The sequence below is a fragment of the Dendropsophus ebraccatus genome, unplaced genomic scaffold, assembly GCF_027789765.1.
Source record: "Dendropsophus ebraccatus isolate aDenEbr1 unplaced genomic scaffold, aDenEbr1.pat pat_scaffold_840_ctg1, whole genome shotgun sequence".
In the NCBI taxonomy this organism is placed as follows: Eukaryota; Metazoa; Chordata; class Amphibia; order Anura; family Hylidae; genus Dendropsophus; species Dendropsophus ebraccatus.
Genome location: NW_027210440.1, coordinates 1 through 72,067, shown reverse-complemented (window position 1 = coordinate 72,067; position 72,067 = coordinate 1). Strand labels below are relative to the sequence as shown.

At 46.6% G+C, this 72,067-nt stretch overlaps 1 pseudogene; it reads left to right on the top strand.

The window, feature by feature from the left end:
- Positions 1–40,892: 40,892 nt before the first annotated feature.
- LOC138780526 (R3H domain-containing protein 4-like) lies at positions 40,893–69,224 on the top strand (annotated as a pseudogene).
- Positions 69,225–72,067: the final 2,843 nt, after the last annotated feature.

The window sequence follows — 72,067 nt, the reverse complement described above, 5'->3', positions numbered from 1 at the left end:
GGATATATATACAGATAGCCATACAAAGCATCACCACCTCCAGACTCCATGCCCACAGAAATCCACACACACACACACACACATCCTCTTTAATATGACCAACGGATAGAACCCGCCATCACGGTGAAGCCGATGCCGTGGTATGTTTTTATAACTGCGGCCCGGTTCCCGTGTACAGCGCCGTTCTATCCACGGGTACCGTGCTAGGTCTGAAGCACAGGAGGCGGGCCGCCTTGCCCCAGTGGGCGGAATCCCCCGCCCCCCTATGACGCGGCTCCATTGATTATAATGGAGCCCCGTCATAGAGGGGAGGGAATTCCCTCCCACTGGGGCAAGCCGGACCGCCTCCAGTGCTTCAGACGCATTGTTGCATTGTCAAGCACAGCAGAGCCGAGTTGTCAGTTACATTGGTCAGGGCACAGCAGAGCCGAGTTGTCAGTTACATTGTCAGGCACAGCAGAGCCGAGTTGTCGGTTACATTGGTCAGGCATAGCAGAGCCGAGTTGTCGGTTACATTGGTCAGGCACAGCAGAGCCGGTTTCGGTTACATTGGTCAGGCACAGCAGAGCCGAGTTGTCGGTCACATTGGTCAGGCTCAGCAGAGCCGAGTTGTCGGTTACATTGGTCAGGCACAGCAGAGCCGAGTTGTCGGTCACATTGGTCAGGCTCAGCAGAGCCGAGTTGTCGGTTACATTGGTCAGGCACAGCAAGCCGAGTTGTCAGTTACATTGGTCAGGCACAGCAGAGCCGAGTTGTCGGTTACATTGTCAGCATAGCAGAGCCGAGTTGTCGGTTACATTGGTCAGGCACAGCAGAGCCGAGTTGTCGGTTACATTGGTCAGGCACAGCAGAGCCGAGTTGTCGGTTACTTGGTCAGGCACAGCGGAGCCGAGTTGTCAGTACGGTAGGGACTGGTTCAGCAGTAGCAGATTTATATACTATCCCAGATGGGGGCACACACTCTCTCTCTCTCACACACACACACACACACACTCTCTCTCTCACACACACACACACACACTCTCTCTCTCTCTCTCGACAAACAACACACACACTCTCTCTCTCTCACACACACATTTGCTCGTTCGCAAATTTGTTCGCATTGAATAAGACATTGTTCGGGTTCGTTCGCAATAGATACGAACCCAATAGCGAATAAATAGCGAAGAAAAAACTATCGCAATTACGATCATAAGTAACGATTATCGTTCCATGGAAATGAGTGAACGTTTTCAGGTCTTTTCGCAATAGCGGTCGTTTGAGATCGTTAATAGTTAACGATTATGCAAATGATAATCGTCCGGTGGCAATAGGGCCCTTACTCTATGCAGGGAAGCTCAAGGACCCATTCAGTCTTCAGTGCTCCTCACACAGCGGCTCCGCCCCTCCCCCTCATGTTCCGACCTTGCAGCAAGAGACGACGGCAGCCAGAGAAGTTTGTGAGATGGAAGGAGGGAGGGAGGGGGAGGCAGGAGAGAGGAGAGGGAACCCGCTGCATCTACCTGTCCATCTGGGAGGAGCACACAGGCCCGGAAGTCACCAGCTCCGCACGAGCCTGGGAGCTGCTGAGGAGGGGGCCGGTCCATTGTGGAGGGGGGGGATTCTGCAGCCCGGTCCACAGACAGTGCAGGGGGGAGGAGGGCCTAATGATTTTAGTTAAGTAGAAGGGGCCCCTTGCATCTGCAGTAGCTGTCCCCTCTCCCTGCACTGTCTGTATAAACAGGCTTCTCACAAAGTGAAGTGTGTGGGAGGCCCGGGCCCCCATAGGCCAGGCCCCATACACCTGTTACTGCCAGTAATGCCCTGATGGCGGCCCTGACTGCAACTGCTCCAATGCACAACTGCTCCAAGGAAAGGGTTAAAAACAAGGAATAGAGGATATCAAAAGTGGATAGTCAGAAGAGCAGAAAATAAAGTAGAGCAAGATACAAAATGCCCTTTTAAAAACGTGCAGAACAGAAAAAAATCTAGCATTTGTTACACCCTATAGGATGCAATTCAATGATTTAGGTCTATTTTCTTCAAATATATCAAAATATTACACCAAGATTCAGAATTGCATAACATTTATCAGAGGGGGTTAGCTGCATTCCCAAGAAAGGTAAAACCTTGGGCCAACAATTATCACCCAGCCTTTTTTCTAACAATGCCAATGTATCTGGGACATGGCTTAAAGGAGAAGTCCGGCAATTTTTTTTAATTATTAGTAGTATTGTATTGTATTGCCCCCCAAAAGTTATACAAATCAACAATATACACTTATTACAGGAAATGCACATATCAAAAGGCAAATGCAAAAAGCACAAGTGCTTTTTTCCCCCTGCATTTACTACTGCATCAAGACCTTCACTTCCTGAAGTTGGGTCGTGACATCACTATTTTTATCCAGGAAGTGAAGCCTTGATGCAGTAGTAAATGCAGTAGTAAGTGCAGAGAAAAAAGCACTTATGTGCATCAGACGAGTGAAGACCTGACTGCATGGAGGAAGGTAAGAGACCTCCGGCAGTCAGGCCATGCAATCGGGAACCCCGCAGCATGTCCCGATCGGTCAGAAGGAGATGCTCCTGTCCACTTACACTTAAACGCAGCTTTAAGGGGTTAATAACGGGCAGGCGCAAGATCACAGCAGCCCGCCATTGAGGTTGAGGGCCATCTTTTGACATCTGGCAAGCCAGTCTGCAGTGGGGTTCCAAGTGGATGCAGTGGGCAGAGGCCGGGGTTCTGGGCAGGGTACCATAGTAACATAGTAACATAGTAAATAAGGTTGAAAGAAGACAAGAGTCCATCGGTTCAACCTAGGAAACCCTACTGTGTTGATCCAGGGAAGGCAAAAACCCCTATGAGGCAGAACGACAATTGCCCCACCACAGGGAGAAAACTCCCTCCCGACTCCAATGGCAACCAGAATAATCCCTGGATCAACGTATCACCGGAAATCTAATGCCCATAAACTTAGTGATATTATATTGTTCAAGAAAAGCATCAAGGCCTCCATTGAACTTACAGTATTTAATGAATGCGGCCATGACAACATCATGTGGCAGAGAGTTCCACAGTCTTACCGCTCGTACAGTAAAGAACCCGCGTCGATACTGATGATAAAATCTTCTTTCCTCTAGACGTAGAGGATGTCCCCTAGTCATGGTTACAGACCTAGGAGTAAAAAGACCACTACAAAGATCTCTGTACTGTCCATTCATATATTTGTACATTGTGATCAGATCGCCCCTAAGACGTCTTTTTCTAGCGTAAATACACCAAGCTTGATAACCTGTCCTGGTACTGTAACCCACCCATTCCCTTAATGACCTTTGTTGCCCTCCTCTGCACCCGCTCTAGTTCAGCTGTGTCCTTCTTATATACCGGTGCCCAAAACTGTACACAGTATTCCATGTGTGGTCTGACCAGTGATTTATAAAGAGGCAAAACTATGTTCTCATCTTAAGCATCTATACCTCTTTTCATGCATCCCATTATTTTATGGGGTGACACAGCATCCCTCGAGAAGGGAGCAGTGGCACACTGCAGACATTTACATTCTCAGGGTACACTGCTATTGAAACCACAGCAGTGTGGATAGCGATAATGTATCCGGTAACTTATCCACCACCCAGGGTACCCATGCTCAATCCTTAGCTTGTTGAGCATGTATGGCCTGAAGAGAAGGAATTGTTGGAGGAGGAGGAAATTGAAAGTCAGTTGAGGAGAGGGAATTCTTGCGTGTTGGGACCCTGGCGCACATGGCTAACTTTATGTTAGGCTGTCTTTCCTGTGACCCTCAGGTTAAAAAAAATTTTGACAACACCGAATTACTGGCTGTTCACCCTCCTAGACCCTCGGTACAAGCAGAACTTTTCCACTCTTATTCCTGCCGAGGAACGGAGTATGAGAGTGAATCAATATCAACAGGCCCTGGTGCAAAAGCTGAAAGGCTGCCTTATCTACCTTGTTCACTAATTTTTGGGAGGTTCCACGCCTGCCTTATCTAAAGGTCGTAAAGGACACTTTATGGGCTGTTTTTTAATCTTCGATTTCAAATCAAATCGACTACAAGTCAAGTGCTATTTTGCAGGGCTGTCAGGTCATCATCTATGTATCTTGAAGATACACGCCACAGCTAAAAGGAACAGACAGTGAAAATGGTGGATCCTAATTAAGGATCCTTGTGTTGTCCATTTCGAACCATATAATTGGTGGATGACTTGCGGGTGTCCCCTGCCGTCCTTTCATTTTGTAGCTGTTTTAGGGTACAAACCCACACACCGTATATGCAGCGTATTTACTACTGCGATACGCAGCAAATACGCAGCAAATACGCAGCAGATTAGATCTAAATAACTGAACACAGCATCAAATCTGCACCATCACATCTGCTGCGTATTTGCTGCATACACGGTGTGTGGGTTTATGCCCTTAAAGACAGTAGTCAGCAGCTTGGTAAAGGCCATTTTATGGCCTGTTCTTTTAATCTTCAATTTCAATTTCCAAATCAAATCGACTTCAAGTTAAAGTGACTCTGCAACCACAATCTGACCCCCCCCCCCCCCCCAACCACTTGTACCTTCGGATAGCTGCTTTTAATCCAAGATCTGTCCTGTGGTCCGTTCGGCAGATGATGCAGTCAGGCCCGGGACAAGGAGTTTTGGTGCCCTAGGCAGAGAAGGCAAATTGCGCCCCCCCCCCCCCCCCCGAACCCAGCGTTATCAGAAATCGGCGGTCAGTTTCCCTAAAGGCCCTATTCCAAGGAACGATTGTCGGGCCATATTCGGCTGATAATCGTCCTGTGGAATAGTAGGCAACGATCAGCCGACATCGTTCATGTCGGCTGATCGTTGCGTCGTTTGTCTTTCAAGCATGTTGAAAAACAAACGACTGATTCTATCATTTTACTGCAACACATACTGTACATGCCTTCACCACTGCAGTGGGATCCGATGCCTTGCTAAAAAAACATTTTTATCACAGGTTGAGAGTGTCAGGGAGGTGGGTCTGTGACAATGTCTGTGCACACCCTGCTCTATGGCTGCTGCATCTTCAGGTCGTCTCCACTCCTCCAGCTGTCACTTATTCTGGAGGACGTGGCAGCTTGAAGATACAGCAGTGGCCAGAGAGCAGGGCGTGCACAGACATCGTCACAGACCCACCTCCCTGGGATAAAAATGTTTTTTAGCAAGACACGGGATCACACAGCAGCGGGGAAGGTTTGAGACAGCAACTGTATTGCTTCCCACTGTGCCAGTGCTCCCCCTGTGCCCCCATGTAGTAGACAAGCCCCCAAAGCACCCCATATAAATTGGTTTGCCAAATATGTGCCCCTATACAGTATAGGAGATCTTCTTTGTGCCTCCATTTAGGTAGGGTTTAGTAGTGGAGGTATTGAGGATAAGGGGTGTAGTAGTACAGGTATAGATGAGAGGTGTAGTAGTGGAGGTATAGTGGATAAGGGGTGTAGTAGTACAGGTATAGATGAGAGGTGTAGTAGTGGAGGTATAGTGGATAAGGGGTGTAGTAGTTCAGGTACAGATAAGGGGTGTAGTAGTTCAGGTATAGATAAGGGGTGTAGTAGTGGAGGTAGAGTGGATAAGGGGTGTAGTAGTTCAGGTATAGATAAGGGGTGTAGTAGTTCAGGTATAGATAAGGGGTGTAGTAGTACCGGTATGGATGAGTGTTGTGTCAGTACATGCAGGGAGTTGCAGTGTTGTCACAGGCTGACAGCTAACCTGTGACAACACTACAACTCCTTGCATGCACTGACAGCCTATGACATCACTACAACTCCCAGCATGTACTGGCAACCTGTGGCAACACTACAAACCTGTGGCAACACTACAAATCCCAGCATGCACTGGGATCCTGGGAGTCAGTACATGCTGGGAGTTGTAGTGTTGTCACAGGCTAGCTGTCAGTACATGCTGGGAGTTGTAGTGTTGTCACAGGCAAGCTGTCAGTACATGCTGGGAGTTGTAGTGTTGTCACAGGCTGACAGCTAACCTGTGACAACACTACAACTGCCAGCAAGTACTGGGAGGGATACACACACATACACTCACTCACAGGGCCGCCATCAGGAATTTCGGGGCCCCATACAACCAAAGTGTCTGGGCCCCCTACATTAATAAAAAAAAAAAAAATTGTGTGTTCGACCCACGCCTTGCTGGGAGGTATAATTTGGTTCAGATCAATTCTAGAGAACTGGCTCATATACCCCATTTTCCCCAGTGGCTTAAAATGTAACCTCTGTTATACAGTTATAAAATTGTAGAAATTAAATGTGAACAAGGTGCAATTCAAATAGACACTTACTTGTATAGCTGTCTCTTGTGCTCTGTATGCAGTGCATTATACTCACCCTTGCAACGTACAATTTATAGCGTGTCTACAAGCCCAGCGGGGCTCATTATGATGGAGACTAAAACTTATACAAGAGTGGGGTAGGGGTTCCCCTGTATTCAGAATGCTGTTGAGTACTAGGCAATGCCCCATTTGGGGTTATTGAATTTCGAGGGTCTGGGGGCTGTTTGATTTGTATATGTTCACCAATATCCCCCCCCCCGGTATGCTCACTAACATAGAATATGTTGATAAGGCTAATATAATGAGGCTGTTCCATGTTAGTGAGCATATACAAATCCCCCCCCCCCCCCCCAGGCAGACTAGTTTAGCTCACCCAAGACAGTTATAGCGAATACATGGCGGTGAGAACACTTTCTAGGAGATCCTGTTTGTGCATCAGAGGTGTCTTTATCCTGCTCTGCATAGACCCTCGAAATTCAATAACCCCAAACGGGGCATTGCCTAGCACTCAACAGCATTCTGAATACAGGGGGAACCCCTACCCCACTCTTGTATAAGTTTTAGTCTCCATCATAATGAGCCCCGCTGGGCTTGTAGACACACTATAAATTGTATGTTGCAAGGGTGAATATAATGCACTGCATACAGAGCACAAGAGACAGCTATACAAGTGAGTGTCTATTTGAATTGCACCTTGTTCACATTTAGGTTCTACAATTTTATAACTGTATAACAGAGGTTACATTTAAGCCACTGGGAAAAATGGGGTATATGAGCCAGTTCTCTAGAATTGATCTCACACACAGACACCAGCACACATGTATACAGACACTAGCACACATGTATACAGACATACAGGACACCAGCACACATGTATACAGACATACAGACCACCAGCACACCAGGGCACGATGAAGTTTGAACTTCTGCAACCTGGAGAAATCACCTGATATCACCTGCAGTCCTATGTAACACCACATAACACAGTGGTATCTCTGAGTACAGATAATGTAGTAGATTTCACCTGCAGTCCTATGTAACAGCACAGATAACACAGTGATATCTCTGAGTACAGATAATGTAGTAGCTGTCACCTGCAGTCCTATGTAACACCACAGATAACACAGCGATATCTCTGAGTACAGATAATGTAGTAGTCACCTGCAGTCCTATGTAACACAACAGATAACACAGTGATATCTCTGAGTACAGATAATGTAGTAGCTGTCACCTCGGGGCACCCCCTACTAAATGATGTTCTACAAAATAAGAAAAGTGTCATACAGGGACTCACAGGTGACGTCTTCTTTGATCTGAGGCGTCACTTTCCCTTTTCCTCTCCATCCGGCCCAGACCTCCATGATGAGTCCTTCCAGATACGTTTCATCCCCTTAGAACCTGCGAGACAAACAATTTAGGCTCCGCACATTTCTAGCAACTTCCTTTCCTTTCTCCCCCCTGTAGGCTCTCATAGTAACTGCGCTGTGTGGGATGCCCCTGTATGTAGGATCCCCTGCTGTGCCCCCTGTATGTAGGATTCCCAGCTGTGCCCCCATGAGCTAATAATGCCCCTAGAGGTGGCACCCATGAACTAATAATGCCCCCAGAGGTACCCCCATGCACTAATAATGCCCCCAGAGATGCCCCCATGAGTTAATAATGCCCCCATGAACTAATAATGCCCCCAGAGGTGCCCCCATATACTAATAATGCCCCCAGAGGTGCCCCCATACACTAATAATGCCCCCAGAGGTGCCCCCATAAACTAATAATGCCCCGAGAGGTGCCCCCATATACTAATAATGCCCCCAGAGGTGCCCCATATACTAATAATGCCCCCAGAGGTGCCCCCATATACTAATAATGCCCCCAGAGGTGCCCCCATATACTAATAATGCCCCCAGAGGTGCCCCCATGAGCTAATAATGCCCCCAGAGGTGCCCCCATACACTAATAATGCCCCCAGAGGTGCCCCCATATACTAATAATGCCCCCAGAGGTGCCCCCATACACTAATAATGCCCCCAGAGGTGCCCCCATATACTAATAATGCCCCCCGAGGTGCCCCCATGAGCTAATAATGCCCCCAGAGGTGCCCCCATATACTAATAATGCCCCCAGAGGTGCCCCCATACACTAATAACGCCCCCAGAGGTGCCCCTAAAAAAAAAAACATCCTACTCACCTAATCCGCGCTGTGGCTGCAGGCAGCAGCTCTTCCTCCTCCTCTTCGGGCTCCATCTTGCGAGCCGCAGGGACGGGACTTCCGGCAGACGTGATGACGTCACATCATCACGCCTGCCGGAGGGGCACATGATCACGGCCCGGCCTCCCCTAGGCTGCTGGTATGAAGTGCCGGCAGCCTATGGGAGAGAATACAGGAGGAGGACGCTGACAGGTCCTTCTCCTGTATTCTGATCACTTTAATGTTCCGCCCGCTGTGCGGGCGGAACATTAAAGCGATCAGTGCATCCCGAGAAGCTGCGCGGGCCGCAGCTTCTCGGGATGCCCAAAAACAGGTGGCAAGGGGGGCCGTGCGGACCCCCCTAGCGTAGCGGTCAGGGGGCGGCGGCCGGCGGGCCCGCCGGGCCCCCCCCCGTGTCTCTTAGGGTCCGGGCCCATATGGCAGTACCACTTGTACTGCCCTATCGGCGGCCCTGCTCACTCACTCTCACACATACATGCATACATCCACTCTCACACACACATTCCCATGCAGGCACTTACATTTCATGAGGGATCTCCTTCTATCTTCCCAGCACCTGCAGCTCCTCTGTCGTCCTCCTCACCGGCACTATGCTCTCCCGCCCCTCCCCCTCCTGTCCTGCACAGACAGGAGACTGAAGCCATGAGGTGAGAGCCGGTGAGACCTACAGACTGCTGACAGGGGAGGGAGCACGACCCCAGACTGCATCCTAGTGAGAAGGACAGCTCTGTAAAAGTCTGTTCTTCTCACTAAGCAATGCAGTATACAGCCAGCAGCACCGTCCCCTCTCTGTGAGTCACCTGGCCCCTACAGCACTCCCGTCAATGCGGCCCTGGTTACAGTGCAGGGTGGGCTGGCGGGCGAGCGGGGGACAGGATGGATGGGTAAGAAAATTAATTACCCATCCAGACTGCGCCCCCTGTAGTTTTGCGCCCTAGGCCATCGCCTACCCCTGCCTACTCTTTGTCCCGGCCCTGGATGCAGTTATTGTCCTAAAAAAAATACTTTTAAACTTGAAGCCCTGTGCCAAACGGGAGTATCTGTGCCCTAACTTTGCACAACCTCTCTGTCCCTCCTTCCCACCCTCTTCATCATTAGGAATGTTCCAGGCAAATTGCCTCCTATTCCCCACCTGTGGCAGCCCGGCACATGGGCTGGATCATTAAAGACCTGTGCAATGTTCAGCATGGACAAAATGATTTAGTGGCATTCCTAATGATGAAGAGGGTGGGGAGGAGGGACGTAGGGAATGCTTCTGGAGTTCCCGCCATTTCCCGCTCGGCCAATCAGTGCGCTGCCCCGCTGCAGCGCACTGATTGGGTGAGCGGGATGTGAAGACGCTGGGAGCCCTGAAAGAAGCCGGAGCATGGAGGTGATGTATACGCTCCGGCGGCAGGGGTTAACAGGGCGGGCTGCTAACATACAGCGGGAGTTTGTCAACACATAGAGTGTACAGGGTAGGGATCCACAGCGCATCTCGCTGCGAATCCTCAGCGTGAAATCCGCTGCGGATCTGATAGGTGTGAAGGCACCCTAAATGTAATTTTAAAAAAAAGCAATCTGTGTTTTTTACTGCTTTTTGTGCTTTTTTTATTAAATTGTATTGCCCCCCAAAAGTTATACAAATCCCCAATATACACTTATTATGGGAAATGCTTATAAAGTGCTTTTTTTCCCTGCATTTACTACTGCATCAAGGCTTCACTTCCTGGATAAAATGGTGATGTCACGGCCCGACTCCCAGAGCTGTGTGGGCTGTGGCTACAAGAGAGAATGATGGTAGGGGGATGCTTAGTGTCCTTCCAGTGCCCTGTGTCCCTCAGTTTTCCCTTTGCTATCATCCTCTCCAGCAGCCACAGCCCACACAGCTCTGGGAGTCGGGTTGTGACATCACCATTTTATCCAGGAAGTGAAGCCTTGATGCAGTAGTAAATGCAGTAGTAAGTGCAAAGAAAAAAGCACTTTATGTGCATCAGAAGAGTGAAGACCTGACTGCACGGAGGAATGTAAGAGACCTCCGGCAGTCAGGCCATGCAATCGGGACCCCCTGCAGACATGCTGCGGGGGTCCCGATCGGTAAGTGGAAGGAGATGCTCCTGTCACTTACACTTAAACGCAGCGAGATCACGACAGCCTGCCATTGAGGGTGAGGCCCTGACTGCAGATAGCAGCTGGTCCTTACTGGCTATGGAGTGAGCTCAGGTCCTGAGTGCGCTCCATAGCCCGGGACCCCGGCAGGGCATACATTTACGCTCTCCTGTGTTAAGGCCCAGGCAGCAGGGGAGTAAATGTAAGCCCACGGTTGTTAAGGGGTTAATTATATTCCAAAGCCCCGGCCTCCTGCAGTTCCTCCAGCTGCAACATTACGTACTCAGCTGATGTATCGCCCGCTCAGCTAATCACTGATATGGTGTCTGACCACAGGTGTCTCGTGTTTCCCACACCTGTCGCAAAAGCCCCTCACTTAAAGTGACACTGTCACCCCCTTTTGTGCATTCTGACATCTCTACACAGGTGTAAAGGGTAAATTTAGCGGTTTTCATACCTTATTTTATATCATACGTCATGGTGCTTGTTCAAGTAAAAAGTGATCTTTTATGACCTGCAGATTGTGTTAAGTGGGCGGGGCCCCGGCTTTAGCGCCACTTAGCCCCGCTCACAACGCCACCGTTGGCCCTGCCTCCTTGGCGGCCATTGGTGGGTCGGCCTAGAGGGGGTGGGGCTTAGACCTTTAGGCCAGCCTGTTCCAATGGCTGGTGAGGGGGCGGGGCCAACGTTGGCGTTGTGGGCGGGGCTAAGTGGCGCTAATGCCTTGAGGCCCCACCCACTTAACACAATCTGCAGTTGATAAAAGATGACTTTTTACTTGAACAAGCACCATGATGTATTATATAAAATAAGGTATGAAAGCCGCTAAATTTACCCTTTACACCTGTGTAGAGATGTCAGAATGCACAAAAGGGGGTGACGGTGTCACTTTAAAGTTAGGTGGTGATGAAGGTATTTTATAATTTCACCACAAGATGTCAGTGTTTTATCTGTAAGCTCTTATGTATTGCACAGCTGAAGCCGACAAAGGGTTACTGTTTCTTATGTATCATGCACTTTTATTGCCCAATGGAGATGCTCTTTCTTTCTGACCTATCCCTTTCCTCCTTTTTCTTTGCACACATTCCTTTCCACCACTCACAGGGTCTCTTACATATTCCTGTATGAAGTAGTCACTAGGTGGGAGGAAGTGTAGGCTCTTCCAGGACCCTTATCTGGGACAGGTCTAGTTCAGTTTAGTGTGTGAAGTGAGTCAAGTTAAAGACATGTGTATGAAGCAACCACAGACACTCAGTTCTTCTAGTCTATCTATTATATCTACTATGCAGTGCTAGACACTACAAGAGGGAGAAAAATTGGTAATAAATCCTAGCCCATGCTGAGAACCACTCTACAAAGTGCAGGGCAGGATCCTACGACACAAAAGGAACTAGCCTGGATAGAACAAAGCTACAAGGTCCACGTATTCTATCTTGCAGTGCAACTATAGCCGGGAAGACTCGGACACTTAGCTTCACCCAGGTAACCATGGCTGGGGCTTGTATCACCCTATTAGGACGGGAAACTCGACACTGTAGGGCAGAAGGTTGTCAGACTATAGTCTAAACACGGGTACAAGTATCTCTCTCACTCTCACTGGCAGAGCACAAGTACTACATTGGGTTAGGACTCCCTTGACAAACTCTTTTCCTTTATGCTGCTCCACTCTACTCTAAACTTTTCAAGCACCACTACAACTACCTCGACTATCTTTTATGTTTCCAATCATCTCACACAACCAACCAAGTTAAAGCACCTAAGTCTGTATAAAGATTATCAATTTGCTGCCAAAGTGTTTGTATCCTTAAAGAGACTGTACATTAAAGCTGTTCCATTTTCCTATGAATGGGACTCTTTACCAAACACCAGCACCTATACACTCTAACTGTTCAACTTGGGTTAACTCTCCTTTTTCTGTTGGTGGCAGTACAGATAGTCCACTCAGGACAACCGTGACAAGAGTCCAAGGGACCCATCACAGCCCAGCAGTTCACCGACCATTTGGGGAATACTAGAGGCCATATACAAAGCAGGTACCAGCACCACACCTGTGTGCTGAACTAGCACTGGTGTCACCACAATGACCATCACTGGCCGAGGGGCGCTACCACATTGACTGGGGATGGACACCGCTGTAGTCATTGACTGGCTGAGCAGGAAATCCATTAGCCGTGACATACACAAAACCCAGTCGAAAATGACTGAAAACTGGACGCCCATCTCCTTTTTAGCGGCCCACCAAAGGGTAGGGCCCATCGGGGGATTTCCCTCCTTCCCTGTGGGCAAGTTCAAGCCTGGTCAGGTCCCATCCACAGCTCGTGGGTCTGGAGGCAAAAGCTGGAGGGGAAAAGCGTCAGCCAGTAGACTTCAGCAAGGCCGAGCCACTCAACGCGTACCCCATGGTAGCTGCAGAAACAACATCCCGGCAGTGTATCTGCCTGCTGCAAAGAACCGCTTACTGCGGTGGCGGCGAAGACTATGGAGCCATCTGCAGCACCTTGCTAAGTCTTTCCCGTTCCAGTTAGTGGAGTCAAAGCCATTTAACCCTTTAAGGACATGGCCCATTTTCGTTTTTACGTTTTCGGTTTTTCCTCCTTGTGTTTAAAAGGTCATAGCACTTGCATTTTTCCACCTAGAAACCCCCATGACCCCTTATTTTTTGCGTCACTAATTGTACTTTGCAATTACAGGCTGAATTTTTGCATAAAGTACACTGCGAAACCAGAAAAAAATTCGAAGTGTGGTGAAATTGAAAAAAAAAACGCATTTCTTTTATTTGGGGGAAATGTGTTTTTACGCCATTCACCCTGGGGTAAAACTGACTTGTTATGCATGTTCCTCAAGTCGTTACGATTAAAATGATATATAACATGTATAACTTATATTGTATCTGATGGCCTGTAAAAAATTCAAACCGTTGTTAACCAATATACGTTCCTTAAAATCGCTCCATTCCCCGGCTTATAGCGCTTTTATCCTTTGGTCTATGGGGCTGTGCGAGGTGTCATTTTTTGCGCCATGATTTGATCTTTCTATCGGTACCTTGATTGCCCATATACGTCTTTTGATCGCTTTTTATTACATTTTTTCTGGATTTGATGCGACCAAAAATGCGCAATTTTGCACTTTGGGATTTTTTTGCGCTGACGCCGTTTACCGTGCGAGATCAGGAATGTGATTAATTAATAGTTCGGGCGATTACGCACGCGGCGATAGCAAACATGTTTATTTATTTATTTATTTGTTTACTTTTATTTAAAACCTGGGAAAAGGGGGGTGATTCAGACTTTTATTAGGGGAGGGGGCTTTTTACTATTAACAACACTTTTTTTTTTTTTTTTACACATATACTAGAAGCCCCCCTGGGGGACTTCTAGTATATACACTGTGATCTCTCATTGAGATCTCTGCAGCATAGATATGCTGCAGAGATCCATGAGATCGGCACTCGTTTGCTTTCGGCTGCTGCAGCCGGAAGTAAACGAGTGCCGAGCCGAGGACGGCGCCATCTTGGACGCGTCCCCGGCCGGCATCAGTAACGGAGATCGCTCCTCCGGGACAAGGTCCCGGAGGAGCGATCTCCCCCACTAGACACCAGGGAAACGTTGCCTCCGGTAATCGGAGGCAGCTGTCAACTTTGACAGCTGCCTCCGATTAGCTAATTAGCGGGCACGGCGATCAGACCGTGCCCGCTAATAGCGGCGGTCCCGGGCTACACGCGGCACCCGGGATCGCGGCACTTCAAAGCGGGGCCGCCGCGCGGCCCCGCTTTGAAGTGCAAGTGAGGACATAGGACGTACCGGTACGTCCTATGTCCTTAAGAGGTTAATGGCCTGAAGGCTTGAGCCCAACCGCAATGGAGGATGCCAAGTAGTAATTTCTTTGCCAACAAGGCTATACCCTCTCTGCACACATACCTGCAGAACAAGGTTGGGAACTCCTTGTGACTCTGTCTCATATCAGGTGCACCTAAGGGTGGATGTCTGAAGTTTAAGCTATGGCTGGGGGCAGTATAGGTCCTTGACTGCCAACTAAATAAATGTCCCAGGCTGGTAGATGATGCGTGATGTCTGCTGATTGCTGGTACAGTTCGAGATAGCCACTCTGTTGGTCATCCAAAACGACTACAGTGTGAATTATGTCACTCCCCTGCTTCATGTCATGGAGACTGCACTGAGAAACATAATTACCGAGAATACTCAGAGAAGTGTGACCATCTATAATGTGGCCGCAGATGGATGAATTGGTGGTGGAGGAGGAGATATGTACGGCCAGGTCTTCCAAACACCAATGGGTAGCATCTCTGGCCTGGGAACACCAGAGGAGATGAAGCAATCTCTTATTAAAGAGGACTCTAGCACACCCTGGAGTTACAAAGAGGATACAGGTGAGGAAAGGCACTCAGTGAACCTCGTCCATACGGCCACATGCTTGTTGGAGTGCTTGCGCTCTGACATATGCGTAAAGGAGATGCGTAGGAGAGACAAGTACTGGCTGTACCCTCATTTTCCGTCGGAAGATGCTGGAGTTTTTCACACCATCGGACAGGGATGCCAAAGTGAAACTCTACTATAAGCTATTACAGTCGGTTGTTTGAGGCGTACCAGCAACAACACCAGCCTGCCTCGCCAACAAGTCAGGAGGACCTTGAACTATCTATAACCATGACTGCTAATTGGAGGCATGAGGTGCAGCACTAGTCACAGTAGCTGGTTGAGCCTAAAGTAACTCATGAGTGCCTTCCTCAAGCCACCAGAAAATGAAACCTTTCAGTGCCACACTGAAGTTCCCAATAGGCAGCAGGTGAAGTCCTACTTGGAGTCACCCCTGCCTGTAAATATTTTCAATACGGTGCAATTCTGGACAGAGAAGCTAGACATCTGGTTGCAGCTGGCCAAGTTAGCTCTCACCCTGCTGTCATGCTCAGCGAGCAGTGTTACATCGGAGAGGGTGTTTAGTGCTGCAGGGGCCATTGTGACCCCCAGGAGGACCAGGTTGTCTTGCCAGGTTGTGTGGAGAAGCTTACATTCCTAAAGATGAATCAAGCCTGAATAGGGCTGGATTTCACCACCCACATGCCTGACGTTGGCCACTGACCCATCAGCCGTCAGTCTGCACTTTTACACCAAAAAAGAATAGGATAATCCCATAACAAATACCCATAGTCAATTCGGATATATTTAAACAATCCCATCTTTAAATTTAGTACTCATGCTGAGTACCATTTAAAACTTTTCCAACAAAGGCATATATTATTCCACCAATGTTCAATGCTGTGCTAGGATAAAATTGATTTGATGGCACTGATCCAGGGCAAAAATTTACATTTTTACAAATTGTCAATTTTACATTTTCCCAGCAACATCTGTTGGACAAAACATTACCCTGTTCCATTGTTATAGCTACAATGGTTTGCCTGTTTTATTGAGATTCGATTTGCAAATATTCACAAATCTTGCAAAAAGAATTTTTGCCTAATTCGCTGATCTATTTAAAGCAACTCTGTACCCACAATCTGACCCCCCTCCCCCAAACCACTTATACTTTCAGATAGCTGCTTTTAATCCAAGATCTGTCCTGTGGTCCGTTCGGCAGTTAATGCAGTTATTGTCCTAAAAAATTACTTTTAAACTTAAAGCCCATGCCAAATGGGAGTATCTGTGCCCTAACTTTGCACCACCCCTCTGTCTCTCTTCCCTCCCTCTGAAACATTTTCTCCATGCTGAACATTGCACAGGTCCTTAACGATCCAGCCCATGTGCCGGGCTGCCACAGGTGGGGAATAGGAGGCAATCTGCCTGGAGCATTCCTAATGATGAAGAGGGTGGGGAGGAGGGACAGAGGTTGTGCAAAGTTAGGGCACAGATACTCCCGTTTGGCACAGGGCTTCAAGTTTAAGGCTAGGTTCACACTACGTATATTTGAGGCTGTATGTTTGAGGCTGTATAGCAACCAAAACAAGGAGTGGATTGAAAACACAGAAAGGATCTGTTCACATAATGTTGTAATTGAGTGGATGGCCGCCATTTAATGGCAAATATTTGCTGTTATTTTAAGACAACGGCTGTTGTATTGAAATAATGGAAGTTATTTACCGTTATATGGCGGCCATCCACTCAATTTCAACATTGTGTGGACAGAGCCTTTCTGTGTTTTCAATCCACTCCTGGTTTTGGTTGCTATGAGGACCTGACATGAGGACCAAATACAGCCTCAAATATACATAGTGTGAACCCAGCCTAAAAGTATTTTTTAGTACAATAACTGCATCACCTGCCGAACGGACTGCAGGACAGATCTTGGATTAAAAGCAGCTATACGAAGGTACAAGTGGTTTGGGGGGGGGGGGGGGGTCAGATTGTGGGTACAGAGTCGCTTTACACTGTATACTATTATACCATTTGATGGTATAACATTCTAGCTGGACATAAAAGCATTTGTCAACTTAGGTCACCTACTTGAAAAGCTTCTTTGATGTAAAAACAGCTGTCTACTGGAGCCATGATGATCAAAAGGAAATGCCAACATTAGATAATCTGAAGTAAATAAATGCTCTTTAACATTGAATAAATATCACGTTCATCAGATGTTTAAAAAATCTCTCTAAATTCAGAGCTAATTTGGCTAAATGTATAGCAAATTAATTAAACAACAATTTCAACAATTGAAAGAGGTCAAACAGCTGATTGGCGCAGGTGACAGATTTCTGTATTCTGAAAGTCAGTGTCTCATGAGCTTTCCTGTTGATAGATCATCAGTATATTTTGCCAGGAAAAACACTTTAATGGTGCGTTCACACCTACAGGATCTGCAGCTGATTTTCTGCAGCAGATTTCATTTAAATAACTGAACACAGCATCAAATCTGCTGCAGATCCTGTAGGTGTGAACGCACCCTAAGGCTATTTTCACACTACGTAAGAGCTGTAGTGATCACGGCCGTGATTACTATGGAACTAACGTAGTGCTGCCACTGAAGGAATCCCACACATGGTATACACTCCGACCGGGATCCCTAGCGCCGCCACAAGAAACTAACATGTCAGTTTTCTGTAGCGCTATTCACTGAATAGCAGCTGCAGAAAACCCTGTCAGTTCACGCTCCATTGTAAGCAGCTCGGAATTCAGCGGCAGTAAAGATCATCCTAAGACATCAGGCATGATCTTCTCAGACACCGGCTGTTTTGTGACCCGGCTGGGTAACAGAACAGCCGGTCTCTTACTACGTGGGAACATGGCCTAAGGGTACAAACACACATACCGGATCAGCAGCAGCAAATTTGTATCAAAATCCGCTGTGGATCCCTTGCCTGCTAGTTTATATGATAAGACATACCCGCTGCAAGTATATAAGTGACAGCCCTGTTAAAATCTGCCAGCCGGTACATATGTGGTGACCCCCGATGTGAAGGCTTGGCCGGTCACTTGCCAGATGTGACGCCACTCCTGTGGTGGTTGGCCGTCTTGCCCGTTGGTGTTATATCGTGACGCCAGTGCCGGTGGGGCACAAAGGTATGCTGGCACACCTACTTTTATTTTAATGGGAGGACTATACCCTTTTCCCCTGTGGACAGTAACCTGCCGGGTTGTTTCGGGGTCCCTTGGGCAATTATCACGGTGGTCCGGAAAGGAGTAGTGACCCACCCGAACTATTGGCACTGCCACCCACAGAAAGGGGAGATGATCCAAGGAAGTGTGCTTACTGTGTTGGTGCTTAGTGAAGAACCACAGAGTCCTGTTAGAATAAATATAATTGTCAGGGGCGGGGAGGCAGGGACATGACTCGACAGTGAGCCCTAATACTGAACCCACCAACTGTCCCTACCTACTTGCCTCAAACGGCCCTAGGCGGCCATTGACAACCACAAACATGTTCCCTGTACTAGATACGTGCACAAAGAACAAGACAGACAAGGTCAGAACCAAACGGGCAGCGCAGTACAAAATCGAGTAACAGTCGGGTAGTCAAAAAGTCAGGTAGAGTTCAGGTAACAAGGTCGAGCGAGCAGAGGGAATTAGGACAGGGATCACAGGAATAGACAGGGGGAGCTGGGATCAAGGTATACACCGCAATAGCCAGCGATCAGTAACTGACCACTGGCTCTTTAAATACAGGAAAAAGAGCCCGGTCTAGAACATCATTGGTTCGGACTCCTGAGTCCTGATCACAGTCATCTGAAGCACTGCAGAGCGAGTGGCAGCGACGTCTGCCACTCACTCTGAGTGCTAAACACCGCTCAGCTGAGCGGCCGAGTGAACGGCGCCGACTGCGTCCCTGGTTACTAGGGAGCCATCGGGCATCCGTGACGTCACTCGGGAGGACGTCGGGAGGCGGCGCCGTGGTTTGGATGCTGAGAGTGGCCCTGGATCCCGGTCAGGTAAGTTCCTGACAATAATCTTGTTTACTGTAAAGATACAGGAAGCAGGTAATACAACTTTGCCTTGATATGGTACATTATACTTGATAGGCTAAATCTGCTCTGAGAGTGGAGTAGAAGATACAGCCGAGCTGGCTGGGTTGTGTGTGGAGAGGTAGAAGGTTCAGAACAGTAGAGAGGAGTAGATGCAAAGGATTTCCAGCAACTCAGTACAGTCCAGAAACATTATTGAAGCTTCACATAAAATCCACAAATATAGGCTGCTTACACGTTTCAGTTGTACTTTATCTTAATCAAAGCATAGCCAAACATACAATAAAACAATGTTATATAGCTTTCTAGCTATGTGACATCACAATTTCCAACAGGTGAAACATACAAAAAAACTCCACCCTTTACCAACATGATATAAAATCAAATATACAAAATTTCGATGTACAATGGAAAGGAACTGCTGCAGGAATGCATCCAAATATACAGTATGCCCAAAAATAAAAATAAATAAATAAATAAATGTTACATTTAAACAAAATTATTATTATTATTTTTTTATATTTTTTATTTAAAAAATTGTGTGTAAACACAAATGCAATATGGTTAGAGAGGCATGCGGATTCAATATTGAAACATTAAATTGTGTAATAGTAATCGTAAATAGTGTTCAATGTGAAAATCCAGGATGCCTCACGGCTTAGCAGCATGCTTTTTTCTGTGTCCTCCTCTGATAGGATGTTTTATGTGCTCTATGCCTGTACATGAAAAGTAAGTTAGATCTCCTGCATGATGGGTAAGAAAATGTTTAGAGGCAGCAAAAATATTGATACTATTAGTGTTGTCAGAGAGGTGTCTTCTGATACGTGTCCTAAGCAGGCCTGTCATTCATTCCATTTACTGGATATTGCATTGTCTACAGGTAAGAACATAGATGACAAACAAGTGTTAAAATTGATGTAATTTTTTATGGATACACTTTACCATGTTGGTCACAAAAAGTATGTTTAGTTTTCAAGTATTTGCAAGTTTTACAAATCGTGTGGCCACAATTAAAACAGCCTGTAACATTAACCCCTTAGGGACCAAGCCCATTAGAGCCTTAAAGACCAGGCTCATTTTTCAAAATCTGACCTGTCTCACTTTATGCGCTTATAGCTCAGTGATGCTTTAACATATGCTAGCAATTCTGAGAATGTTTTTTTGTAACATATGGTACTTTATATTAGTGGCAAAATTTGGTCACTATCTTTTGAGTTTTTTGTGAAAAACATAAAAATATCATGAAAAATTTGCACTTTACAAACTTTGAAATTATCTGCTTCTAAAAAAAGAAAGTAGTATCACATAAATTAGTTACTAGGTCACATTACCAATATGTTCTCTTTATTCTGTTATAATTTCGTAAACATATTTTACTTTTCTCGGGGCTTAGAAATGTATCAGCAAATTATAAATTTTTCATGAAATTTCCAAAACTAATTTTGTTAGGGACCAGTTCTTTTTTTAAGTGTGTTTAGGGGGCTTGTATACTTGAAACCCCCATAAATGACCTCATTTTGGAAACTACACACCCTAAGGAATTAATCTAGGGGTATAATGAGCATTTTAACCCTACAGGGGCTGGAGCAAAGTATTCAAAATTAGGCCGGAAAAAAATGGAAAATATAAATTTTCAAATAATATGTTTGTTCAGATTAAAGTATCTCTTTTTTACAAGCAACAGGAGAGAAAAAGCACCCCAAAATTTGTAACGAAGGGCCACCTGAGTACAATGGTACCCCATATGGGGGCGTAACCCACTGTATGGGCACACAGCGGGGCCCAGAAGGGAAGGAGCGCCAATTGGTATTTTTAGTGCAGATTTTGCTGTACAAGTTTTCAGGCACCAGGTGCGTTTGCAGTGCCCCTGTAGTGCCAGCAGAGTGAAACCCCCCCATAAGTCACCCCATTTTGGAAAGTACACCGCTCAAACAATACGTCTTGGGGTGCAGTGAGCATTTTGACCCCACAGGTATTAGAGGAAAGTATTCAAAATTAGACAGTAAAAATGAAAAACTAGAATTTTTCCAATAATATGTATGTTTAGTTTGAAATTTCTCAATTTCACAAGGAACAGGAGAGAAAAAACAACCCAAAATCTGTAACGCAGGTTCTTCCGAGTAGAAAGGTACCCCATATGTGGGCATAAACCACTGTATGGGCACACAGCAGGCCTCAGAAGGAAGGGAGCGCCAATTAGCATTTTCAGTGCAGATTTTGCTGTAGAAGTTTCTGAGCGCTAGGTGCGTTTGCAGAGCCCCTGTAGTATCAGCAGAGTGAACCCCCCCCATAAGTCACCCCATTTTGGAAAGAGCACCCCTCAAAGAATACATCTTGGTGTGCGGTGAGTATTTTGACCCCACAGGTATTAGAGGAAAGTATTCAAAATTAGACAGTAAAGATTAAAAACTAGAATTTTTCCAATAATATGTTTGTTTAGTTTGAAATTTCTCAATTTCACAAGGAAAGGGAGAGAAAAAGCACACCCCAAAATCTGTAACGCAGGTTCTCCTGAGTACAAAGGTACCACATGTGTGAGCATAAACCACTGTATGGGCACTGCGGGGCTCAGAATGGAAGGAGCGCCAATTAGCATTTGCAGTGCAGATTTTTCTGAAGAAGTTTCCGAGCACCGGGTGCGTTTGCAGAGTCCCTGTAGTGTCCGCAGAAGAGAAACCCCCCAAAAGTCATCCCATTTTGGAAAGGGCACCCCTCAAAGAAGTCATCTTGGGGTGCAGTGAGCATTTTGACCCCACAGGTATTAAAGGAAAGGATTCAAAATGAAAAAAAAAATGAATTTTTTCAATAATATGTTTGTTTAGTTTGAAATTTCTCAATTTCACGAGAAACAGGAGAGAAAATGCACCGCAAAATTTGTAAAGCAGGTTCTCCTGAGTACAACGGTACCTCATGTGTGGGCATAAACCACTGTATGGGCACGCAGCAGGGCTCAGAAGGGAAGGAGCGTCATTTTGCTGGTGCAAAACCGCAGCTAGTATCGGTTATTAGAATAGTGCAGGTGCTAAAAAAATTTTTTAAATGAGATTACAGGTAATCTGGGGTGGTGACGGGCAACCTGGGAGTGTTTACTTGCTATCTGGGGTGGTGACGGGCAATCTGGGGTGGTACGAGCAGTCTGTGGCAATCTGGGGTGTTTATGGGCAATCTGGGGGTGTTTACTGGCTATCTGGGTTGGTTACGGGCAATCTGGGGTGGTTACGGGCAATCTGGGGGTGGTTACGGGCAATCTGGGGGTGTTTACTGGCTATCTGGGGGTGTTTACTGGCTATCTGGGGTGGTAACGGACAATCTGGGGGTGTTTACCGACTATCTAGGGGTGTTTACTGGCTATTTGGGGTGGTAACGGACAATCTGGGGGTGTTAACTGCCTATATGGGGTGGTAACGGACAATCTGGGGGCAGGGGCGTAGCTAAAGGCTGATGGGCCCTGGTGCAAAATTTTAGCTTGGGGCCCCCCATCTCCCCCCGATCAGGCAAAGTCCTATCTAACGTTATATCCAATTACTCTAATGTGCCACCATGTTCTAATGCCCTGTCACTGCCTCCACCTCATGTACTGCACTACTGCCCCCTATAATTAATGGACTGTACTGTGTCATTCCAAAAACAAAAAAATTCCAACAGCACCTCGGAGACGCTCCAAAAATGATCACAGGTAGAAAAATAGGATGCACGCAGGAGGGCTCACAATCCTTAATATGAGCACTAAACTGTAGTAGAAGAAGGATACCCACAGCATCCTATGCATTTTGCATCGGATGCTGTGGGTATCCTTCTTCTGTACTGTGTCATTGTCTAATCATTGTTTTCCAATCTTTGACTCTACAGCTGAAAAACTACAACTCTCATCATGAACTGCCAGTTGGAAACGATGGGGGTTGTAGTGCTGCAACCTGAAGAGCCACATGCTGCAAAACTACAACTCCCATTATAAACTGTCAGCAGGGCATGATGAAGTTTGAACTTCTGCAACCTGAAGAAGTCACCTGATATCACCTGCAGTCCTATGTAACACCACAGATAACAGTGATATCCCTCTGAGTACAGATAATGTAGTAGTCATCTGCAGTCCTATGTAACACCACAGATAACGCAGTGATATCTCTGAGTACAGATAATGTAGTAGATGTCACCTGCAGTCCTATGTAACACCACAGATAACACAGTGATATCTCTGAGTACAGATCATGTAGATGCAGCACAAGCTGGAGCTCAACGCGGTAAAGATATGGCCATAGGACATAGCTTGGGCCGCCAAGGCAGATGTCTGGAGGAGGGGGCGCTGGTACTTGCTGTCATCTGATTAGGTAAGAGGCCCAATCAGATGACAGCATGTGCCAGCGGGCGCAGCGGGACAGATTAGCGCAGTGATTCCCAACCTTTTCTACCTCGGGGCACCCCTACTAAATGATGTTCTACAAAATAAGAAAACCGTCATACAGTGACTCACCGGTGATGTCTTCTTTGATCTGAGGCGTCACTTTCCCTTTTCCTCTTTATCCGGCCCAGTCCTCCAAGATGATTCCTTCCAGATACGTTTCATCCCCTTAGAACCTGCGAGACAAACAAGTTAGGCTCCGCACATTTCTAGCAACTTCCTTCCCTTCTTCCCTCCTGTAGGCTCCCATAGTAATTGCACTGTTAATGTGCAGTAAAGTGAGTAGGAATGTGGGATGCTCCCTGTATGTAGGATTCCCTGCTGTGCCCCCATGAGCTAATAATGCCCCCAGAGATGCCCCCATACAATAATAATGCCCCCAGAGGTTCCCCCATGAACAAATAATGGCCCCAGAGGTGCCCTCATGAGCTAATAATGCCCCCAGAGGTGCCCTCATGAGCTAATAATGCCCCCAGAGGTGCCCCGATGGACTAATAATGCCCCCAGAGGTGCCCCCATGAACTAATAATGCCCCCAGAGGTGCCTCCATGAACTAATAATGCCTTCAGAGGTGCCCCCATGAACTAATAATGCCCCCAGAGTTGCCCCCTATGAACTAATAACGCCCCCAGAGGTGCCCCCATGAGCTAATAGTGCCCCCAGAGGTGCCCCCCATGAACTAATAATGCCCCCAGAGGTGCCCCCATGAGCTAATAGTGCCCCCAGAGGTGCCCCCATGAGCTAATAGTGCCCCCAGAGGTGCCCCCATGAACTAATAATGCCCCCAGAGGTGCCCCCATATACTAATAATGCCCCCAGAGGTGCCCCCATGAGCTAATAATGCCCCCAGAGTTGCCCCCATCAACTAATAATGCCCCCAGAGGTGCCCCCATGAGCTAATAATGCCCCCAGAGGTGCCCCCATGAGCTAATAATGCCCCCAGAGGTGGCCCCCATGAACTAATAACGCCCAGAGTTGCCCCCATGAACTAATAATGCCCTCAGAGGTGCCCCCATACAAAAATAATGCCCCCAGAGGTGCCCCTATATACTAATACTGCCCCCAGAGGTGCCCCCATACAATAATGATGCCCCCAGAGGTGCCCCCATATACTAATAATGCCCCCAGAGGTGCCCCCATATACTAATAATGCCCCCAGAGGTGCCCCCAAGAACTAATAATGCCCCCAGAGGTGCCCCCATATACTAATAATGCTCCCAGAGGTGCCCCCATACAATAATAATGCCCCCAGAGGTGCCCCCATACAATAATGATGCCCCCAGAGGTGCCCCCATACAATAATGATGCCCCCAGAGGTGCCCCCAAGAACTAATAATGCCCCCAGAGGTGCCCCCATATACTAATATTGCCCCCAGAGGTGCCCCTAAAAAAACAAACATCCTACTCACCTAATCCGGCTGTGCAGGCAGCAGCTCTCCTCCTCCTCTTCGGGCTCCATCTTGCGAGCCGCAGGGACGGGACTTCCGGCAGACGTGATGACGTCACATCCTCACGCCTGCCGGAGAGGTCACGGCCCGGCCTCCCATAGGCTGCTGGTATGAAGTGCCGGCAGCCTAAGGGAGAGAATACAGGAGGAGGACGCTGACAGGTCCTGCTCCTGTATTCTCATCGCTTTAATGTTCCGCCCGCTCACTGTGCTCACTGTGCGGGCGGAACATCAAAGCGATCTGTGCATCCCGAGAAGCTGCGCGGCCGCAGCTTCTCGGGATGCTTAAAGTGACACTGTCACAAGTGGCAAGGGGGGGCCGTGCGGGCCCCTCTAGCGTAGGGGCCCGGTCGCCGTGGCGACCCCTATAGCTACGCCAGTGTCTGGGGGTGTTTACTGGCTATCTGAGTTGGTGACGGGCAATCTGGGGGTGGGGGGGGTCACAGGCAAACTGGGGTGGTGATGGTCAATCTGGGGGAGGAGTGACAGGCAATCTGGGGTGGGTATGGGCAATCTGGGGTGGTTACGGGCAATCTGTAGTGGTTATGGGTAGCCTGTGGCAATCTGGGGTGGTTACAGGCAATCTGGGGGTGTTTACTGGCTATCTGCAGGGCCGATTCTAGCTTTTTTGCTGCGACAACTGACAAAGTACATTCAGTACTGCAGAATGTAGAGTATTACTGTGCATCACTTACATTCTGCAATACAGAAAGAATTAACAGCAGAGCAGAACATGACTTTTATGCCTCTTCTCCTGCTCTTGCACTATGCTGAGGTCAGCTCGGAGTTCAGCAGTGCAGAGAAGACATAATATAGCGTCCCCGCTGCTGTTAACTTTTTCTTTTCTACAGTGTGTAAGTGATGCAGAGTATAATAACTCTGCATTATTGAAGGGGTTAACAGCAGGAGACACTTTATCTATGTCTTATGTGATGTGAATACCTGTGAGTACGAGGCTTCCAGTGCCTCCTCAGCGCTTCTCATGAGGCAACTGACAGGAAACACGGCTGGGCACTGAGCCGGAACTAGTTGTAATGATAAGGACATAGGATGCTGATGCCGCCCCCCTCAAGGGCTGTGTTATCTGCCGCCTGAGGCGAACACTTCACCTCGCCTCATGGCAGATACGGGCCTGGCTATCTGGGATGGTTACGGGTAATCTGAGCGGTTACAGGTAAACTGGAGTGGTTATGAATAATCTGGGGTGGTTACAGGTAATCTGGGATGGTTACAGGTACTGCGGAGTGGTTACAGGTAATGCGGGGTGGTTACAGGTAATGTGGGGTGGTTACAGGTAATGCGGAGTGGATACAGGTAATGCGGGGTGGTTACAGGTATTGTGGGGTGGTTACAGGTAATCTGGGGTGGTTACAGGTAATCCGGGGTGGTTACAGGTAATCTGGGGTGGTTACAGGTAATGCGTGGTGGTTACAGGTAATCTGGGGTGGTTACAAGTAATGCGGAGTGGTTACAGGTAATCCGGGGCACTTGACTTTTTATCCCGTCACCAATGATTTTTGGTGACAGGGGACAAAAAGTGCCGGCAGCATTTGGAACAAGTGATCAGTGGTATATAGTATATACCGCTGATCACTTGTACCAGGACCACATCGGCTAGTGCCTGATCATTTCCCCATGCTCTCCGCCACCTCTGGTAGTGGAGAGAATGAGAGTTTGATCTTTTTTTAAGGGTACAAACACACTTGCTGTATCCGCAGCGAGTTTCTGGCTGCGTATTCGCAGTGAGACTCGCTGAGGATCCCGGCCATGTGTACTCAATGGCAGACAAACTCGCAGCAGGGATATACAACGAGTCTCGCTGCAAATATGCAGCGAGAAATTCGCTGTCGATGCGGCAAGTGTGTTTGTAATTGATCACTGTGAACACTAAGGTTATTCTGGGGGGGACATTCATCTCCTCTCACTGTGGATTAACAGTGAGAGGACATGAAAGCATGCAGTGCCCGTTACCGGTGGCCGCCGTTATACTGGTAATAACGGCGATCGTCAGTGTGGGGACTGGCCGGGACCGAGCCCACATTCTGCCCCAACTTCTCAGCGACCTCCGATAGCTGAGAGGAGGGGGCTGCGGGCATTACCGGCGCTGCTGCACTATTCTGCGCCATCGCCATAAAGAGCTGATTGCAGCAGAATAGAGCCCATTAGTGATCGCCGCAAAAATTCATATCGGTGGTCACTAATAACATAATACATGTATTCTCTGGGTCACTACGGTTACAGCGATACCACATTTGTGTAGGTTTTTTTTTTAATTATTACCACTTTGGCGCAATAGAAACTATCTTCCTAGCCAAAACCCACAAAAACTGTCGCCACATTACGAGATCCATAGCGTTCTTATCTTTTGCGCAACAGAGCTGGTTTTGGGCTTATTTTATGCAGGAAGATCTGTAGTTTCTATTGATACCAAGTTTTATATGTATATGACTTTTTGATCTCTTTTATGGCGTATTTTCTAAAGCAGATTGATAAAATACAGCTATTCTGGTACTGTTTTTTTATTTATTTTTTTTACAGCGTGTGTCGTGCGATATAATTATTGATATCGTTTTATAGATTGGGTCGTTACGGACGTAGCGATACCAAATATGTATAGGATTTGTGTTTTTGATCACTTTTATGTAATGTTTTATAGTGTATGGGGAATGTAATGCATTTTTATTATGGGGGAGGTGGGGGCTGGGGGGATTGTGTTTGGTGCGCTATTACTTTTTTACACTAGTGTACATTACTGTACACTAGTGTAAGACTTTGATCACATTATACAATACACTGTACTGCTTCTGCAGTACAGTGTATTGTATCATGTGACCATCCTGCTGACAGGCAGTAGCACAGCCACCCTTGTCAGCATTAGGCCCCAGGAGTTACCATGGAGACTTCGGGGGACCGGACGGCGCCGCGGGACCTCCGATCACGTAAGTGACGCCGTTCGGTACACACCGGAACCCGTTAGATGCATTTAACGGGTTAAACTGTCCGGAGCGGAGAATCCTCTGCTCCGGGCAGTTACAGGAGGGGGTCAGCTGTCAGACTGACAGCTGATCCCTCGCACTACCGCTGCCGCTGGGCGGCAATTCATTCCGATGCGTACGCCATTAAAAGGCGTACGCATCGGAATAAAGCCCATTAGTGGCCGCCGTGAAAAGGCAGCACTGCGGTCACTAAGGGGTTAAAGGAGAAGTCCGGCCAAAATAATTTTTTGATATGTTATTACTTATGGAGAGTTAGACAAATTTCTAATGTACAATAATTATGGGAAATGCACATATACTGCTATTTCCCCTAATTTAGTAGATAATGGAGTGTTAGAATTCTCTCAGAACTTAGGGTGTAATTCCTATGGTGTCCAGCAGTGGGCGCTCTATATGTAGAAGCCTATTGGACTTTATTGTTTTTATGGATATCTATGTAAACTAATGGAATGAAATGCACAGTGTGCTTTATTGATTGAATACTTTGGGGAGCAAGTGTCCTTGCTCCCCAAAGTATTCCATAAATGTATTCAATCGGTACATTTGGAGGGCACCGAGCAGGGAGGGAGAGAGGTGCCTGTGCATCTACCTCTCCCCTCCCTCCCTGCTTGGTGCTGCTGCCACATATACACAGTACTACTCCTCCCATCATCTGCTCATAGTATGAGCAGTTGATGGGGGAGTAGTACCAGGGCTGATCTCTATCACCGGTAAGCCAGACGAACCATCACCGCACTGGACTATGTGCACTAAAATACTACTCCCATCATCTGCTCATAGTATGAGATGATGGGAGTAGTAGCTGGGTTATCCTTATCACATGCCTGCCGCCGCTGATGCCGCCCATCACACAAGTGGGGAGGGGGAGCTGCTCATCACACAAGTGCAGTGCAGCCATCATGCCCCCTCCGCTCCCCCCTTCTCCTTCTTTTAGGATCCGCTGCACTGCACTTCTGTGATGAGCGGCTCCCCCTGCGTCCGGCGGCATCAGCGGCGGTAGGCATGTGATAGGGATAACCCAGCTACTACTCCCATCATCTGCTCATACTATGAGCAGATGATGGAAGTAGTACAGTGCGGCGGCAGTTCTGCAGGCTTACCGGTGATGGAGATCGGCCTTTGTACTACTCCCTCATCATCTGCTCATACTATGAGCAGATGATGGGAGGAGTAGAGGAGTAGTACTGTGCATACGTGGCAGCAGCACCGAGCAGGGAGGGAAAGACACTTGCTCCCCAAAGTATTCCATAAATGTATTCAATCAATAAAGCACACTTTCCATTCCATTCCATTAGTTTACATAGACATCCATAGAAACAATAAAGTCCCATAGGACTTATAGAGGTGGACACTCCATAGGAATTACACCCTGAGTCGTGAAGTCACTGTTTCTGAGAGAATTCTAACACTCCATGATCTACTAAATTAACCCCTAGACGACCCTGGACGTAGGGTTACGTCATGGAAGTCTGTCCCCAGACGACCCATGACGTAACCTTACGTCATGGGTGTTATTCCCGCTATGAAGCGCGCTCCGGAGCGGAGCGCGCTTCATAGGAGGTGGGGGCCGGCTGCAGTGAGCAGCCGGGACCTCACCGGTAATGACACGCTGCAGCGATCGCGCTGCCGCGTGTCATTAACCCCTTAAACGCCGCGGCGCGACCGCAGCGTTTAAGTGTAAGTGACAGGGGGAATCCCCTGTCACTTACCGATCGGGACCCCCGCAGTGTGACTGCGGGGGTCCCGATCGTTGAAACGGACTGCTGGAGGTCTCTTACCTGCCTCCGTGCGGTCCGATCGGCGATCTGCTACACTGAGCCTGCACAGGCAGGCTCAATGAGCAGATCGCCGATAACACTGATCAATGCTATGCCTATGGCATAGCATTCATCAGTGTAGAAATCAAAGTAATGTATGTAGAAGTCCCCCAAAGGGACTTCAAATGTGTAAAAAAAAAAAAGTTCAAAACACTAACACACTACCCCAAAACCCCTCCCCCAATAAAAGTCTAAATCACCCCCCTTTCCCATTATATAAATAAAACATATAAAAATAAATAAATAGATAAACATATAATATACCGTAGCGTGCGTAATTGTCCGATCTATTAAAATATAACAAGCGTCATTGCGACCGGTAAAAGGCGTACACGAAAAGAGGGGAAAAAGTGCGCAGATTACCGATTTTATGTTACATTATATATTTAAAAAAATCAATAAAAAGTGATCAAAACGTCCGATCTTCACAAATATGGTATTAATAAAAACTAGAGATCATGGCGGAAAAAATGACACCCCATACAGCCCCATAGGTGAAAAAATAAAACCGTTATAAGTGTCACAATAGGCCCATTTTATTAATATTTAATTGCCAAAAAAAAGGATTTCATAAAAAAATATATATATAACATTAGAGAATCTGCGTAACCTGCATATGGTTGTGTTCAGACTGACCTATAGAGTAATAATATCATGTCGCTGTTACCATATAGTGCATTACGTAGACACAGGAACCCCCCAAACGTTACCATATTGCATTCTTTTTTACGATTTCACCTATTTATATCTTCATAAATAATATATTTGGAATTCCATCATACATGTTATGGTAAAATGAATGACGCCATTACAAAGTACAACTATTCCTGTAAAAAACAAGCACTTACATGGCTTGTAGATAGAAAACTGAGAGTGCTAGAGCTCTTACAAGGGGAGGAGGGAAAAACGAAAGCACTAAGATCAAAATTTGCGCGGTCCACTGGGTCATTTTGGGCCTGGTCCTCAAAGGGTTAAGGGAAATAGCAGTATATGTGCATTTCCCATAATTAATATACATTAGAAATTTGTCTAACTTTCCATAAGTAATAACATATCCAAAAATATTTATGGCAGGACTTCTTCTTTAACTTCCAGGCGGGGGAGTTAATCTACAAATACCTCACCCTCTATCTCCTCTGACAGTCACCACTGACCTATCTGAGCTCTGATTACCCCGTCACCCAGCTCTGTGCCTGTAATCCTCTGTTATCTGCTTTCTGCTGTTGGCTAACTCCCTCCTCCCCCCTCCCCTCTCCCTAGAACAGACAGGGTTGTGTCTGATGCAACAAGTCACAATTTTCTGATATTTTGCAGTGAATGGAAAAGAGGAGGGAGGGGGGGAAAAGGCTTTTTAAATGCAGATAATGGCATATTTGGCTAATAAACCCAATTACAAAGTTTCTTAACCCCTTGCCACATAAGGACGTACCGGCACGTCCAAATCTGCAGCCCGCTCCGGCAGATGGACGTACCGGTACTTCCTCAGGATGACGGGGTGCAGGAGCTGCACTCCTGTCATCCGGATCCCGGCAGTTAACCCCTTAGTGATCACTAATGGGCCGGCGCTGCACTGCCTTTCATCTCCCCCCACCGTGAATCCACGGTGGGGGGAGATGAAATAAGTCAATCAGAACCCAGATCAGCCCCCCCCTAGTAGGGCAGTAACTAACCCGCTCCCTCCCCCGGCGGCCATAGGATCCAAGATGGCCACCGCCATCGCTGTGAACAGACTTATGTCTGTTCACAGCGATGGAAAATAAATAAATAATCAAAGCCCCATGCTCTCCGCCACCGGAGGTAGCGGAGAGCATGGGGCAGTGATCGGGGACCCCCCTGTGGGGTCCCGGTTAGGGATGGTCCGAACCGAGTTCGGGTTCGTACGAACCCGAACCCTTGGTAATCATTCCCGCTGTTTGCCCGCTCCGTGGAGTGGGCGGATCCAGCGGGAGGACCACTTGGAAAACTGGGATACAGCCACAGCCATAGGCTGTATCCCAGTTTTCCAGGCGTTACTCCCGCTGGATCCGCCCGCTCCACGGAGCGGGCAGGCAGCGGGAATCTGCTGCCGAGCATTCGGGTTCATACGAACCGGAACCTCGGCAGGTTCGGACCGTCCCTAGTCCCGGTACAAGCGATCAGCGGTATATACTATATACTGCTGATCGCTTGTGCCATGTGCAGGGATACCCTTTTTATCCCTGTCACCATAAATGATTGGTGACAGGGGATAAAAAGTGTTAGTCTCCGTCCACCAAGTCTCCCCCCCACCCCCCAGTCACCCCCCCCCCCCCTTCCCATTATACTTACCTGATCCTGGGAGGTCCATCCTCCTCGGCGTCTTGACTGCTTCTGGAGTGCGCATGCGCTCCAGAAGCAGCCAACTCTGAAAATTTAAAGTGACAGAGACCAATTTGGTCTCTGTCACTGAACTATGATTACTGTGATAGAAAATATCACAGTAATCATAGTAATACAGTGAAAATGAATGTGTAATGAATGTGTAAAGTACAAAAAGTGAAAAAACACACAAAAAAATAAAACATACACTTTCTATTATAGTAATAATTACAGTATACTCCCCGATTACCCCTACCCCCCCCCCCCCACATTACTCGTAACCACCGCAGGTTGCCCGTAACCACCCCACATTGCCCGTAACCACCGCACGTTGCCCGTAACCACCGCACATTGACTGTAACCCCCGCACGCTGCCCGTAACCCTCCGCACGTTGCCTCTGACAACCGCACGTCGCCTCTGACCATCGCAGGTTACCACTGACCACCACAGGTTGCCTCTTACCACCGCACGTTGCCTCTGACCACCGCATGTCGCCACTGACCACCGCACATTGCCTCTAACCACCGCAAGTTGCCTCTGACCACCGCAAGTTGCCTCTGACCACCACACGTTGCCTCTAACCACCGCACGTTGCCTCTAACCACCGCACGTTGCCTCTAACCACCGCACGTCGCCACTGACCACCGTACGTTGCCTCTGACCACCGCACGTTGCCACTGACCACCGCAGGTTGCCTCTAACCACTGCACGTTGCCTCTAACCAACACAAATAGCCAAAGATTGCCAGATTGCCCGTAACCACGCCAGATTACAGGTACCCACCTCAGATTACCTATAAGCACTTCAGTTTATCCGTAACCACCCCAGATTGTCTGTAACCACCCCACGTTGCCCGTAACCACCCCATGTTTCCCTTAACCACAGCAGGTTGCCTGTAAACACCATAGATTGTCTGTAACCACAGCAGGTTGCCCGTAACCACCCCACGTTGCCCGTAACCACCGCACATTGACTGTAACCCCCGTGCGCTGCCCTTACCCCCCCCCCCCCCGCTCGTTGCCTCTAACCACCGCACGTCGCCTCTGAAAACCGCACGTCGCCTCTGACCATCGCAGGTTACCACTGACCAGCACAGGTTGCCTCTTACCTTTTTACTGTCTACTTTTGAATACTTTCCTCTAATACCTGTGGGGTCAAAATGCTCACCACACCCCAAAATTAATTCTTTGAGGGGTGCACTTTCCAAAATGGGGTGACTTATGGGGGTTTCTCTCTCTGCTAACACTACAGGGGCTCTGCAAACGCACCTGGCGCTCAGAAACTGCAAAAAGCAAAATCTGAATTGAAAAAGCTAATTGGCACTTCTTCCCTTCTGACCCCCGCTGTGTGCCCAAACAGTGGTTTACGCCCACATATGGGGTACCGTTGTACTCAAGAGAACCTGCGTTACAAATTATGGGGTGCTTTTTCTCTCATGTTCCTTTTGAAAATGAGAAACTTTAATCTAAATGTATATATTATTGGAAAATTTTAATTTTCCATTTTTTTTACAGCCATAGGCTATGTTCACACTACGTATATTTGAGGCTGTATAGCAACCAAAACAAGGAGTGGATTGAAAACACAGAAAGGCTCTGTTCACATAATTTTGTAATTGAGTGGATGGCTGTCATTTAATGGCAAATATGTGCTGTTATTTTAAAACAACGGCTGTTGTATTGAAATAATGGAAGTTATTTACAGTTATATGGCGGCCATCCACTCAATTTCAACATTGTGTGGACAGAGCCTTTCTGTGTTTTCAATCCACTCCTGGTTTTGGTTGTTATGAGGACCTGACATGAGGACCAAATACAGCCTCAAATATACATAGTGTGAACCAAGCCTTATGGTGAATACTTTCCTCCAGCCCCTGTATGGTTAAAATGCTCATTATACCCCTAGATTAATTCTTTAAGGTGTCTAGTTTCCAAAATGGGGTCACTTATGGGGGTTTCCAGTATAAAAGCCTCCTAAATCAACTTAAAAAAAGAACTGGTCCCTAAAAAATCAGTTTTGGAAACTTTCATGAAAATGTGATAATTTGCTGATAAATTTCTAAGCCCTGTAACACCCTAAAAAAGTAAAATATGTTTATGAAATTATGCCAGAATAAAGAGGACATATTGATAATGTGACTTAGTAACTAATTTATGTGATACGACTTTCTTTTTTTAGAAGCAGAGAATTTGAAAGTTCATAAAATGCTAATTTTTCATGTTTTTTTTAAGTTTTTTCACAAAAAACACACAAAGTAGTGACCAAATTTTGTCACTAACATAAAGTGCCTTATGTGACGAAAAAACAATCTCAGAATCGCTAGCATACATTCACCTCTTAAGGACCCATGTCGTACCGGTACGTCATGGATCACTGTCACTTAAGGACCCATGACGTATCGGTACGCGGGTCCTTTAAGAGGGCGCCGCGGACCGGCCGCATGCGATCGGGAGAGATGGCCTTCAGAAATACACTGCAGGCCATCTCTCCCTGTCGGCACGGGGGGTTGTTAACCCCCCCCCCATGCCGACGATCGCCGCTATTGGCTTATCAGTTCAGATCAGCCAATAGCGGCGATCGGAACCTTTCCGGGTCATCGGTGACCCGATGACCCGGAAAAAATGGCGGTCGGTGCTGTCCGAGGACGGCACCGACCGCCATTACTGTAAAAAGTAATGGTGGCCAGGTGCCACCGGCCCGATCGCCGTGAACGGCCGGCCGCTACCGGCCGGCCGTTCACGGCGATCAAAGTCCCCAAAAGTTATAAATACCTGCTCCGGACCCCTCAGCTAGGTAGCTGAGGGGTCCAGAGCAGGTATTCGTACATTACTCACCTTTCCCGGGGTCCTGATCGGCGTCTTCCGGGTTTGCGACGTCCTCGTGGTCTCGTTCGGGTCTTCGGCTTCTTCCGTGACGTCACGTTCGGCTATTTTCGGCTCCAGCGTCGGGTTTTCGTGATTTTCCGCTCTGCTGCCCTCTAGCGGCTGATATGTGTAATACACTTATCAGCAGCTACAGGGATGTTCAGTATGTAATAAAATTTTTTTATTTTTTTTTTCAATTTTTTTTTTTTCTATTTTCCGCACCCTATCGCCGCTGAGTGTTGATAAGCATCGCACGAAAGTGCGCTGCTAATCAGCAACTCCTCCTTTTTGGCGTAGGGTGTTTTTTTTCTCTATCCTACTGCCACGGTCTGCTTATAAGTGCCGCACATAAGTGCGGCATTTATCAGCAACACCATTTTTGGCGTAGTTTTTTTTATATTTACTGTAAAAAAACACGTAAAAAACACTACATTACACCACACTACATTGAATAAAGTTTGACACTACACCACTACATACCCCATATACTAGTCCCCATATAAAGATGACCCCCAGGGTGTTTTCGGCGTCAGAGGGATACGTTATTATTGCCTCCGACACCGAAACAGCCAGTGAGGATAAATGGGGGGGATCCTTCGTTCCTCCATTCATCCTCATCATCCAGTGACACGTCTGGGGGGTAGCGTAGCGTACACTGCCTCCCAGACACGTCTTTTCCGTCAGTACCGTCCCAATAAGAGATCACGGTATGGCGTAAAATTCTACTAACTCTGTGAGCGTACCTCAGGGTACTCTTACAGATTTAGGGTACGTGCACACTGCAGAATGGCGAAGATAAACCTTTGTGCATTCCGCAGCTGGCACCCACCGGCGGACTGATGCAGGCGCGCGTCTCCACCCGTGTCATAGACTCCATGTTATGCTTGGGCGGATTCCATCGTCCGTCCAAAGAATGAACAGGTTGGACGGAGAGCGGAATCCGCCCATGCATAGAATGGAGTCTATGACACTGACGGAGACGCGCGCCCGCATCAGTCCGCCGGTCGGTGCCAACTGCGGAATGCACGAAGGGTTATCCTTCGCCATTCCGCAGTGTGCACGTACCCTTAGAGTGTATGTAGGAAGGGACACCTGAATCCAGCCCCCAGATGCCCCCTCCCCCCCCCATCCTCGGAACAAGTGGGAAGATCGTCCGGGAACTGATCTTCCCACTGCTGGATAAAGGTTACCACCTGTACGGGGATAACGTTTTATACCAGCGCCCCCTCTTCTGGTCCCTCGCTGCCTGAGCTACTGTAGCTTACGGCACGATCCGAAAATATCAGAAGCCGTAATAAAGCCCTAATATTTAGCAGCCATGGAGCGGCCCCCAGCGCTTCTGGATATGAAGGACCCCGTATCGCACCAGGACAACATTTTCCAGGTGACGTCCCCCACACTGGAGAAAGGGAGACCCCAGAAGAAGTGCAGAGTGTGGCGTAACAGGGGGATCAGGAAGGACACCATTTTCCAGTGTGACACCTGTCCTGATCCCCCCGGCCTCTGCATACTGGATCGCTTCAAGGCGTACCACACGCCTCTACATTATCTAAATTCTGTCCCTTATTCCTATTTCAGGGGTCACGTTGATCCAGGGATTATTCTGATCGCCATTATGGAGTCGGGAAGGAATTTTTCCCAGTGATGAGGCTACTGTCGTCTGCCTCACGAGGGTTTTTTGTCTTCCTCTAGATCAACACAGGTTGAATTTGATGGACACCTGTCATTTCCAACCTTATAAACTAATAATTGCCCTAATACCCCCAAATAAATTAGAATTGTCCCTTTTCCCCAGCTAAGTAGGTATGGCTGCCATTCCCATTAGAGGATGCCATGATGCAATTACAAAGCCTCTGTGCGGCCAGGACAGTAGAAACCCCCCACAAGTGACCCCATTCTGGAAACTACACCCCATAAGGAATCTAACAAGGGGGGCAGCGGGTATATGGCCCCCTGGTGACGGCCACATTTGGGACGTGAAAATGAAAAAAATGGTATTTTTTATTTTCACGGCACATGTTCTACACATGTGCCCGTCACCAGTGGGGTCCATATGCTCACTGCACCCCTCGTTAGATTCCTTATGGGGTGTAATTTCCAGAATGGGGTCACTTGTTGGGGGTTTCTACTGTCCTGGCAGCACAGGAGCTTTGTAATTGCGACATGGCCTCCATCCTCCATTCAAGCCTCTAAATGGCGCTCTGTCCCTTTGTGGCGTGCCCTGTGCCCATATGGCACATTATGTCCACATGTGGGGTATTTTCGTACTCAGGGGAAATTACCCTACACGTTTTGTGTTCATTTTCTTTTTTAACCCCTTGTGGAAATGGAAAAAAATCAAGGGTAGACCAACATTTAGTGTAATTTTTTTTAAATTTTTACTCTAAATCATTAATCTTGTCATGATTTTTTCATTTTCACAAGGGGCTAAAAGGTAAAAAAAACACTAAATGTGTAGCGCAATTTCTCCTGAGTACGGAAATACCCCACATGTGGACATAAAGCGCCATGCGGGTGCAGGGTAAGCCTCCAAAGGGAAGGAGCGCCATTTGGTTTTTTGAGGCTGGATTTGGCTGGATTGGATTTCGAGGGGCCATGTTGCATTTAAAAGGCCATTGTGTTGCCAAGACAGTTGAAACCCCCCACAAGTGACCCCATTATGGAAACTACACCCCTCAAGGAATGTAACAAGGGGTGTAGTGAGCATATGGACCCCACTGGTGACGGGCACAAATGTGGAACAATGTGGCGTGAAAATGAAATATTACATTTTTTACACTATAATGTTGGTCTAGCCTTGAATTTATCATTTTCACAAGGGGTTAAAAGAGAAAAAAAAACACAAAATGTGTAGAGCAATTTCCCCCGAGTCCGTAAATACCCCACATGTGGACATAAAGCGCCATGTGGGCGCAGGGCAAGCCTCCGAAGGGAAGGAGCGCCATTTGGATTTTGGAGGTTGGATTTGGCTAGAATGGATTATGAACGCCATGTCGCATTTACAGAGCCCTTGTGCTGCCAACACACTGGAAACCCCCCACAAGTGACCCCATTATGGAAACTACACCCCTCAAGGAATCTAACAAGGGGTGTAGTGAGCAAATGGAATTTTTCACTTTCACGTCACATTGTTCCACATTTGTGCCCGTCACCAGTGGGGTCCATATGCTCACTGTGCCCCTTGTTAGATTCCTTGAGGGGTGTTGTTTCCAGAATGGGGTCACTTGTGGGGGGTTTCCAGTGTCTTGGCAGCACGAGGGCTCTGTAAATGCGATGTGGCCATTGAAATCCATTCCAGTGAAATCCAGCTTCCAAAAGCTCCTTCCCTTTGGAGGCTCATCCTGCGCCCGCTTGGCACTTTATGTCCACATGTGGGGTATTTCTGTACTGCGCTACACTTTGTGTCTTTTTTTTCCTTTTATCCCTTTGTGAAAATGAAAAATTGAAGGCTAGAACAACGTTTTAGTGTAAAAAATACTTTTGTCTTTTTTCACGCCACATTGTTGGGAAAATCTGTGAAGCACCTGTGGGGTCCAAATGCTCACCGCACCCCTTGTTACATTCCTTGAGGGGTGTAGTTTTTCTAAATGGTGTCCCTTTAGGGGTGTGTTTTAGGTTTTGGCACCCCAGAGCCTCTGCCAACCTGAAGTGGTACAGTCAGAAATGACCAAATATAACGGAGCCATTGAAATTCACTAGGCGCTCCTTTATATCTGAGGCTTGTGGTTGCGTCAAATAGCGCAATAGGGCCACATATGGGGTATTTCTATAAACTGCAGAAACGGGGCAATAATTATTGGGGTGCATTTCTCTGGTAATAGGGTCATAATTATGAAAAATATTGGATTACAATAAAATCTCTGCACAGAAAATAAAAAATTTTAAATTTCTTACACACTTAGCTTTTATTTCTGTGACTCCCCTAAAGGGTTAAAAAACTTTCTGGATGTGCTTTTGCAGAGTTTGGGGGGTGCAGTTTCTGAAATGGGGTGCTTCGTGGGGCTTTCTAACACACAGTCCCCTCAAATACACTTTAAACCTGAACAGGTCCCTAAAAATATCTGATTTTGAAATTATACCGAAAATTTGGAAATTTGCTGCTAATGTTTTACGCTTTCTATTGTTTAAAAAAAAATGAAAGATAGTTTAATAAATGCCGCCAACATAAAATAGACATGTTGCTAATGCTATTTAATATATAATTTATGTGATATAACCATTTCCTGTATAAGCAGAAAAGTTTTAAAGTTGGAAAAATGCATTTTTTTACAATTTTTCACGCTATTTTGTTTTTTTTCATAAAGATTTGTTATAAGTATCGACTCCAATTTACTAGAAATGTGAAGTACAATATGTCACGAGAAAACAATCTCAGAATCAGCCGGATAGGTAAAAGCATCCCGAAGTTATTAATGAATAAAATGACACTGGTCATATTCATAAAATTTACTCCGGTCCTTAAGGCCATTTCAGGCCCGGTCCTTAAGGGGTTAAAGCATCACTGAGCTATAAGAGCATAAAGTGAGACAGGTCAGATTTTGTAAAATGAGCCTGGTCATTAAGGCGCAAATAGGCTTGGTCTTGAAGGGGTTGAAATCACCTGGACTATTTATTTCTGCAAAAAAAAAAAAAAAAAAAAAGACAGTGACTCTTTAATTTTCGGGGCTCCAAAAGGGGGGGATCGGGGCCAGACCCCTTATTTACACACATTACAAAGTTATATAACTTTGTAATGTGTGTTAAATAAGCTAAAAAAGAGTTGTCCTTTAAAGTTCAGCGAACCTGCCCAAGCTTCTGTAAAGTTCGCTCATCTTTAACATACTTGAAAACTTTTATAAAAGAGCAGTCAGAATATGTTGAAATGCTCCTTTGGACTTTTGCCCCTTATGCACCATCAGCTTATCTAGGGCTACAATGTCTAGGGTCCAGGTTGTTTGGCTTTTAGGTGACTTATCTTGCAAACCACACTTAAGCAAGTCATAGCAAAATACACTCATATGCACTTTGTATCTGTCTATACGCACATAGTGGATGCATGACTGGCTTTTAAACCTTGCGTTTACTACATTGTTTTTTAAGGAAAATAGGTAGACCGTTATAGAAAAACATGTTGCATCGTCCATATCTAATTCTTCATTGAAGCATAGCAAAACAATAGAACTTGACAACAAAGCTAGCTTTGTTGTCAGGTTTTATCGTTTTGCTTTAATAAAGAATTCGATATGGGCGATACAAGTGCTGGATTTTCCCTGTTGCGGTGTAATATACTAGCAGTCTAATGACCACAATGTCAAGTCCACCAAAGGAAAAAAAAATAAGTAAGAAAAGAAAATATCAAAAATATGTATAGAAAATAAAGTGGAAAAAAAATAGTATTGCTGCATTTTTTATGACCTGTACTAGAAAATAGAATAATTCTTATACCGCTTAGTGAACAATGGAAAAAAAAAGAAAAACGTCAGATATGCTGATTTTGATTCCTCTAAAAAGGCGGAATAAAAATGATGAAAGATTGCATGTATTGTAGGTTTGGTACAAATAAAAAGTACAGGGCTTCCAGCAAAAAAAACTATATTAGTGACTATATTATGCAAAGGAAGACTATATAGATTGGGCAGAAAGGATATGCAAATAGCTCTCACATTACTTAGACAAAGTGGTTTCCCTTCAAGTCAGGGCCCCTGGCAGTCTGTGGCCTGTTGGAAACTGGTCACAAGAGGAGGATACACAATATACAGTATATATAGAAGTAAACCAGACCCTCACACAGCTGTTAAGCCAGAGATGGGGAACTTTTGGCCTTTTACCTGTTGCAAAACTACAATTCCCATCATGCCTGGACAACTTAAGCTTTGGTGCAAAACAAGTCAAGTTGCTGCTCATAGCAACAAGATTCCAACACATTTTACAGGTTTTACTTGTTTGCAATAGATTATGCCATTTACACCAGGATTTCTCCACTATTAGATGACACGCCTGGTTTGGACGTAAACCCAAAAGTGAAATGCGCATGCGCCAGTCTTGAGCGCACTCCGCCCTTACGACCGTCTTCGTGAATAATGTAAACAAAGCACGGGACGTCCTCTTGGCGTCGTTTATTATCGGACCCCTAGAAGCGGTATCTGTCGGACAGCACCGTCAGCCACCCGCTGTACGTAGCTCCCACAGAGACCCGCCTGCGTAAGACGTCACGGTATCAGCTGAGCGGCTAATCTCTGTACAAGCTCTTTGCATGTGACGTCAGCACCCGATCCCGGAGGCCCGGCGCTCGTCACGTCACGTTACGTTACTTCCGCCGAGAGTAGGCGATACCTGAGAAGCTACCAAGCGTAGACATGGTGAATAACCGTAACACCGACGGCGGGAATGTGGGGGAGACCGAGAGCCCTCGGTGAGTGACTGGGGCACCGTATATGACTGAGTCGGTGGCAGCTGGACGGGCGCGGGGTGGCAGCAGCTGTCACCATTTGTTTGCTATGTGCAGGTGGCTGTGGAGCCGGCCTGACCTTTATCCGGGACTGTATGTGGCTGGGATCCTATACACGGGATCTGGCCACCCTCACGTCATGTACGGTACCACTGTGGGCGGTGAAGGGCTTACTGGTTACAGGTTCCTGGGGCAGGGAGTCCTGGGGATTTATTGGCTTTTCATAAACTGATCCTGAACGGAAGGTTCCCGGCTGTGTTCTGCGTGTACCGGCTGCTGTGACCCCCCCTATTCTGGGGAGAGCTGATAAGTAAGACGAAATAGGGGACAACCCCTTGAAGACTATATAGGGCAGCTGTCCAGGGCAGGAGCAGACCTCCCCTCCTCACACCTCCAGGTGGCAGCAGGGAGCACTGTGTCAGGTTGGAAGGATCTAGCAGACCTTCTCCAGGGCCTACAGCAGCAGCAACTACTGGAAGGATTGAGGTTTAAAGGGAAATGGTTAGACAAGTCTACTCTTCTGATATTAGAGATGAGCTGAAGCGCTCAGCAAAGCGAATCGCTTTATTTGATCAGCGCTCTGCTGATCACGCCAGCGGGCTTCCCGCACTGCTCCGCGCCACACCTCCCAGGATGCGCCGCACCTCCCAGGGTTCAATCCTGGGAATCTTCTCCCAGTTTCCCAGGAATGGATCCAGCATTTCCCTGGCACCTGGAGTGGTGCGGCAGGGAGCGGAGCAGTGCGGGAAGCCTGGCGGTGTGATGAGCGGAGCACTGATCCAGCGAAGCGCTTTGCTCATCTCTATCTGATAGCCCCCTAGAGCACAGAGAAGGTATCTTCGGTGCAGTTAGCAGTTTGCGCCCCGATCGGCTGAGACCATTGGTAGTACTGTCCACCCCCATAGCACCGGCCTGCTCCATTGATTGTAATTAGAAAGGGGCAAATCTGTGCTATGAGGACAGGCAGTGCTCAGGATTGGATTAAATGGCTTCTAAGATCTACCATCACACCTATGGGAAAAAATAGGGTTGACATGTCTGTATATAGTAGTTATGATCCCTGTGACTTGTATATGCCTATGTTAATTCTCTGATTACCTTTAGCTTATGGTCGGGTGTGTATGTGAAGCCTAACTGTATCATTCAACAGCTAAATGCTGTACTTAAAAGGGTTGGTCACCAAAAAAAAAACTTTTTTTCAAACCAGCTGGTGCAAGAGGTTGTGCCAGTGTGACAGCTAATCTCCCCCTGAAACTACATCGTCCTCTCCGGGTAGTTTAACCCATTAAATGCCACTGTCAAATCATGACAGCAGAATTTAACGAGTTCCGGTGGCTGCCGCGGTTATATTCACCTGATGTCAATGTCCCACAGCACCATCGAGCCCCCGGGATTACCATAGATATACCTCTGCTCAGCCATGTATTGTATCAGTGATCAAAGATCACTGTTTAGTAATATACTAGTGTAAGTGATGTGCACTAGTGTAAAAGTAAAAAAAAAAAAAAGTGCACCAAAACACAAAAAAAAGCTGTAATCTATCAATCCGCTTTGGAAAATACGTCATAAAAAGGTCAAAACTTGGTATCAATAAAAACTACGCATCTTTCCGCAAAAAATTAGTGACCGTTTTTGTTAGGAATACAGGGGGAGATTTATCAAACATGGTGTAAAGTGAAACTGGCTCAGTTGCCCCTAGCAACCAATCAGATTCCACTTTTCATTTTCCAAAGAGTCCGTGAGGAATGAAAGGTGGAATCTGATTGGTTGCTAGGGGCAACTGAGCCAGTTTCACTTTACACTATGTTTGATAAATCGATTGCATCGATGTAACCGCAGTGACACAGAGAATACATTTATTATGTTGTTAGTGACCGCTGATACGGCAGTCAATAATGGGCATTCAGCTTTTTATGGCAATGGCACAGAATAGTGCGGCGGCAGTGATCCAAGATGGCCGCCGCCATCGCTATGAACAGAGACTGTTCACAGAGATGGATTCCTAAAAATGATTGTGGCGGAGAGCATGGGGCAATAATCAGGGACCCCCCCGAAGTGGTCCCAGCACAAGCGATCAGCGGTATATACTATATACAGCTAATCGCTTGCTCCAAATGCTGCCGGCACTTGGATTACTGGTAACCTCTCAGATTGCCAGTTACCACAATTTAAACTTTTTTTTTTTTTTTTTAGCAACTGCTCTACTCTAATAGCTGATACTAGCTGTGGTTTTGCTCCAGCAAAATGACGCTTCTTCCCTTCTGAGCCCTGCTGTGTGCCCATACAGTGGTGTATGCCCACATATGGGGTACCATTGTACTGAGGAAAACCTGCGTTACAAATTTTGTGGTCCTGTTCCCTGTGAAATTAAGAAATATCAAACTAAACAAATGTATTATTGGAAAAATAATTGTTTTTCATTTTTACTGTCTAAGGGGTACTCCAGCGGGGGGCTTTTTTTCCGATCTGGCGGGGGAGGAGGTGGCTGAGGGCAGCGACGTCCACTCACCTCCACGGTTCCAGCGGCGGGTCCCGTATGATGGCGCTCCGGTCCCGACTGCCCGGCCGCTTCCTGGTCTCTGACGCGGGTTCGAGACATGACTTTTCAAGTCTGCTCAGCTAGTCAATGAGGTGGGATCCCGCCTCCGTCGCTGACTGGCTGAGCGGACTTGAAACGTCACGTCTCTAGCCCGCGTCAGAGACCAGGAAGCAGCCGGGCAGTCGGGACCGGAGCGCCATCATACGGGACCCGCCGCTGGAACCGTGGAGGTGAGTGGACGTCGTTGCCCTCAGCCACCTCCGTACCCCTTTAATAGCTGTTCGGTCAAAATTCTCACTGCATACCAAGATGAATTCTTTGAGGGGTATACTTTTAAAAATGGGATGACTTTTGGGGGATTCTATTCTGCTGACACTACAGGGGCACTGCAAACGCACCTGGCGCTCAGAAACTTCTTCAGAAAAATCTGCTCTGAAAATGCTAATTGGCGCTCCTTCCCTTCTGAGCCCTCCTGTGTGCCCATACAGTGGTTTATGCCCGCAGGAGGTTTATGCCCACAGGCTCATACAGCTACATAGATGGAAAAATATAAAATGCTATAGAATAAGGAGGTTCTAAATAGGTAAAAAGTAACAAAATTATATAAATTGGGTATCACTGCAACTGTAATGACTACAGTTTTCACCTCTTAAATATACCCGTATTTTCCGGCGCATAAGATGATCCACAACTTTTCAGGTAAAATATAGAGTTTGGTATATACTTTCCGTTAGGGCTGGGCGATTAATCAAATTAATTTGATTAATCGCCCAGAAGGTTAGAATCAATTAGATTTTTTGTGAAAATCGTAAATTTGATTTTCACAAAAAAATCATTGTGGGCGGAGCAGTGCAGAACATCGGGCGGGCGGCCAGGCTGGAGGTGCAGGGCGGGTGCGCTACATGGAGTGTCGGGCCGGAGGTGAGGTGCAGGGCGGGAAGTGAGCTGTACATATCGCGTCATGTCCCCCCGGCCACACATGCAGGTCCCGGTCTCTGGAGGAGGCTGCAGAGACTGTAGTGGTGATAGCATCCTGCGGGTCCTGGAGCCAGGGCCGCTTTAACCTAGGTGCATATGGTGCACGTGCACCAGGCCCCCTAGCTCAGATCACGTGACAGGGGCCCCCCGGCTGAGGAGAGCAGTGAAGGGTAAGGAGCTGAAGACACGTGTCCGCGCTCTGTGACACCTGTGGCAGTGCGGGGCTGGTGGTGGTCGGGAAGGAGGAGGACTGTAGCTGCTTCCTGTGAGACAGTGCAGTGCAGAGTGACCAGGTCTTACAGGAAGCAGCTACAGCTACAGGCTGCCCTACATGCTCTGCTGGCCCTGTCTGCGGGGGAGCCCAGAAGGCAGTGCCGACTTCACAAGCATTCAGCCTCTCCCCAGGCAGAGTGTGTGGAGGCTGGGGAGCAGCACCTGCACAATGGATGTAAGTAGTAGCGAGGTGGGGGGTGTGGAGGCGGGGAATTGAAGCTGGGGGCCCACTGACAAGATGATTTGCCCACCGGACCTGTCCGGAGTATGTCCCGATAAGCCACGCCCCCTGATCTCAAGCCCCACCCCCGGCACAGACCACAGGTGGTATTTTAACACTTACTGCTATTCAGAAGTCACCCAGCTTTCCTGCATCTTATATTGTTGTATGACTGAGGCCACCCAGCTTTCCCAGGATCTTAGTCTTAGTATGATAGGGGAGTCACAAGATCTTACAGACTAGAAGGTCTGAGTCAGTCCTCCTAGTCTGTAAGCTCCTGTGTCACCCCAGTCCTCCTAGTCTGTAAGCTCCTGTGTCCCCCCAGTCATCCTCCTAGTCTGTAAGCTCCTGTGTCCCCCCAGTCCTCCTCCTAGTCTGTAAGCTCCTGTGTCCCCCCAGTCCTCCTCCTAGTCTGTAAACTCCTGTGTCCCCCCAGTCCTCCTCCTAGTCTGTAAGCTCCTGTGTCCCCCAGTCCTCCTCCTAGTCTGTAAGCTCCTGTGTCCCCCAGTCCTCCTAGTCAATAAGCTCCTGTCCCCCCAGTCCTCCTCCTAGTCTGTAAGCTCCTGTCCCCCCAGTCCTCCTCCTAGTCTGTAAGCTCCTGTGTCCCCCAGTCCTCCTAGTCAATAAGCTCCTGTCCCCCCAGTCCTCCTCCTAGTCTGTAAGCTCCTATGTCCCCCCAGTCCTCCTCCTAGTCTGTAAGCTCCTATGTCCCCCCAGTCCTCCTCCTAGTCTGTAAGCTCCTGTGTCCCCCCAGTCCTCCTCCTAGTCTGTAAGCTCCTGTGTCCCCCCCAGTCCTCCTAGTCTGTAAGCTCCTGTGTCCCCCCAGTCCTCCTCCTAGTCTGTAAGCTCCTGTGTCCCCCCAGTCCTCCTCCTAGTCTGTAAGCTCCTGTGTCCCCCCAGTCCTCCTCCTAGCCCCAGTCCTCCTCCTAGTCTGTAAGCTCCTGTGTCCCCCAGTCCTCCTTCTAGTCTGTAAGCTCCTGTCCCCCCAGTCCTCCTCCAAGTCTGTAAGCTCCTGTGTCCCCCCAGTCCTCCTCCTAGTCTGTAAGCTCCTGTGTCCCCCAGTCCTCCTAGTCTGTAAGCTCCTGTGTCCCCCCAGTCCTCCTCCAAGTCTGTAAGCTCCTGTCCCCCCAGTCCTCCTCCTAGTCTGTAAGCTCCTGTGTCCCCCAGTCCTCCTCCTAGTCTGTAAGCTCCTGTCCCCCCAGTCCTCCTCCTAGTCTGTAAGCTCCTGTGTCCCCCAGTCCTCCTAGTCAATAAGCTCCTGTCCCCCAGTCCTCCTCCTAGTCTGTAAGCTCCTATGTCCCCCCAGTCCTCCTCCTAGTCTGTAAGCTCCTGTGTCCCCCCAGTCCTCCTCCTAGTCTGTAAGCTCCTGTGTCCCCCCAGTCCTCCTCCTAGTCTGTAAGCTCCTGTGTCCCCCCCAGTCCTCCTAGTCTGTAAGCTCCTGTGTCCCCCCAGTCCTCCTCCTAGTCTGTAAGCTCCTGTGTCCCCCCAGTCCTCCTCCTAGTCTGTAAGCTCCTGTGTCCCCCCAGTCCTCCTCCTAGTCTGTAAGCTCCTGTGTCCCCCAGTCCTCCTCCTAGTCTGTAAGCTCCTGTGTCCCCCAGTCCTCCTAGTCTGTAAGCTCCTGTGTCCCCCCAGTCCTCCTCCAAGTCTGTAAGCTCCTGTCCCCCCAGTCCTCCTCCTAGTCTGTAAGCTCCTGTCCCCCCAGTCCTCCTCCTAGTCTGTAAGCTCCTGTCCCCCCAGTCCTCCTCCTAGTCTGTAAGCTCCTGTCCCCCCAGTCCTCCTCCTAGTCTGTAAGCTCCTGTCCCCCCAGTCCTCCTCCTAGTCTGTAAGCTCCTGTCCCCCCAGTCCTCCTCCTAGTCTGTAAGCTCCTGTGTCCCCCAGTCCTCCTCCTAGTCTGTAAGCTCCTGTGTCCCCCCAGTCCTCCTCCTAGTCTGTAAGCTCCTGTGTCCCCCCAGTCCTCCTCCTAGTCTGTAAGCTCCTGTGTCCCCCCAGTCCTCCTCCTAGTCTGTAAGCTCCTATGTCCCCCCAGTCCTCCTCCTAGTCTGTAAGCTCCTGTGTCCCCCAGTCCTCCTCCTAGTCTGTAAGCTCCTGTGTCCCCCCAGTCCTCCTCCTAGTCTGTAAGCTCCTGTGTCCCCCAGTCCTCCTCCTAGTCTGTAAGCTCCTGTGCCCCCCCCCCAGTCCTCCTAGTCTGTAAGCTCCTGTGTCCCCCCAGTCCTCCTCCTAGTCTGTAAGCTCCTGTGTCCCCCCAGTCCTCCTCCTAGTCTGTAAGCTCCTGTGTCCCCCCCAGTCCTCCTAGTCTGTAAGCTCCTGTGTCCCCCCAGTCCTCCTCCTAGTCTGTAAGCTCCTGTGTCCCCCCAGTCCTCCTCCTAGTCTGTAAGCTCCTGTCTCCCCAGTCCTCCTCCTAGTCTGTAAGCTCCTGTCCCCCCAGTTCTCCTCCTACAGACTAGGAGGAGGACTTCGGGGACACAAGAGCTTACACACCCATACTCCCTACAGTGGGAACCTGTTATAGCCAGAAACTGTTCCAGTGGTGATTTTAGGTCTGTACGTGCCCCCACTAGCTTCACTCTCCATTATTCATAAAGATTTAGGGGTATTGTACCTGACATAGGAATGCTCCCCGACCATATTCCTTTTTTATAACTTGTCATAAAACCTGATGCACTGAGTATAATGCACCAGTGATAATACCTGATAAATATAATTCAGTTAAGCTTTATAAGGAGAGGGGGCCCACTCTTGAGGTCTGTGCACTGGGCCCACCAGTGTATTAAAACGGCCCTGCCTGGAGCTGTACAGGGGGATCTGCATCCCCCCCACGCCCCGCTGTACAGCTCCAGTAATGGCAGCGACTCTGACACCACTAAAGTCTCTGCAGCCTCCTCCAGAGACCGGGACCTGCATGTGTGGACGGAAGGGCAACTTGTGTGCCTGAGTAAGAGGAGGGCAATGTGCACTCCTACCCCAGTCCCCCTCTGTCACCCCCAGACCCCCTTTAGTCACCCCCAGCTGCCCCAGTCACCCCCAGTCTGCCCCAGCCCCCCTTCAGTCAACTCCAACTGTCCCAGTCCCCTTCAGTCAACCTCAGTTTGCTTCAGTCCCCCCCAGTTTGCCCAAGTCACCCGCAGCTCCCTCAGTTTCCCCCAGTCACCCCTCATCTTTACCTGTATTGCTACTACAACCCTCATCTTTACCTTTACTACTACACCCCTCATCTATACCTGTATTACTACTACACCCCTCATCTATACCTGTACTACTACTACACCCCTCAACTGTACCTGTACTACTACTACTACACCCCTCATCTTTACTTGTATTACTACACCCATCTTTACCTGTACTGCTACTACACCCCTCATCTGTACCTGTACTACTACTACACCCCTCATCTTTACTTGTATTACTACTCCCATCTTTACCTGTACTGCTACTACACCCCTCATCTATACCTGTACTACTACTACACCCCTCAACTGTACCTGTACTACTACTACACCCCTCATCTTTACTTGTATTACTACACCCATCTTTACCTGTACTGCTACTACACCCCTCATCTGTACCTGTACTACTACTACACCCCTCATCTTTACTTGTATTACTACTCCCATCTTTACCTGTACTGCTACTACACCCCTCATCTATACCTGTACTACTACTACACCCCTCATCTTTACTTGTATTACTACACCCATCTTTACCTGTACTGCTACTACAGCACACATCGATACCTGTACTACTACAGCACACATCGATACCTGTACTACTACAGCACACATCGATACCTGTACTACTAATCCTCCTCATCTGTACTACTAAAACACCCCTCATCTTTACCTGTACTGCTACTACACCCCTTATCCACTATACCTCCACTACTACACTCTACCTAGATGGTGGCACAAAGAAGATCTCCTATACTATGTGGGAACACAGAGGGGACTTGTCTACTACATGGGGAGCACTGTTACAGTGGGAAGCAATACAGTTGTTGTCTCAAACGTCATTAAAATAGTATCTGACGCTGCAGTAGGGCTGGGCGATATTGGCCTAAATCAATATCGCGGTTTATCATATGTGTAGCTGCGGTAACGATAATTGGACGATAACTGTGACACGCCTCCTGTGTAAGCCACACCCCATGCCAAACTGGGGATATTTTGTTCCAATAAAGTTAGAAAAAGTAGAGTAACTAAATGAGCAGCAACCCAAACTATGTCCACACTACAGGACGTGTATATACTGGTCTACAGCATACAGCTATAAACACACTACAGTATGTGTATACACAGGTATATAGCTATGTACTATAGGGACCCAGAGTATATATGATGGGTATATAGTATATACAGGTGACAGTACAGGGACGTACAGTATGTATGATGGGTATATAGTATGTTATGTATAGGTGACAGTATGAAGGCACTGTTATGGGGACATTATGAGTGGCACATTATAGGGGGGGCTGTAGATAGCACTGCACTGACACGCCGTGAAGATGTCTATCTATCTATCTATCTATCTATCTATCTATCTATCTATCTCCTATATATCTATCTCCTATCTATCTAAAAAGTACCAGCACTCCAATTGAATGAAAAAGCAAGTAGATTCATTCACAATCCATGTGAAAAACAGCAACGTTTCTGACCACACACGGTTGTGGTCAGAACCGTTGCTGTTTTTCCACATGGGTTGCTGACTGTTAGTGACTGCCGTGACATTCGTGCCGGCAGTGACTCATGTGCCGCCCTGACACACCGGGCAGGTTGAGGGGCGCTGGGATGGAGAGTGGCGACTCCGCTGTGCCATGCGGGCGCTGTGCTGTGCCAGGAGCAGTGCCGCAGATGAGTGGCCGGAGCGGGACCGCCGAAACAGGCTGAGACGGGCAGGGGCGCTGTGTTGTGTCGGGCGGGTGATGCAGAGCACTCTTGACACGAGAAGGTTGTGCTGAGACGGGCGGGGCTTCGCTGAGCTGTGCCGGGTCGGTGGGCGCTGGGACAGGCTGAGACGACTGGGCCGCTCTGTCACACCGGGCGGGGGTTAGGGGGTGACAGGGGCGCTCAGACACACAGTGCCAGTTTCCTATGTGCTATCTCTGCGTCCCTGCACACACAGCACGAGTTCTCCTTATACTTGTGCAGCTCAGGGCTCAGATGGGGAGATAATGAAAATACCGCACATACCGTCCTGGCAAAGTTGAGGTCGGTTAACCGACGCCAGTGACGGTATTGGTATTTTCACGGTATACCGCCCAGCCCTACGCTGCAGGGAGAAAAATGTTCTGTTTATTTAGCAAAAAGAAAAAAATCGAGATTTAAATCAAGAATCGCCCAAAAAAAATTTAAAATCGAGATTTTATTTTTTGGCCATATCGCCCAGCTCTACTTGCCGTATAAGACTACCCCTCTTCCAACGTACACCAAATAAAAATGATTAAAAGACATCAGACAGCAGTGAGATCTGAGAGGCAGAGAAGGAGGTACAGTAATACTGGTAGTATACGAGGGTGGGCCAGATGGGTGAAAAAGATGTTTTTTAAAACATTCAGGACCTGCAGAAAACAAGCACTCATATGGCTCTGTAGGTGAAAAGTAAGAGGGTTATGGCTATAGACTGTGAGGAGAAAAAAAGCTGACTGTCCGAGAGATTGAAGCCGGGATTGCGGTGTTTCAGAGCGGGGTCGCCGCGCAGCCTCCCTCTTAAGTCAGGGCGTACATGTACAAGAGTGTATAAGGGTTAACATAGAGGTGAATAGATCGGTGCGGGCATGGGGATGCCGGTGTCGCAGTTCTTGTTTTTGAACCTTTGATTCTAATGGAGCTGCATCATAGAGGGATGGGGTTCCCTCCCACTGGGGCTTTGGCCAGTCCGGTGCTCGGTAAAAGACTTGTGCCATGAGCGGGAACCGGGCTGTGGATCAAAAAAAGGACTGCGAGTCCGACAACCCCAATGCTGGGGAAGGTCTATTCATGTTAAAAACACAAAAGCGATGTACGGCTGGTAGATTTGCTTTGAAATACAGGTAACTTATTTAGTAAGAAAATGTGCTCTAATAACAGGAATTTTCCCTGTCATGTTGTTCCTTACAGTGTACGTAAGAAAGAATGTGCAATTTCCAAGACTTGATCATAACTTTCGTTGTACTGAAAGATAAGTACTGTCTCACTGTGTAAATAAGCTGTAATACCTGCAGGAAGTGAGTGCTTGTTCCTTATGGCACTTGAAACCATAGAAAAGCATTTCTTAAAGTATAGGCCTTGGCTGACAAAGAAGGGAACTGTAAAAGGGGAGACCACAGCTCTGCTGGCGCATTGCAGATTAGCATCTAAATATGTATTCAAGTAGAAAGACCCTTCTATGTGGATAATCCCCTTCCTATTAGGAAAGGGCACACAACGCAGCCTGGTTTTTAATGGATGTATTAGAATTCTGAGATCTCACGTCTGTTTTATGTCGTTTGTACGAGTGGCATTTTCTCTATAGAACAGGCTTTGTGATGTGACAGTGAAAAGAGTGGGCCTCTGTGGCATCGGTGATCAGCTTTTATGTCAGTTCAGCGTGTGCTTTCCCGAATGAAGTGCTAATGTCTTCTCCATAGAGATGACTTATGACATATTTTGTCTGTGTAATGGCCAGAGCAATACAGGATTTGACAAATGCATGTGTTCTATTTTAGTGTATTTCTTCTAAAGGACTGCATCTGCTCTCATGGAAACATATCTGTATTTAATGTAATGGAAGGTAGAGGGAATCTATTTTCTCTCTTCGCCCGATGACGGCACCCCTGGAGAGGTCCACCCCCTGCTCCCATAGGACAGGAAACAGGATACAGGAAATCCCTGGATCTTTTAAAAGAGTAAACTCCCCTCCTCTCGTCAGTTTCTGTTTCCTGTCCCTACGGGAGCAGGAGCTGGAAGGGGTCTCTCTCCTTCCCAACCCTGGAAAAAGAGAGGTGACTGGGGTGGCCGTGGTATACCTTACCGGCGTCCCGGCGGCATCAGACTCCGCTGGTGGAGCAGCCTCCTAGTCTGGCTCCCCCCCCGACACCTCCGGAAGACGGGTCCCCGGGGCTCCCCTGACTCTCCTCGGTGCGGCTGGTGCTCCGGTCTGCAGCGCTGCGCTCGCGCGCGCTGTGGCATGGGTAACCGGAAGCACTGGGGAGGGGGTTGCTCTGCCGGCCGTGTTCGGCAACTTCCGGGGCTTAGGCCTGCTCGGGGAGAGCGCCGGGAGGGTGACGCCGTATCAGCGCGCGGCATAGGGGGCGGGACCAGCCGGTCACAAGGGATTCGGCGCCAAATTTAAAAAGGGTGCCGAGGAAGACGCCGGGGCAGTACATCCAGTACTACAGCTGCTCCTTTCAAGTGAGTAGCTGCCCGGTGCTGTTATACCGCTTCACTGTAGCTAGCTGCAGTGGGATATCTAACCTCCTAAAAACTTCTATTATCGTTATGGAGGCGGAAAGCGCTGAAACTATTGAAACCACTTCACCTTCAACACAGGCTTTATCGGTATGGAGTGGGTAAGAGGGGAGTTTTTCCCCAAACAGGCTTATTTTCTTTCTTATGATTTCTATTGTTTATTTGTCTCATTTATTTAGGAAGGGTCATCCGGTAAAAGCAGAGCTAAAAGCAAGGAATGCCCAGCTTGTAGGAAACGTCTTAGTAGCTCATACAATAAACTTCTCTGTGGTAGTTGTATGAATAGAGTATTGGAAGATCAGGGGCCTTCATTTGTACGTAACATGAGAAGCATCATTAAGAAAGAAATTAGGGTACGTAAGAAAGAAAGGGGGAAGTAATATCATATATATATAGATGTATATAGAACATCCTCAGAAAGTTCTTTCTTTGTTTTTAGGCTGCCATGCCTTCTCAGTCGCAGCCTCCACTTCAGGTGCCTTCTCCTACCCTTCCAACAATCCCTATACCAGCTCCGAATCTGCCTCCACCTATGGCTGCTCCAGTGGTTATTCCAACAGTTGATCTTGAAGAAGCTGGGCATAGTATGTCTGTATCCGAACCTCCATCCTCCATGGGAGATGAGGAGGAACAGAGTCTAGGCACAGAGGCAGAGGACCTGTGGTAGTCAGGTGTAGAAGGATTAGAGGTTGCGACTGACCCGTCTCCAACTGTAGATATCCTTATTAAAGCAGTAAAAGAGACGATGGGCATAGAAGATACTCCTGAATCCCAGACTATACAGGACCGAATGTTTGGAGCTTTAGCGCCTAAAAAACGCTTGGTGTTCCCTATCCATCAGAATATCAAGACCTTAATCAAACATGAATGGTCTAACCCGGATAGAAAATTCTTTATCCCTGCTGCCGTGAGTGTCTTTTTCATATATATATATATAGGGATATAGGTATACACCTATTTCTGTCCTGAATATAGTAGGAACTCATGATTATTAGACAACCCCCCCCCCCCTTTTTTTCTGTTGTTTGTTTTACAGTTCAAAAGGAAGTACCCGTTTGACCAAGAAGAGTCTAGTACTTGGGGTGTGGCTCCCAAAATAGATCCTCCGGTGGCAAAGATTTTCAAGCAGAATGCTCTTCCGTTTGAGGACTGTGCCTCCTTAAAAGACCCTATGGACAAACGGGCGGAGGTTTATTTAAAAAAGGACTGGGAGGCATCCACAGCTCTATTTAAGCCTTTGGTGGCCGCTACTTCAGTCTCTAGAGCTTTAGAAGTATGGTTATCAGAGCTAAAAGAGATGATTAGCAAGGGTACACCAGCGGAGGAACTCCTTAAACCCTTTGATACCCTTGAGAAAGCTATGTCATTTGTGTCTGAAGCGTCAGCTGACGCACTTAAACTTTCCGCTCGTTCGGCCGCAGTATCGAATTCTGCTCGCAGATCCCTGTGGCTTAAGGAGTGGAAAGGAGACATCACTTCTAGATCCAAGCTATGTGGTGTCCCATGTGAAGGCAACCTGCTTTTTGGTCCAGCTCTGGACAATATCCTTGAGAAGGCCTCAGACAAAAAGAAGGGGTTTCCTTTGATTCCTCAGCAGGCTAATCGCCCCTTCAAGGGAAAAGGTAGGAACACACAAAGGGCTCCTAATACTAATAAGAAAGAGTGGAGACCCACGAAAAAATCTAAAGGGTTCCTATTCAAGAACACAGATAGTTCCAAAAAACCTACACAATGACGCCAGGTCCCTGTGGGAGGTCGCCTTTCATGTTTTTCCTCACAATGGTGTGGTATTTCCAATAGCACGTTTGTTCTAGATATAATAAAACATGGATTGAAGATTTCCTTCTTGTCCTCCCCAGGGGAAAAATTTGTGGTTACAGATTTGTCATCAGATCCTGAAAAACATGTAGCTCTCTCACTAGAAGTACAGTCCTTACTGGATAAGAGAGTCCTGATTCCAGTCCCAGAGGCAGAGTATGGTAGAGGGTTTTACTCCACTTTATTTCTGGTAAGGAAGCCCAATGGTTCTTTCAGAACCATTATCAATCTTAAACCTCTCAACAAGGTATTGACCTATGAGAGGTTTAAGATGGAATCAGTTTCTTCAGCCATCCTAAATCTCACCCAGGATTGTTACATGGCCACCCTAGATTTAAAGGATGCTTACTACCAGATTCCCATTCACCCAGACCATCAAAGGTTTTTGAGAGTGGCAGTAAAACTTCAGGATTCTATTGGTCATTTTCAATACCAGGCTTTACCGTTTGGTATCTCACAGGCACCTAGAGTGTTTACCAAAGTAATGTCAGAGGTAATGGCCCACATAAGAGAACAGGACATTATCATTGTCCCATATCTAGACGATTTCTTACTGATAGGTGACTCGTCTAGCTGCCTTCAGGCCCAGATTAAGATAGTGGAGACATCCTCTCTAATTTGGGTTGGGAGATCAATGCCGAAAAATCTAACAAGATCCCCTCTCAACACTGCCAGTTTCTGGGAATCTGTTTAGACTCCAGATCCAGAAAGTCATTCTTACCAGAAAATAAAATTTCTAACATCTGTAAGAGAACTCAGGAATTTTTAGACACTCCTCTGACTACCTTCAGAAAGGCTATGTCACTATTGGGTCTATTCTCTTCTTGCATTCCTGCGGTCCCCTGGGCACAATATCACTCCAGGGTGTTTCAGTCTCAAATTCTTGGTGAATGGGATGGTGCGACAGATTCTCTTGATTCTTCCTTTCTTCTATCTCCACAGACCCTCAGGTCTCTTTCTTGGTGGAAAGAAAGAGATCATCTCACCAGAGGGCTCCCTTGGAATCTGGAGGACGTCATAACCATCACCACGGACGCCAGTCCTCGGGGATGGGGAGCTCATTCGGATTCTCAGGTCTTCCAGGGCCAGTGGACTCCAGAGGAAGCCAGAGACCCTCAGAACGTGAGAGAGTTGAGAGCAATATTCTTCTCCTTATCCCAGGCTCTTCCATTAATAGAGAACAGAAATGTCAGAATCTTAACAGACAACAGTTCAGCAGTGGCATACATCAACCATCAGGGAGGCACGAGATCGCCACAGCTCATGAGGTTAGCCCATTTTCTGTTCAGACTAGTAGAACCACATTGTCTGTCCCTTTCGGCTCTCCATTTGAAGGGGGTGGACAATGTCAAAGCAGACTTTCTCAGCAGACACTCACTAAATCAGGGAGAGTGGGAACTCTCGCAGGAAGTCTTTCTCCAAATCTGCAGTCTGTGGGGAACTCCAGATATAGACCTCTTTGCCTCACGCACGAACAGAAAGACCCCACAGGTTCTTCTCCCTCTGCCCTGCCGACAGACCCATGGCCCTGGATGCTCTAGCGCAACCCTGGAACAAGGGCCTACTTTATGCCTTCCCTCCTATCAGACTGATTCCAAGAGTTGTCAGAAAGATCAGACAAGACAGGGCACACGTTATACTAATAGCTCCCTTTTGGCCAAGAAGGGTCTGGTTTTCTTGGCTCAGGAAGATGTCTCTGACGGACCCCTGGATTCTACCGGACAGGCCAGATCTCCTCAGCCAGGGCCCAGTCTTTCATCCACTAGTTCAGAATCTCCACATGACTGCATGGCACTTGAAAGGCAATTGTTGATAGATAGAGGCCTTTCATCGGAAGTCATCACCACTCTACTTGCCAGCAGAAAGAGGGTTACTTCTATCATTTACCTGCGTACTTGGAAAGCATTTTTCAGATTTATAAATAAACCGATTAATGTACTAGCTGCTCCGGACGTTCCTTTAATTCTACAATTCCTTCAGGAGGGTCTAAATAAGAACCTTAGACCCAGCACCATTAAGGTCCAGATCTCTGCCCTCAGTGCCCTCTATGACTGTAAACTGGCAGATCATCCATGGATCAAGAGATTTGTTAAAGCAGCCAGTAGACTATGTCCCACCATTAAATCAAGGATTCCTCCCTGGGACCTTAATTTAGTTCTAAATGGTCTTACCACTAACCCCTTTGAACCCATAACCGAATGTCATATTAAGTTCCTATCATACAAGTTGGCCTTCCTATTAGCTATTACGTCAGCACGGAGGGTTAGTGAGATTAGGGCTTTTTTCTATACAGGCCCCTTACATGACCATTAGAGACGATAGAATTGTTCTTTCTCCTGACCCTGCCTTTCTACCGAAAGTTGTTACTGACTTCCACAGGTCACAAGAGGTAGTGTTACCTTCATTTTGCAACACACCAACTAATGAGCGTGAAGCATCTTTCCATTCTCTTGATGTTAGAAGAGCGATCATACACTATCTACAGGTCACGAAGGAATGGCGCTTGAGTAATAACTTACCCTTAGTTTTTCCTTGAAAAGATATCAGTAAGACTGCCTCTACACAGACAATAGCCAGATGGGTCAAGCAGGCAATTGGAGAATGTTATAAAGCCAAGAACATTGATACACCAGTCGGATTCGGTGCTCATTCAACTAGAGCAGTAGCAACCTCATGGGCAGAAAGGGCATCAGTTTCCATTGACCAGATATGCAGAGCAGCTACATGGAGCACCCCACATACATTCTACAGACACTACAGGTTACAACTATCTTCTACTGAAGATTTGACCTTTGGTCGTAGGGTATTACATGCTGTAGTCCCCCCCTAGGCGGGTATATCCCTATTCTATTCTCCAGGGGTGCCGTCATCGGGCGAAGAGAGAAAATATAAATTACTAACCGGTAATTTCTTTTCTTTGAGCCCATGACGGCACCCCGCCTAAATCCCGCCCTTGTATGAGTGGGTGTAGGTATATGTATGTATGTATATATATATGTGTATATAGCTGTATATACTAAAAAAAAAAAAAAAAAAAAAAAGGGAACGTAGATATATATATTTTTTTTGTGTTTGTGTGTCTTGTGAGCTTCGCTCCTAGGTCCTTGCTAAAGACTGACGAGAGGAGGGGAGTTTACTCTTTTAAAAGATCCAGGGATTTCCTGTATCCTGTTTCCTGTCCTATGGGAGCAGGGGGTGGACCTCTCCAGGGGTGCCGTCATGGGCTCAAAGAAAAGAAATTACCGGTTAGTAATTTATATTTTCTCTATAATGAAGATGACTTGGTGTATACCAAGAGGACTTTAAAGCAAATATACCATTAGCAGTGTGACCATATCTCCTCCCCTCTCTGATGCAGCTCCATTGATTCTAATGGAGCCGTGTCACAGAGGGGAGGAGATATGGTCTCACTGGGGCCGGCTGGCCCACCCTTGGGGTTTACAGCCAGGCTGGTGCATGTCCAAAGAACGTCACTGGAACCAGGCAGCATTTTAAAAAAAGGGCCATGCCCCTGGGATTCCCCCGCTAGCGCCAATCTGCAACTGTAAAAAACTGTGATAACAGAAGTGTGCATTGTTGGGGGTCCAGGTGCAGAGACCCCCACAGATCATTAAAATGAAGGGGCAGACACACTTAGTAGCGGACAATCTGCCCCTTCTTCTCAAACTGCTAATATGAGCACTCTGCGTTATAATGGGAGCCTATGGAACTTCCGGTATAGGGAATTGCCAGAAGTTCCATAGGCTCCAATATAATTCCGGAGTAAAGCTGGAGTATTCTTTCACAAAGAATTAGTGCTGTCTCGGAGAACTTACTTGATTGATGTGCAGACCTAGGACTGGGCCCGGTAAGGCGTTCACTTACATAATTTGATGGACTGTGCTGTTACAAAGTGTAAACTGTTGTATTATAATTCCTTTTAACTGCTCAAATTAGCAGTCAAGAATGTAGCCACTGCCTACTTAACTCAGAAGCTTCCAGGCTAAGGCTACATTCACACATAGCAAAAGTGGAATGCCGCCGGCCTCCCTGTCATAATGAGAGTCTATGGGGAGACACACGCGGCTCCTCTCTCTGCGCTGAGGAATAAACATGTTCATTCTTCAGCACCAAGAGAGGAGGCATGCGAGCCTTCCATAGACTCTCATTATGACAGGGAGGCTGGCAGAATTCCGCCACTTTTGCTACGTGTGAACGTTAGCCTAACAAGCGAATACATTACCTGTCTGTGCTCCTACCTGCTTCTCTGGCTCCTGGGTAACTGCCCTTAGCCAATCAGTGGCTGCAGCAGGACAACGCACTGATTGGCTGAGCGGGACAGCAGTGACCTGGTAGCCAGAGAAGCAAGCTAGAGCGCGAATATGTAATGTATTCGCTTGTTAGCCTGGCAGCTGCTGAGTAAGCCGTGGTTAACAGTATAGAGTATCAGGCTGCAATCTTCCCTGAGCTGTTTTTAACAGCATTATTGATGCCTTACAGCAAGTCTTATGTATATAGATGACAATAGACAGACTCTGTCCCCTTGAGATGAATGTAAAATATTACAGGAAGTCTCAGCTTAGTTTTAGCCCCAGTGGTGAGAATGAAAACTGCAAGATAGGATTATTTTATAATATAAATGGTAAAATAGAAAATTAGAAGAAAAAAATTCACCAAAATTCTTTTAAATGCCTCTTTTTAAAACTTGTAATTTTTTGTAATGGTAAGGGATGAGCAAATTAGCATTAGTAGCGAATCGCTTTACTAGACTCAGCAGTTGGCTTTTCAGCCGGCTGTCTTTGAACTTTATGCCGCTCCGGGTGCCTGGAAAAGCTGGATCTTGTCCCGAGAAAATTTCTCTCAATTTCCCAGGGTTTTTTTCCAGGCACCTGAAGTGGAGCGGCACAGAGTTTGAACGCAGTCTGCTGACAAATCGAATGCCGAGCCTAGCAAAGCTCTTCGCTACTACTGTAAATTCGCTCATCCCTATTAATGTCACATTCTTTTCAAGAGTGTTTCAACTCTGCTGCGGGAATGTTGATATATAAGACTTATGGCTCATAGACATAGAATTTCCGTACAGGTGCATGAGCCTTCTAGTGTGTGTGCACTGTATGGGAGCCATAATAACAGCTAGGCTCCGTCTACCTGCTCAGACAAAACTGATGGAGCCTGCAGAGCAGAAATCTGGTGACAGATACCATACACAAGGTATTTAATGGCCAGAAGTAGTGCTTCCCCCTTTATACATAGGAAGGACAGCTTTTTCTGAAAGGTTTGGGAACATAAAAGGACTTGTTCCTAGATTATAATACAAATGCTATCCTCCTTAGAGACTTTTTTTTTTTTTTTTTTAAATAGCTGCATTGTGTGACATGTACTTGCAGCTTTGTGTATCTCGCCTGTAAGTCTTTAGATGCTGCCATTACCTTCTATTTATGCAGCTAAAATTACAGTCATTTTATCAAAACAGTGTTGCAGTAGGGCACATTCAGTGCCGTGAAGATTGAACTTGGATGCCATGGTAATCTTGTTTCAGGGAAATGTTGTGAATAGCAATCCAAAGTCTGTGTGTTAGCTTTGATGAGGGGAGGGGGTGTAGTGTGTACCACTATTAATTGTGTGCAATTTGTTATATACATGCATTGTTTGTGTTTCAGGTTGATTGAGGATTGCCTATCCCCTTTGCCAAGCTCTCCATCCAAGAAGACTTCTAGTGCAAAGCGCAAGCAATACTATATAAAACCGTGCAATCCGAAACTCTGATCTGACTCCTAAAGCTAAAGGGCGCAAGAGTCTTCGTCGCCTGGAAAACAGTGAGAAAATCCATAGGAAGGGGCTGTGTGCAGAATAGAAAACGTTTGCACAGCACCTTCCTTATCCTTAGCTGACCTGTAGTGATAACAGTATTAATCTCAATATGACTAATGTCTGTAGTACCATATCTTGCAATAAATTTAAAAGCCCCCATAATCAGCTGGTCTCTGTGGGATCTGCTACTGAAGCAACTGATATTGTGGGGAGAAGTTGCCACAGTAGGAGCTGCTTTAACTAATAGAGTGGCAGACTTCCCTCTAAGACAGTCATTTAGGTGCTAATGCAGAGCATATGGGTACCAGTCAAGGGCTCCCTATGACCATCCGCAATTTGGCAATAACCAAATGGTCAATCTGTACTGTTATTATGCAGTTTTATTCCTAGTCACAGACAATTATAAAGGAACAATTAAAACACTGCACATCTGCCTATTAATAAGAAAGTTTTCGCTTTATTTGACTGTACATCTCTTTAAAAAAATTTTCAGACCGCTATCTAACAAGTTTACTAGAAAGGGATGAGTGTGTTACCGATGAAGTTGACTCTTGCATATGTGCATCTCCTAGTATATTTGCAGAAGCCTGTAATAATGAAGTGTACATTGAGGTGAGTTATTGGCTTTTGGGGTGATAGCTGAAGTGTATCAGTGTAACAACCCTGAGTGGTGATTTTGAAACTGCATATTTGAAAAAAAATAGAACCTTTACATGCTTAAATGGGTTTTTTGAGTTATTTTATTATTTGTCTAATAAACCTATCTTGCTGTATAATTTATTTGCACCATTTGCTTATATAGCAAATTCTGTCTCTCTCTCTCTCTCTCTTGTTTTCTAGATTATTTACGTGATGAAGTGACGTCACTGATCTGGGAGGTGGTGACGTCACCGACGCAGCCAGTCTCTAAGTATAGGCTTTTAGAGCCTGAATAACGACTTTCTGGATGGCCCGTCCCAAACACGCGGTGTCACAGTGACACCCTGATCTGGGATGGGCCTACACAGTTAGTGGAGAGGAGGTTTTTCTATGAACTTAGATTGTATCGCTGATGTCCCGGTCCTGGGTGTGAATATATAATTTAGTTCTTTACTCATGTTAAGCACAAATACGGTCCCCCCCCCCCCCCCACCCACCCACTCTGTTGTATTCACCTTCTCCCTCCCAGTGTATTCACTCATACATTTAACCTCCTTCCTCCTGCTTTGGCGTTAATATACAGGGGACTCTCGGCACCTTGCAGCTGTGCTCAGCTGACAGGCGCCCTGTGTGCGGCACAGGATTTGAGTCTCCTGTCCTACGCACAGAGCGCCTGTCAGCTGAACACAGGCGGCGACAAGAGTCTGTGGGCCAGAGGAAGTAACTGAGCTGTGGCAGAGAGTGTTTGAGGTGTGGATGAGTGAATCCCGAGCACCCTGCAGCACCCTCGCTGCTGTGCTCAGCTGACAAAAGGGGGAATTTGTGCTCAACATGAGTAAAGAGCTAAATTATATATTCACGCCCCGGACGTCAGTGGTACAAAAAAACCTTCCCGCTAACAGTGTAGGCCTGCCCCAGACTGGGGCATCACTGTAACACCCCGTATTGGGGTCGGGCTGTCCAGAGGCTCTAAAAGCCCATACTTAGATACAGTCAGTGACATCACAGCATCATGTAAATTTTTAGAAAACGAGAGAAAGACAGAATTGGCCAATGACACATATTAATTATACAGCAGGACAAGTTTATTAGACAAATATTAAAATAACTTAGAAAACCCCTTTAATGCCCAGATGTCTAAGTCAAATTGAAGCAATGTTCCCCCTTGCCTTCTAGGAGCCATAACTCTTTTATTTTTCCATCTACAGGGCTGGTTGGGGCATTGATATATGTTAACTTTGTATTTATTTTTATTTGTGTAATGGGAATGGTGGTGGTTTAAGCATTTATTAGAGGAGGTTTCTTTTTTTTTTAACACCTTTTCTTACACTTTATAAGTCCCCCTAGGGGACTTGTATATGCAATAATTATTTTGCATATATTACTCAATGCTATGCCATTGCAAAGTATTGATCGGTGTTATCAGTGATCTGCACATAGAGCCTGCCTGAAAGCAAACTCCATGAGAAGATTGCTGATCTGTCAGGACAGACATAAGTATTATACTCCCACCTGTCAAGGAAAGTGTTCGGAACTCATGCTGCAGGGGGTAACTAACTCCCTTTAAGAGATTAATGACAGACAGCTGTGTGATCGGGGTTGCCTGTTATTATCTTTGGCTCCAGGGACACCAATGTGTGTGGGGCCCACCACATCAAAATCACCCCGCACACATTAAAACCCTTCACGGCAGGAACTTATGTGCATGTTACTACTGCATGGGGCATCGGCAATAGGAACAAATACGTCTTGCTGATGTGAAGGGGTCAAAGGGCATCTATCTTGAAGTAAATAAATACTACATGTGTGTATAAAACTGCAGCCAAAAATCTCATACTTGAATAATTTGTATTCACTCCCTTCTACTGGTTTTGGTAAATTCATGTTTTCTCTGTGTGCTTGTTGAATGGCTGTGTGCTCTGACCCATTCACATGCCCCTTTGATGCTCTGACCCTTCTCCCTCGTGCTGTTCACTGAGAATGGAGATGCATCCCCTTCCTCTCTGTCTTCTATTTATTGTTTTACGTTAGATGGATTTTTGGGGACTGAGTTGGTTTGTGAACGTTGACAGGGAGTCTACAGGCTGCTGGAAGGTGAGGAAGATGCCACTTTCCCTTAATATTTATTACAAAGTGACTTATATTTGAATGTACTACTGATTTCAGCAGAGCAGTGTACACAGAAGACATATGGAGCTACACAGACTCTTATGTGCTGCCTTATGGGCCCCTTTAAGTGCTGCATGTAACTGCTTAAAATTCAGCCAAGAGAACATCTTTAAAGGAATATTACCATCTTAAATATTTATTCCATATGCCTGGCGTATGCTATTAATCTACTTGTAGGTTTAAAGGGGTTTTCCAGGACTAGAAAAATATAGCTTCTCTCTTTCAGAAACAGCACCACACTGGTCCTCAGTTTGTGTGGTATTCCAACTCCGTTCCATTCAATAACATGGGCCAAGTTATAATACCACTCACAACCTGAGGACAAGGGTGACGCTGTTTTTGGAAGAAAGCAGCTATGTCTTTCAAATCCTGAATAACACCTTTAAATGGACACTGTCATTAAAGACAGCTTTGCTCCAGGAACATCTTCTATAGGAAGAAATGAGCACTGTAAACTGTTTTGCTATTCGACCAGTGTCCATGTATCTCCATTTAAGTGTATGGAATTTACAGCTTGCTTATCTCTGCACGTAGCTCTAAAAGGTTTGGAGGAGAGGTCATACCACAAATGCAGCCGCCTGATGTGGCAGCGGGAGATGTGGGATCCTCCACATCCCTTGCTTAGTTTTAAAAAAAATTGAGTAATGTACTTATCTTGCATTTATGGCATTCTGTGGATATTCCATCAATATTTTAGATGGTAATATCCCTTTAAATTAAAAATTCCACAGCTGGTAGGGACAGGGGAGGAACATAACAAACAATTTCTCTCTGCCTGCAAAGCGCAAGTTCACAGGCTCTAGGACCCCTGCCAGAAGACATTTCCCCTGAATCCTTCACGACTCGGGGCAGGGGGATGCCTGTCCTGGCTCATGGATTGCGCGCTCAGCCAATCGGTGAATGCAGCGTTGTCCCACCACAGTCACTGACTGGCTGAGCGGGCAGTCCATCAATCAGGTTGAGACGTTGGCAGTGCATGAGATCCTGGAGCCCGTTGGGGGTTCAGGAGCGGCAATCCAGTGCAGCTACGGCACAGGCAGAGGTAACTTGTGATAGTTTGTGCCCCCCCCCCCTGCCGGATGTAATATTTTTCACATGGCCGGACATCTCCTTTTAAGTTATTCATCTTTACTCACTGCTGTCTTTTCTAACACTGCAGTAATTTTTATGGTCTTCATACATTTTATACAAGCTGCTAGTGGTACGTTTGTCTGACATAAGTATAAAGTGTATGGCAGTCTTCCGAAAATCCAACTCTATTATCTGAGATAGGGTTTAGGTTGATGGACTTTCACTGCTTGGCCCTTTGTTTTCAGATAGAGAGAGAAGCCGCTGCCAGAGCAGTCTGGTTGCAGCTTATCCCTTGCTTCCTCGTAGAGCACACTGGAACTATTGCTATTGTATGACCAACTTTTTAGTGTGTGTTTCTCTTTGCATAGATTTGGAATGATTTCATGAACCGCTCTGGAGAAGAGCAGGAGAAGGTACTTGTTTTTCTGGAGCAGGAAGTGAGGAAACCTAGAGAGAAGGTCAACAAATGCAAAGATGAGAGGACAGGTATTGTGGTCATCTCTTTGCTTAAAATGTAATGTGGAAAAATTATCTCTGAATAACATTAACAAACATGCATGCAACAAGTTGAACATATTGTATGGTTGGTTAATAATAAGCACAAGAACAACACTAATCTTTTAAAGGGAACCAATCAGCCCACGTGGGCTGAACTGGTTTCCTGGATCTCATAAGCTTAAGTCCCTTGCCTGTCCCCTGGCGCTGGTTAGAAGATTGTGTGATTGACTTAGCTCAGTTAATAATGATTTGCTTAACTCTTTTAGAGCATCCTGCTTATACCCCGGAGGAGTGTTATCTGAGGATCAACCGGAGTCTCCGTTGCACGCTGAAAAGACGCCAAATACCAATGGTTTAAGAATTTTAACTTCCTTTATAGCCATAATTTTTTTTAATTTAAAGGGTCTTACAGGCACTGGCGTCAGTCAGCTCTCAGGGGTCCGCACTGCACAGTGAACAGAGTTTGTCTCTGTGTAGTGGTCTCACTGTGTAGTGGTGTCACTGTGTAGTGGTGTAACTGCGGCTCCTGGTTACTTGTCGCTATGTCACCAGCTCGACACAGTGAACACAATGTCCTGGTAAGAGGCAAAGAGTGATTTAGATCTTCAGCTGCTTGTCACTCTTAAAGTGACACTGTCACCCCCTATTTGCATTTTGACTGCTCTCCACAGGTGTAAAGGGTAAATGTTACAGCTTTCATTACTTATTTTATATCACACCTCATGGTGCTTGTTCTGGTAAAAAGTTGTTTTTATCACCTGTGGATTGGTATATGTGGGCGGGGTCTCGCAGGCTTTGTGCCAAATCGCTCTGCCCCTAGCACAGTTTACCCCCGCCCCCTCATTGGCTATTGGTGTAGGACAATCTAGGGGGTGGGGCTAAGTGGCGCTTGGGGCAGAGCGATGTGGCACAAAGGCCGCGAGGGCCCACCCACATATACCAATCCACAGGTGATAAAAACAACTTTTTACCAGAACAAGCTCCATGAGGTATAATATAAAATAAGTAATGAAAGCTGTAACATTTACCCTTTACATCTGTGGAGAGCAGTGAAAATGCAAATAGGGGGTGACAGTGTCACTTTAAGTAGAAATAATCACACTAACCTGCAGAATAAAAATAAAATATAATTTCTCTGCGTATTATTGAAGGACACAGACACCATGGGTTATAGGCTGCTGCCACTAGGAGGCTGACACTTAATAAAAACAAAACAGAAGTCGCTGGTCGGGCCACCTTTTGCGGTTGTGGGGCTTTCGGGGGCAGTTCTCCCAGGCCCGGCCACCGTCAGGCCCATTGTGGCCAACATCCGCCTCGGGCTCGCGCCTCCAGGTCAGTGACTTCACAGCACGCGACATACGCCGGGCGAGCTGTGACTTCCGCATCGGGCCGTTCTCCCAGGCCTGGCCTACTTCCGCCTCCGGCCGGCCTCCAGTGGCCTGCCCATTTCCGCCGCACATGCCTTACGTCCTCCCGCGTGGTCTTCTCCTTCCTCCCGCATTTTTCTCCCGCCCTGGTCGCACATCTGGTTTCCGGTCCCGGCTCCCTTCTGTGGTGCGCGCTCTGGCCTCCTGCTCTTCCTGCGAGTATCCGGGCCATACGGAACCCTCTTTGTCGGTCAGATTCTCTTTTTCTTATTCCGGATGGTCCCCGAAGGGGCTGGCGGTGTCCAAGGTGACGCTTGCTCGCTGGGTGCACCTCGCCATCTCGCAGGTCTACCGCAGTAAGGGCAAGGGGGGAGATTTATTAAACATGGTGTAAAGTGAAACTGGCTCAGTTGCCCCGAGCAACCAATCAGATTCCACCTTTCATTCCTCACAGACGCTTTGGGAATTGAAAGGTGGAATCTGATTGGTTGCTAGGGGCAACTGATCCAGTTTCACTTTACACCATGTTTGATAAATCTCCCATTCTATTAGTTCTGTGGGTGCCTCCTCGGCGATTCGTCACGGGGCTTTGGCCCTACAGGTGTGCAAGGCCGCTACGTGGACTTTCCTCCATGTTTTCCCCGGTTCTATCATGTGGACACCTTTGCGTCGGCCGATGTGAGCCTGGGTCTGAAGGTCTTGCAGACAGCGGTGGCTTCCCTCAGTCTATTCTCTTCTCTCTGGTTCTTTCCCACCCAAGGGACTGCTTTTGGATGTCCCATGTGTCTGTGTCCCCCAATAAGATGCATGAGAAAAGGGGGATGTTTTACTCACCGTAAAATCCTTTTCACATCACATAGTCTTCATTGGGGGACACAACACCCACCCCTTTCATTTCCAGTTCAGGTGGTCCTGCAGTTTCAGGTTATTTTTCTGATGTGGGACTGTTTTGTTACAAGTTTCTGCTTCTTCACAAATTAAATTAGCTTGGTGCCAGTGGGCGGGTATAGCCTGCTGGAAGGAGCAGACTTCTGTTTTGTTTTTCTTAGTGTCAGCAGCCCTATAACCCATGGTGTCTGTGTCCCCCAATGAAGACTATGAGAAAAGGATTTTACAGTGAGTAAAAAATCCTCTTTTTACCACACAGTGAACCCTGTAAAAACAAAGGGCAGACTTATTATTGCAAATGCTTGATTGGCACCAGAAAAAATGGCCTATGCGGCTTGCACCACATTTACCTCTGAAGCGCATTATCCTATGTATGGCTGGCTATATCCAGGACTAGAAAAACATAGCTTCTCTCTTTTGGAAACAGCACCACACTGGTCCTTTTTGTGTTTGTGTGGTATTGCAACTAGAAATTATCGAACAGCACTTATGTTCAGGTTTGTATGAACTCGAACCATCTGTATTTGACTCCCACAGTCTTCCCATTCCAAGGGGAAGGTGGAGACAGCCTGAGTCCAGCCTGGAAAACAGGAATACAGCCTGGGCCATAGGTTGTATTCCTGTTTTCCAGACGGGACTCGGGCTGTCTCCACCTTCCCCATGGAACGGGAAGACTGTGGGAGTTAAATACGGATGGTTCGAGTTTGTCCGAACCTGAACATCAGCGCTGTTCGATCATCTCTAATTGCAACTTTGTTTCATTAAAAAGGATGTGCCGGATTGCAACACTAACAACCTGAGGATAAGGGTGACACTGCTTTTATAAGAAAGCAGCTATGTCTTCTTAATCATGGATAACCACTTTAAACGGGGACTGTCATGGAAAACAACTTTCCTTATTCCGACAGGCATCAGTATCTAGCATATTTATAATTCACTTGAACTAATCCTATATATTTTGTGTATATGATTGTGAAAGCTATAATCTCACTTTATTCTTACTGTATACATAACTGTATGCTTATATTGAAAAATAGCTTTTTTTGGTGTTTTTTTTTTTGGTGTTTTTTTATACAGGTTTGCCACAAATTTGCCAAAATCGGGGTAAAAATTAGGTAATTTGGCTAAATTCTTGCTAAAATTGCACAACTTTTAACTGCAAATTGCAGTGTTCTCGCAATTGGCACAAATTTATCTTAAATTGCAAGGTCCCTGAATTTTTTTCAATTTTAACCGTAAATTCCCAGTCAAACATTACAGAATTTTGCCATGATTAATGCAAATATCGCTAAAATAGCGCCACTTTTTACCACAAATTTGTGTAAAAAAGAAATGCTAAATTTTAGAAAAATTTTTGGAAATTGCACTAATATGCATAATTTTGGACAGCATATTTGCTGTGAAACATGTGCAAGTTTAAAAAAATTTGTGGCAATCATGAAAATAATTTTTCGTAAATTTTGACAGCACAAAATTCTAAATGCCAAGTTCCACAGCAAAATTGCATTAAAAAAAAACATACAAAGAAGCTCAGTATAAGGATGGGTTCACACTTACTGGATTGCAGTAAATTTTACGCTGCGAAATCCACTGTGATTCCTTGTACTGTCATTTGATTTGGGTTTACATTCTCACAGCGGAATGAAAAATCCATATGAAAGCCCAGACCCTGCTTTACCTTGCTGCGAGTATGTAAACTCACAGGAGAGCAGAGGTTTTGTGTATGTGTGAAGCTACCCCAAGAACACATTTATACTGTAAAAATGAAATAATATACACAAAGTATATAGGGTTAGTTCAGGAGACTACATAATGCACCGCTCTTGTCTGTCTCTCCTGACGTGTATTGCTGGCATGGGAGCAGAGCTTTGAATCTTCCTCACTTCCCGGTGAACATCTAAATTGCTATACTTATTGATGTACATTCATTGACAACAGGCAGTGGAGCTCAAAATAATTAAAGTACAAATATGCTAGATATTGATGCCTCAATATCGACGTTAGAATACGCAAAGTTGTTTGTAATGACAAGTACAAGAGTTTATGTAACCTAAACAATGAAATTAATTTTTTGTTCTGGCTGAATATTTTTTTTTAAACAGGGTACATTGGAGGACTTGGAAGAGGAGATGCTCTCATTTTTCTCAGTCAGCCCTGAATCAGTATATATTGCCATGATGGAAAACAGGTACCACATTTGTCCCATCAGTCTTTCCTTGTTAGTTTCACTAAGGCATTCATGGACATCAAGAGATGTGTTTATTGCCGTAAAGTGTCACTGTCGTTATAACTTTCAAAATCTAAATCGACAATAGATGTGATATAAAGCAAGTTTGCAATATACATTTAATATTACATATTAAATATTTAATATTTTAAATAATGATTTATTATTTAATATTACACATATATATTTTTTTTTTTTTTTTAGTTTTCATGGAAAACACAGCACTTCCTGTTTCCTGACAGGATACAGTCAGAAAACAGGAAATCCTGTGTATCCCAGGCCATCTGAGCGCCCACAGAGAGAAGGCAGTCATGTGATTGATGGACACATTGAGCCGTGACTCTCTGTACTGGTTGGAATTTCTGTGTTGAGTCTTTTTTTTTTTTTTTTTTTTTCAACCGGCACAAGTCAGAAAATCTGCCTTCAGGAGACTGGAGCTGGATTTCTGGTAAGTTCTGCTTTGTTTTACAGCATGATAAAAAAAAAAAAATGAATGTAAATTGCAAACTTGCTTTATTTCACATCTACTGTTGATTTACATTTTGAAAGTTATAACAGTGACACTTTAAGCTCTTACATTTATCAGACCAATTAAAATGAGCTCCAGGGTGTTTATTGCATACAAAGGATATTACATACTTTTTCCATACTTTTCCAACATGTACCTTGAGCTTTGTTGTTTTCAAAACAATTTCTCACATATTCCACTGATACAGTAATGATAGTTTCTTTGAACCTACTCTATTTTTTATAGAATAAATTGTGTAATTTAATTGTCCTTTTTTTCTTCATAAATGTAAACAGAAATTTACATACATTTTGTGTCTTAAAAAGTACTAGAGGAAGTCAATGCCTTTAATCCCCAATGCACTGCTCGTTGTTGAGAGTTGCCAGATGTCAGCAGTGATTTAGCTCATAGTAGTTATTTAGGGTAACTGAACACTACAGGTTCCCATATTACATAAGTACATTTATAGAACTCCCAGTGCCAAGATTTATGTTCTAAACTCTAGCCCTGGCCCCTCTGTAAGCACTTTCTGCAGCCTGTTTTTTCAGCATAAGTACATTTAGCAGCTATGTAATTATAAAGTACATTTACACTAATGTAAGAACAATTCAACAGCTTATCACTCAGTTTCAGACTGTCTGACCACATTGCCTTGCCCTCTGCCAACATAAGAGCCATGCCCTATATAAATGTAAATGCACCCAGTAACTTATACAGGGATTTCATTTTTCACTGAAGAATCTTAAAAACAGCATATGCACTGTCTATATGACATTTTCACATTCACTCGCCCCTCTGTTACATCATTGATGTCTAGGCCCCGTCCCTCAGCGGCCATTGGAAAGGGACAACTAAGAGGGGGTGGTGCCTAGACCTCTCTAGGCCAGCCTATTCCAGTGGTCGCTGAGAGGGCGGGGCCTAGTTGCCAATGACTTCATGGAGGGGCGACACAATTCATGATAAAAAGCATTTTTCACTGGACCAAGCATCAAATCAAGAAATCTATTATAAAATAACGTATGAAAACTGCTTAGGCTTCACAGCTGTGTAGAGAAGTCCCCATACAGAGAGGGGATGACAGTCTCACTTTAGGTAACTTACATCCCTGTACATTTTCTCCCCATGAATCCTCTCTAAACTGTGAACCTTCTGTTGCCATGCAAGGGCCAGTTCACACTAAGCAAGATCGTCGGAATCACGCCGTGCTCAGTGTGCTGCTGTAAGTGAATGGAGAGGGCGCGCACATCGTCCGCTGCCACTGCTCTCCGCTCAAAGAACTAACATGTTACTTCTTTGAGAGGAGAGGGAGCGGACAAGCGCACGCCCTCTCCATTCACTTACTGCAGCGCACTGAGCACTGCGGGATTTCCGCCACGGAATTCCGACGATCTTGCTCAGTGTGAACTGGCCCCCAATAGAGCACACACTTTCCGCAAACCCCCCTGCTTACAGGGTCAGTGGAGACCAACTGCCTTTAATTACTGCAGTGATTTGAGCATGAGTGTCCTGCCTAAGAGGGTTATAAACCAACATGTCTAGGTTATGAAAACAAAGCGGGCACATGGGGGGGGGTTAGGAGGGAAACCTATGTTTGCAAACATTATGATGTTTTTACATTATTTTTGCTGTTTTTGGAATCAATAGTATTTGTTCCAAAATCCTTGTGTTTTACAGATTTAAAGACAAATATAGTCTTTTACTTACACAATGTATGATATTCTGATGTAGAAACAACAGTGGATGACTATATCTATGAGAAACATACATGCTTTCGTCTGACATTTGTGGATAATCATTATTTAAAGAGATTCCATGGATAGAAAAAAACAGACAAGGCCACACATCCAAGTGGCTATCACTGATCCTCTGCTTCTCAGCACAATCAATACTAACATCAGGAGTTGGTTTAAAATTTATCAAAGTGTATAAGCTCCAACACAGCTTCAAGGTTCCTGATTCCTGGGGTCCCCAACCTAAATCGTGCAGTGCCACACCAACAGTGCCCGAGGAGGGGAGCGACCCGTAGTCCAGCCACCCCACTGCTGTCAGACCTAGCCTTCTGGACCCCACCACCCAACAGACACTGCACTGCAGCCACAATGGTCGCTGCACAGCGCCACACCACACAGAGGCAAATTGAATAGCTCACCTGCAGATTAAATGTGCTCTCAGCCAAAAGAATGAAGAGAGCTAGGTACATACCCTATATAGATTTCTAAGAAAAAGGCAAGGCAAAAAAAAAAAAAACAGGTTAGAGACCCAACCCACTTGAAGTGATGTGGGGCTTCTACACTTTCAATCAAATTGTAACTACTGATATTCATAATAAATGTGCGGCCATGTCTCCTCTTTTCTCTTAATGGAATTACTTATTT